The following is a 72,089-nucleotide window of genomic DNA, read 5'->3' as shown; positions in this document are numbered from 1 at the left end:
AGCAGCTGGTTGCAGGACCGCTTTGACAGGGAACAGGTTACTAACCAAACAGCTTTCTGACCCAGGAAGCACTGGCTTGTGCAGAGAGATCTATGAAGAGGGAAAACAAACCAAAATTAATGAAGTGTGAAACCAAGCCAAGCAGACCCGGAAGGCCCAGGCTTTGTTCCCCGGTTTAATCTCAGCTGGAGTGCATTAAGAGTGCTAAAACTGGCCTCAGCATCTCTAGGTTAGGAAAAATGTGTGTGTGTGTGTGTGGGGGGGGGGGGGGGGGGGGTAATCAGCCAAGATTCCCTGGTCAAGATTGCGCATGTGTGGACATCATTTGTCTAATATTCCACTTAATCATTGCCTGTAAAATATTTTTTGTCTTTAAATTGAGAGTTATATTCAGTCTCAATTAAAGCTACTTTTCAACAGGTCTGAAAATGACCTTTCCAAATTAAGACTGAATTGAAGAAATTTCCACAATTCTTACATTTTAAAACAAATGGCTTTGTTTTTACATTTTAAAAAAAACAGGCTGAGACTAGTGGACTTCTGAACCTCAGCTGAGAACAGAAAATGTTAGTGTTTGAAAGAGTTTTATCTGAAAGTTTAACTTTGTTTTTTCATTCAGATAATGGTGTTCCATTGTGGATTTCCAGCAGGTTCCAGTTTTATTAAAACAATTTGTATTCTTGGCATCCTGAGAGACGGTGAACAGGAAGTATGTATTCTAAAGGCTGGCAGCGTGCTTTTAGGCTGCAATTCATTATTAATAATAATAATAATCCTTGCATTTGATATCTTCTGGACGTCTCAAAGCACTTCATAGAATATACTGTAAAGTGAATTGACTGTATATTTGTGGGCGAAATGCAGCAGCCAATTGCACACAGCAGTGTCCCACAAACAATCATGGATTAAAGTGATCAATTTTATTATTGATTTTTCTTCTTGCGCAATTATTATCAGCCGTGTTATTGGCAATGGAGGTGGAATGGAGGTGATCTATTTATGTGCATGATCTACCACTGAGTGAGGTGAAGAGAGTGAGGTGTGGGCTGGTCCCTACAAACAGTCGTGGATTGAAGTGACCAATTTATTATTATTTTTTTTCTTGAGGGATTATTATCAGGCGTGTAGACTAAGGGAACTTGCCCAAGGTTTCGCCCTGCCAGGAATCGAACCCAGGATTCTTGCTTGCGAGGCGAGCGCTTAATCACTGAGCTACAGGACTCCACATAATAACTCTTGCATTTCACATAGCGCCTTAGCGTTGAGACGTCTTAAAGCACTTCACAGAAAAAAGTGGACTGACTGTATTTTGTGAGTGAACCGTGAAACAGACAAATTACGCACAGCACCACAAATAGTCGTGGATTAACTGACCAATTTTTTTTTCTCTGGAGGGGTTAATACCCCTGGAAAGCGATCCACCAATCGACTAACAACTGAGTTCCTACTTACTGCTAGATAAACAGAGGCGTGTGGACTAAGGAAACTTGCCTAAGGTTTCGCCCCATCCGTGAATTGAACCGAGCTCCTCTCGCTTGCGAGCCGAGTGTGCTAACTACTGCACAAGTCCAATGCCTTAAATGAGGTATTAAGTGGGCAGTAGTGACGAGAAGCTTTACATCAACATGAGCCAGTATTTTCAAAAGAGTAAGTGAGAAAATTGAAAGAAAATTTAAAATAAATAATACCTCACTCTAAAATTTCTGAAGGAGTAAAATGTTAAAATCTATCAACATTTATTAAGTTTGGCTTGAGAATTTACTGTATATTGACACACATGGAAAGCTACATGTGTGGACATATATAGGAAAAAATGGTATTTGTATATATCAAAATGCATCAGCACTGTGCAAATGGTTCACAGAAAACAGAATGTTGCCTTATCTACTGTGTATGTGGCAGAGGTTTTTGTCATAGAATTATGTTGCAGTGAGTAAGAGTTGTCACTTGATGGCACTGCAGGCAAGCTGTATCCAGGAAGCATATCATTAACTTCTGGATAGTAAAGTGGTCCAGAATCTCTGAAGAATCCTTCAACAACTTGTATTATATAGCCCTAAACAAGGGGTAGCGTCTTGGAGGACTTAAAAAATCTGAGTGATGCACTTATTTAGCAGCAACAATTTTGTGCGGTAATTGCCATACAAGAGTGGCTGCTACTTTTACATCTGATAAGCCACTTACAATACAAATTGTAATTTCAGATGAAATGCAGTTTGATTCATAAAAGTGTTTTTTGGAGAGTTTCCTATTCACGTTTATAAATACTATAGCTCCACTGTTCACTTTTCAAGGCATAAGGTCGCAGCCTGATCTCTGCAGAGTTGACTGAAGGATATCCAGTAACAGCTACTGGTCGTCACGGAGGCATGGATTAGGGTGTGATTTGCCCCTCCCCTTCCTTCTCTCTCCTCACTACAGGTCAAATAGATTGCCATTACTTTTATGTACCGATGCTTTCCAACATGGTTCTGAGGTAACCTGACTGATAGGCACTAGCCTAGAGATGCTGAGGCTAATTATGACACTATCCTGGGTGAGGTCAGCGAACTCAGCACCAACAAAGGATTTGACTCCAATACCCACAGTTTGTCTCAGTTTCAAACCTAAAGTGTTAGTTTAACTATAACTATTACATCAAGACCTTCAGAACTGATCTTTTCATGGTATAGACACAGTCCCGTAACCACCTTTTTAACTTCTGGATAGTTAATGGACCCAACTGTCCAGCGCCTTGGGACGTCCTCCCGACGTAAAAGGTGCTCTATAAATACAATCTTGTTGTTGTTGTTGTAAAGTGGCCCAGAATCTCTGAAGAAAATATGAGGAAATGTGAAATTTAGCATGAAAAGGCTTTTAGGGTAATTCTCCGTTAAGTGTATAATTCTGTGATGCCTCTCTCCCCATTGTTTCCATTAAAATGCTAATCTGTAAACCAACTGCAGGTCGGTTTACGGAAATCTCAACAGATCTGAACAAGCTCATTCTGAACAAACCGTCTGTCTGTTCAGGTGGACAGACTTTAAAGATCCTATGGCATGATTCAAAAAGAGAACGGAGTTTCTCCTAGTATTCTGGCCAACAATCCCCAAATAAAATTGGTAATTTGCTTCATAGTTGTTTATGTGCTGTGTATATATTTGCTGCTGCGTTTTTCCCTCAAAATAATCACTATACTTTACAGTATATCCCTGTGAAGCTTTTTGAGATGTCCTCCTGTCATGCAAGTTCAGCCTTCAGCCTCTCAGCCCCTAGGCTCTGGAACTCTATCCCCCAGTGCCTTCGCCTTGCCTCCTCCCTTTCCTCCTTCAAGGCTGGTCTCAAGACCTTTCTCTTTGACCGTGCCTTCAGCTCCCCTCTCGACTCTCTACCCCCTCCTCGCTCCCTCCCTTCCCTCACCCTGACCATTTCCCCCTTGATTGGGTCCTGACCCAACTGTCCAGCGCCTTGGGACGTCCTCCCGACGTGAAAGGCGCTCTATAAATGGAATCTTGTTGTTGCTGTTGTGGAAGTTTAGATATCAAATGTAAGAATTATGAAGTATTTTTATTTCTCTAAATGTAGAACTGTGGGTTCAGCGATCTAATGAACCACCCAATGTAACACTAAACTGCACAGACCAAGATGTTCTTAGGTTTGATCTTTGCTGAGTCAATTGACCTCAACTTTTGCATTAGTAAAGATAAGAATAATTGAACTCAGTGCCCTCAGGCTAGAGAGAGGAAAAACAGCCAAGGTTTGCACTTCTAATCACTGTCACTGTTAATAACGCCATCTGAGGAAGTTGAATTTTTGCTCACTCAGTGTCTCAATTGGTGGAACAGTTTTAAATTGGCTGATACAGGCTAGGAAAGTTCCAGGTTTGATCCTTGCTTTATGCTGAGTTAATTCATCTTACTTGAGCAGCAGTAACATTGAGCTCAATGCCCCTCGCAAGGGAAGAGAAAAGGCCAGAGTTCCTGTGAGCCAATGATCTCATGCCATGCTGGAAATAATAATATATTGCAGGACTAAGTTGCTCAGGATGTGGTTTGTAAGAGACTCAGTTGCATTCCTGACAGACTGCAGCAACGACTGGTATTATTCACTCTGTGAGCTGCATCCCAACCCCCGGCTCCTGCCGCTGCCCTGGGAGTACGTTCACTCGAGAGGGAGCGGAAGTTGGAATGTTGGAAATGGTCTTGGGCCAAATAAAATCACCAATGGGTCAGATGTAACCTCCAGACCTTTTTCAAATAGGGAATCTGGCAAGCGGCAGTCAAAAGATTGGACCACCCTGGGCTAGGCTAACATTCCAGTATAGTGCTGGGGAAAGCTCTGCATTGTGTAAGCACTCCAAAACATTATCCCCTGTGAAGTGTACTATATAATTACAAGTGGTTGTTCTCAAAAGTACCGTTATTCGGATGAGACGTTAAATCAAGATCCCATCTGCCTGTTTGGATGTACATTAAAGATCCCGTATGCTATTCGAAGAAGAAAAGGGAGTTTCTCCCAGTGTCCTGACAACAACAACAACAACAACAAGATTCCATTTATAAAGCGCCTTTCACGTCAGGAGGACGTCCCAAGGCGCTGCACAATTGGGTCATGACCCGAGCAGGGGGGAAATGGTCAGGGTGAGGGGAGGGAAGGGAGGGAGCGAGGAGGGGGGAAATGGTCAGGGTGAGGGGAGGGAAGGGAGGGAGCAAGGAGGGGGGAAATGGTCAGGGTGAGGGGAGGGAAGGGAGGGAGCGAGGAGGGGGAAGAGAGTCGAGAGGGGAGCTGAAGGCACGGTCAAAGAGAAAGGTTTTGAGACCGGCCTTGAAGGAGGAAAGGGAGGAAGCAAGGCGAAGGCACTGGGGGATGGAGTTCCAGAGCCTGGGGGCTGAGAGGCTGAAGGCCCGACCACCGATGGTAGGGCGGTTGGGGCGGGGGACGTGGAGCAGACCAGAGCCAGAGGAACGGAGGGTACGGGCAGGTAGGTAGGGAGATAGTAGGTTGGAGAGGTAGGAGGGTGCAAGGCCGTGAATGGCCTTGTAGGTGAGGATGAGGATCTTGAAGTCAATCCTCTGGGGGATGGGGAGCCAGTGGAGGCGAGCGAGGGTGGGAGTGATGTGGTCCCGAAGCCTGGTGCGGGACAGTACACGAGCTGCAGGGTTCTGAATGACCTGCAGCTTGTGGAGGGAGGTGGCGGGAAGGCCGGCGAGGAGAGAGTTCCCATAGTCCAGCCTTGAGGTGATAAAGGCGTGGACCAGGGTTTCAGCAGCGTGAGGGGTGAGGTAATGGCGTAGTCTGGCGATGTTCCGGAGGTGATGGTAGGCGGTGCCAGTTGTGGTGCGGATGTGAGGGAGAAAGGACAGCTCAGGGTCGAACAAAACGCCGAGGTTCCTGACTGGCTTTGAGAGGTGGAGAGTGCAGCCTTGGATGCTGATGGTGTCAGCGCCTGAGGTGCGGAGGCGCTGACGTGAGCCAATCAGGAGGGCCTCGGTTTTTCGCACGTTGAGCTGAAGAAAGTTATCTCTCGTCCAGGACTCGATGTCGGACAGGCAGGCTGTCAGGACATCGGTGGCCATGGAGTTGATAGTAGAGGAGGAAAGGTAGAGTTGGGTGTCATCCGCATACATGTGGAAGTTAACTCCATGTCTGCGGATGATGTCACCAAAGGGGAGCATATAGAGGGTGAAGAGGAGGGGACCAAGGACAGAGCCCTGAGGGACACCACATGAGACAGTACGGGGGGTGGAGGAGAAGCCATTCGTCGAGACAAAGTGAAGACGGTGAGAAAGGTACGACCTAAACCATTCAAGGACAGTGCCTTGAAGGTTGAGGTGGGAGGACAAGCGGTGGAGTAGGATAGCGTGGTCGACCGTATCGAATGCTGCCGATAGGTCGAGGAGAACGAGGAGACAGAGGGAGCCCTGGTCACAGATGGTCAGGATATCATTGGTGACCTTGATCAGGGCAGTTTCTGTGCTATGGGCAGCACGGAAACCTGACTGAAGGGGTTCGAAAAGTGAATGGGTGGAAAGGAAAGAGCGCAGTTGGGAGGCGACAACTCTTTCCAAGACCTTGGAGAGAAAGGGGAGGTTGGAGATGGGCCGGTAGCTTGACCAACAATTTCCCAAATGAAATTGGTCACTCACTTCATGGCTGTTTATGGGAGAACGCTGTGTGCAAATTGGCTGCTGCATTTGCCTACGAAATACAGTCACTCTACATCAAATCGTGTGAAAAGGCGCCTTATATTGTATTATTATATTGGCAGTGTACCCCACTGTATGTAGCACACCAGAATTTTAAAAAGGCCTCCAGAGGATGGGTGACATGTGAAATTCCCTGCTGCAAAAGGCTGTGAAAGCAGAAACCATAAATGATTTTAAAAGGGAATGAGATAGATGGTTGTAAAAGAGTGGGCAGTGAGGAAGCCCCTTTGTGTGGATCAGTTTCAATCTAGTTAAACTGCTTGCGGGGGTCCAGAAATTGCATTTGTATTCTGCCTTTCACATCAGGAGGACGTGCAATAAGCAGGATATGCGACATGAACACATGCCAGGAACCACATGTCCCTCAGCAAAGGCACGGTAACAAGTTATCAAATTAATCCCATCTAATGCAATGGTTCTTGCCATTGTTGCTCAGAATAAAAACCATTTGGGGCACTTTACGTTTCACAGGCGGGCTGGGGTGACCATTAGTCTATAAGTGCCCTGTAGAAACAACACCAAAACCACGGCTCATTTTGTCATTTAACTCTAAAGCCCAAATGTTTGTAATTAATAATAAAGATTTAGTTTTGATAAACTTGTAGAAAGGGCAGTATGAGAAGGCTCATTGACTTGTATTTCTTGAAAGACTGCAAACGCCCTGAATCCTCTTGTTATTCTGGATTGAGACAAATGCTGAGTGGAAACCCAGACAGTGAATACACAAAATAATAGGACCGGGTTCTGTTACCAGACAACAGTTTAGTCTCAACGTGTTGTGTTTTTGTCTTCATTGAACTCCTTAATGAACAATTTATAGTTAATGGTCCCTGGACTGGATGATTTACACATGGTAATACTGGACGGGGTCACCTGTGGCGAGCTCTCTCCATTTAATGTCTCATTCAACGCCCCAAGAGAGAGTTCCGCGATGCAAATATTAATCGCTGACATTGACAATCTGAGGCCAGAGAGCTGGTTGAACCAGCTGGACATGAAGCTTTAGAACTGTTTATCATGGTCAAAATATTTAAGAGCTTTATGTTTTATATATTGCAAGACTATCATTTTATATATTTTATATATTGCAAGAGTATTACAGTGTAAAAATAACTTTTTGTTAGGATGTTATGTGCCAATGTATTTAAAATATTGCAACAATACTGGTGTCAAAACCAGAATCCAATGCAGAAAGTGTATAAAGAAATCTCTCTTTCTCACATATTATTTCATTAGTTGCTACTCAGTACATTTAAATGACCCAAATCATTCCATATGGTCAAAGTGTTTACTGGAGGGTGAATGACAGTAACCCCAATTTTCATATTGTGTAATAATGTGCAGAAGTGAGTTGCAATAAGCATGACCCCACAAATGAATGCAATACCTGTGCGTATAACAAACTGGTCAATGAAGAGATTAAATGCATGTGCATTCATTTAAAGTGATTACTGTTTGTTTGCAAGTCATCAGACATTTGTAACAGGTTGCACAAAAGTGTTAGACGTTAGATAAGATATAACTAGTTCAGACATACAAATTAAACGAAACAGAGAAAATGAAGGTGAAATGTGTGTCTGGGATTCCCTGTTTGTTTTCATAACAATAATAATCCTTGCATTTGATACAGCACCTCGAGATGTCTCAAAGTGTTTCACAGAATATATTGTGAAGTAAATTGACTGTATATTTTGTGGTCGAAACATGGCAGTCAATTGGGCACAGCAGTGTCCCACAAACAGTTGTGGATTGAGTTATTTGAATTATTTTTCAGGGATTATTACCCCGGAAAGAGATCCGCCAATCCACTGATATCCGGCTTCCTACTTACTGCTAGATAAACAGAGGTGTGTGGAGTAAGGAAACTTGCCTAAAGTTTCGCCATGTGTAGTAATCTTTATTAATTTGTGTATTGCGAAGTCCTATAGCTCAGTGGTTAGAGTACCTGCTTTGCAAGAGAAAGATCTGGGTTTGATTCCCAGCAGGGTGAAATCTTGGGCAAGTCTTCTTACTGATAATAATCCCTCAAGAAAATAAAACAATAATAAATTGGTCAATTCAAACCACGACTGTTTGTGGGACACTGCTGTGCGAAATTGGCTCCCGCATTTCACCCTCAAATATGCAGTCAATTCACTTTACAGTATATTCTGTGAAGCGCTTTGAGACGTCGAAAAGACATAAAAAGCGTTATTTCAAATGCAAAGATGATTATTATTATTATAATGTTTCATCATTGTGTAGAATAAGTGACTTTCTGTGGCGAGAGAGATGATTCTTCTCTTTCTCGCTCTTCCCTTTTTCTCTCGGATGCTACCCCATGTGAAGGGCGCTATATAAATGCAAGTTGTTGTTACTGTAACTCAAGGTCCTGTCTGCCTATTCAGATGAATCTTAAAGATCCCATGCCATTATTTGAAAAGAGAAGGGAGTTTCTCTCTTCTAGTGTCCTGGCCAACAATCCTTCAAATAAAATTGGTCACTCACTCTGGCTGTTTATGGGACATTGCTGCATGCAACTGGCTGCTGCGTTTTGCCCACAAATTACAGTCACTCCACTTTACAGTATATCCTATGAAGCGCTCTGAGACATCTCAATGATGTCATAAGATGCAAGGATATCAAATGCAAGGATTATTGTTATTATTTAAATCTGATCCAGAGGACAGTACCTCCAACAATGTAGCTCTACCCCAGTACTGCACTTTAATGGCAGGCATGGGGCTTTAAGCCTGCCTAGCTTTACTGAGCAATCATTTTCCTCAAGAATTGGAAAATACATTTTGGACTCAATACATGTGACAATGCCTCATTATTAATCCCATTGCACAGTGCAATGACATCTATGAATAACCATTTTGAACTCCTTCAGACCCCCTTCTCCACCCCCACTTCTGCTTCATCTTGTAATGCCAGTTAATGTTATTTACATGACTTTGCATTTAGCCACATGAAATGTCATTAGCCTAACAGTTGATTCTCCCACATCTCTTTGAATTGTAATCAGCCTTCACTCATCAGATACTTTGCATCTGAAAGATTCTTCATGTTGTCAAGCAAATTAGAGAAATCCTAACTTCTAATCTTGTCCAAGCTGTTGATTGTGAAAATCCATCTGGGTGGACGACTCTCAACAGTTGAAATAATGGGCTCTTCTGCTAGGTTACCAATATTTTTCAATGTTTCATTTTTTTTATTGCTGAACGGGATTAGGCTCCACTCACTCCGTTTAACCAAATTGGATTGAATCGTGTTTTACTAGGGAACAAGGGTAAGTCCCAGCAGACAACCGCTTATCTCCCCTCCCCCCTCCCCCGGACTCTCTTGGCCCCAAATTGTCAAAGAACAATGCAGACTTGAAACCTGTGTTAACAACCACCCAAGCAAGTCAGGTGACTGGACGACCTCTCCGGCTGGCCAAGCCTGGCCTGAGCCTAGTGACCAAGTGCTCAAGCGAGCTCTACATTCCAGTATCTCCACTTCCTCTTTGTGAGGGTAGATCAAACTACTCAGATCAGAAGTACTGCAGAACCGATCCCAACCAACATATTTCCCTACCAGTTAACTCCTTGCTGGGATACACTTCCCCAGATCCAGTCACACTGCAGGACTCCTTCTTATGCTACCTTTTACTAACATGTGAGTAAGATACCACACTGTATTTAGCCACAAAGTGAGGCCTGATCCTATCCTCAGCTAATGTTTACATAAGTGCATTTCAGTCAGAGGTCAATGGGTATCAGGCAGAGGAATTCTAGATGATTTTCCACTTCCTAATGCAGAGGACAATTATAACTCAACAACAACTCAGCCATATCAAGCATTGTATCTGGGACTTTCCTGGTCTCTGACAGGGTTGTTACCTACTAGGCTATTGGGAAACACCAACTCACTTAAGGTAAGTTTGTCTTTGAATACTTTCCACTCCCTCCCTTCCACTGGGAACAGTTTGGTCTCCACTCAGAATCTCTCCCTGGAGTTCAACTAACTTGAAATTAGAGAAACCTTCTTTGAACCATACAATGTCACAGAGCAGTGGATCACTGGTGATCATAGAATCATTCAGCACAAAAAGAGGCCATTCTTCCCATCGGGTTTGTGCCGGCTCTTTGAATAGAGCAATTAACGTCAGTCCCACTCCCCAGCCCTTTCCCCATAACCCTGCAAGCCCGTCCTCCTCAAATACCCGTCCACCGCGTTTTTAAATGTTGTTATTGAATCGGCCTCAACCACCCTTTCAGGCAATGCGTTCCAGATTCGAACAACTCGCTGCGTGAAAAAAATGTCTTCTCACCTCTGCTTTTTTTAGATACTATTTTGAATCTGTGACCTCGAGTCACCGACACACCCACCAGTGGAAACAGTTTTTCGCTTTCTAACCTATCAAATCCCCTCATGATTTTGAAAACCTCTATTAGGTCTCCTCGTAACCTTCTCTGCTCCAATGAGAATAATCCTCGCCTCTCCAGCCTTTCCTCATAACCAAGGTCCCTCATTTCTGGTACCATCCTCGTAAATCTCCTCTGCACCCTTTCCAATGCCTTAACATCCTTCCTATAGTGTGGTGCTCAGAAATGGGCGCAGTATTCTAACTGAGGCCTAAACAGTTAATCATAACCTCCTGACTCTTGTACTCTATGCCCCTATTTATAAAGCCTAGTATCCCATATGCCCTTTTTAAAGCTTTATCTACCTGTCCTGCCAAGGATCCATTTACCTGAACCCCCAGGTGTCTCTGTTCTTTTACCCCTCTTAAGATTGTATTACCGGTCTATATTGCCTCCCCTCATTCTTTCTACCAAAGTGCATTACCTCGCATTTCTCCACATTGAAATTCAGCTGCCATGTGTCTGCCCATTTTACCATTCTGTCTATGGCTTCCTGCAGTTGGCTACTTCCTTCTCACTGTTTACCACCCTTCCTAACTTTGTGTCGTCTGCAAACTTGGAAATGGTACTTGCTATACCCCAGGTCCAGATCATTTATGTATATTAAGAAGAGCAGTGGTCCTAATACCGATCCCTGGGGGACGCCACTGTACACTTCCCTCCAGTCAGAAAAGCAGCCGTTCACCACAACTCTCTGCTTTCTTTCTCCCAGCCAGTTCTGGATCCGTGCTGCCACTGGGCTTCTATCTTTCTTACAAGCCTTTCATGTGGCACTTTGTCAAATGCTTTTTGAAAGTCCATATAAACTACATCAACTGCACTACCTTTATCCACCCTCTCCGTTACCTCATCGAAAAATTCTATTAGATTTGTTAGACAAGATTTGCCTTTAACAAATCCATGTTGGCTGTCCCTAATTAACCCATATTCTTCTAAGTGAAGATTTATTCTGTCCCGGATTATAGTCTCCAGGAGTTTCCCCACTACTGATGTTAGGCTGACTGGCCTGTAGTTCCCAGGTTTGTCCTTCTGTCCCTTTTTGTAGAGGGAGTCACATTGGCCACTCTCCAGTCCTCTGGCACCACTCCTGTGTCCAACGAAGATTGAAAAATTGTAGCCAAAGCCTCCGCTATTTGTACCCGTGCCTCCCATAGTAACTTTGGTTGCATCCCATCCGGACCGGGCGACTTATCTACCTTCAGCGCCGTCAACCTTTTCAGTACTTCCTCTCTGTTTATGCTTATCCTATCCATTTCCTCTACTCTTTCCTCCGATACTGCGGCATTTGGTACATCCACTTCTTTTGTGAAGACAAATGCAAAGTACTCATTCAGCACATCAGCCATGCCCTCTGCCTCCACAATAAGATTTCCCCCTTGGTCCTTAATTGGCCCCACCCTACCTTTGACTAGCTTTTTTTTTCTTGATTAGTTTGTAAAATATTTTAGAATTCCCTTTAGTGTTACCCGCTAACCTTTTTTCGTGTAATCTTTTTGCCCCTCTTATATTCTTTTTCAAACCTTTTCTGCACTTCCTATATTCTATTTGGTTGTCTTCTGTTTCTTGGGTTTGACATTTGTCATACGCCTCCTTTTTCTGCTTCATTCTAGATACAATTACCTTTGTCATCCAGGGAGTTTTGGAAGCCCTATTTTTCTCTTTTGTAGGAATGTATTTGTTCTGTCCCCAAACTATCTCATCCTTGAAGACTTCCCACTGCTCGTTAGTTGTTTTACCTGCCATTCTTTCTTTCCAGTCCACCTTGGCTAGGTCCCTTTTTAATTCACTGAAATTTGCCCTCTTCTAGTTGAACATCTTCACTTTAGATGGTTCCTTGTCTCTTTCCATATGCACTCTGAATCTAATGATGTTATGATCACTATTGCCCAGATGCTCTCCCACTGAAACTTGCTCCACTTGCCCTACTTCATTCCCTAAAACTAGATCTAGCACTGCTTCCTTCCTTGTTGGGCTGTAAACGTACTGATCAAGAAAGTTGTCCTGTATGCATTTCAGGAATCTTTCCCCCTCCTTGCTCTTTGAGCTGTTGTTTTGCCAGTCTATGTTGGGATAATTAAAGTCCCCCATTATCACGACTCTATTGGCCTTGTATCTGTCTGAGATCTGCGTGCAGATCTGCTCATTTATTTCCTTCCCACTCTTTGGTGGCCGATAGTATACCCCTAACAGCTCCTTTTTTGTTCCTTAACTCTAACCAGATAGATTCCGTTTTGGGGCCCTTCAGTACCACGACCCTTTCCACGGCTATAACCGTATCTTTGACTAACATTGCCACACCCACTCCTTTTTTCCCTTCCCTATCTCTCTTGAATACATTGTGGCCAGGAATATTCAGCTCCCATTCCTGTCCTTGCTTGAGCCAAATCTCTGTTACTGCTACTACATCGTATCCCCCTATGACCACTTGAGCCTACAGCTCACCAATCTTGTTTGCTAAACTCTATGCATTTAGGCACATGTACTCCAAGACCAACCAAGTTCTGCACTTCCCCCCTGTTTTATTTCTCCATTTTCTAGCTTTTCGTTTTTTGCATTCCCTTCCCCCCCTCAAAACTAGTTTAAACCCTCCCCAACAGCATTAGTTAGCCTGTCTGCAAGCACATTCGCCCCAGCCTTGTTTACGTGCAACCCATCCATATGATACAAGTCCCACCTGCCCCAGAACTGGTCCCAATGATCCAGAAACTTGAAGCCCTCTTTTCTGGACCATTTCTCCAGCCAAGCATTCATATGCTTGATCCTGCCATTATGGTACTTATTTGCCTGAGGCACAGGGAGTAATCCAGAGATCACCACCTTGAATGTTCGACTTTTTAGTATCTTCCCCAGCTTTTGATATTGACCCTGTAGCATCTCAGCCCTTTTTTTTTACCAATATCATGGATCCCCACCTGTTTCACCACTTTTGGATGTTCTCCTTCCCCCTGAAGAATTTTATCCACCCTTTCTGCAATGTCTAAGACTGTTGCACCAGGGAGGCAACACACCATCCTTGACTCCCGTCTTCTGTTACAGAAACGTCGGTCTATACCTCTCACTGTTGTATCCCCTATGACAACAGCGATACTCCTGTTACCTATGTCCCCCTGTTCAACCAATCGGTTTATATTGTCTTCCTGGGAGATATCAACGTTCTCAATGTTCAGTACAGAATTCCGGTTTGAGAGAACTACACTATTGGGGGCATTCTGCCCTGCCCGTCCCCTCTTCCTACCATGCTGGACAGTCACCCTGTCATTTTCCGTCTGAAGCCTCGGTGGCTGTGGGGTGACCACCTCCTGACGTTTCTGGTCCATCAAATACTCACATCCGTTGAACAAGTTTGAAGCCCAAGGCTCCATCACCACTCTCTCAGGGGTCCCATTATCTGCAGGACTGATAAAACTATCCTGTCCCTGACCATTAACCAGATGCAAGCATCTCCCGAGCCTCAGTGGAGTGATGGTTTCCTCTTTCATACTGTCCAGGAACCTCTCACTGTCCCTGATGGAGCGCAGTGTCTGCACCTTGTCTTCCAGCTCAGCTACTCTCAGCTGGAACTTCCTGAGTTGCAGACACTTGCTGCAGATGAAGTTGCCCGGGCTCAGGGTGCCCTCCATTATCTCCCACATGTCACAGTCCTCGCATTTCACTTGCCACATCATCCTCTCACAGAGTGTGTTCTATATTTTTTGATATTTTGTTTTTTTGTTTTAATTTGCTGTCAGTGTTGTAGTTTCAGACAGTTTGTCGATGTTTATCCCTGGTTTTGCTGTTGAAAATGCCGTCACACCAACGTCACTTTTTCTTTTATCGTCGCTCCGACAGTTCCAACAGTTTACCTCAGCCGCTCTGTCCTGACTCCTTTCATTGCAGTGAACATTGCAGAAGTGAATTACTATAACTGAGTACTTTAGTTTGTTTTACAAAATAAATAAAATAATTATTTGGTCACTCACTCCATGACTATTTGTGGACACAGCTGTGCACAACTGAAGCACTTTGAGACATCTTGAAGATGTGATAAGGCGCTATATCAAATGCAAGTATTATTACAACAAGATTATATTTGTACAGTGCCTTTCACGTCGGGAGGACGTCCCAAGGCGCTGGACAGTGTACAGCATTTCAGACCCGAGCTGGGACCGGGGGAGAAGGGAGGGGAGGAGAGGGGAAGGGGGGTGGCCGATGGCATGGTCGAAGAGGAGGGTCTTGAGGCGGGACTTGAAGGAGGCTAAGGAGGGGTGGAGTGATTGGGGGATGGAGTTCCAGAGGTTGGGGGCAGAGTGGCTGAAGGCTCTCCCGCCAATGGTGAGGCGGTTGGGTCGGGGTACGTGGAGCAGGGTGGAGCCGGCTGAGCGGAGGGAGTAGGCAGGTTGATAGGGGGTTTAGGAGGTCACAGAGATAGGGTGGGGTGAGGCCGTGGATGGCTTTGTAGGTGAGCACCAGGATCTTGAACTAGATCCTCTGAAGGATAGGGAGCCAATGGAGTCAGACGAGAGTGGGGGAGATGGGGTCACGGAGTTTGGTGCGGGAGAGGACCCGGGCTGCAGAGTTCTGAAATATCTGCAGCCTGTGGAGGGAGGAGTTGGGAAGGCCGACAAGCAGGGCATTTGCATAGTCAAGCCCGGAGGTGATGAAGGCATGAAGAAGATGTCTCAATTCTCTTTATTACTTATAGTAAGTATAAATGTCACAGGACTAAGAGCGATCCTGGAAAAACAGTGAACACCTCCACTCTTCCCAATAAAAACATTTCCACTATTTTATTCTCAATTATTTGATTTATTGATATTAAATTAATATTTAATAATTTAATTAATTCCCAGGCAAGGCAAAACCTTAGGCAAGTTTCCTTAATGCACACACCTCTGTTTACCTTGCAGTAAGTAAGAGTTTGGTTATTAGTCAATTGGTTTTCAGGGGGTAATAATCCCACCCAAAAAAAATCAATCACTCCATGACTGATTGTGCGACACTGCTGTGTGCAATTGGCTGCCATGTTTTGCCCACAAAATACAGTCGATTTACTTTACATTATATATTCTGTGAAGCACTTTGAGATGACTCAATGACATGATAAAGCACAATATTATAATATGGATTAGCATTATTATCAGTCTGGATGATGAATTTCCTTGTCATGTTATTGAAAGAATGCATGCTTGAATGAGTTTTCATCGTCTCTACCCTCGATCAGTCACTTATTCACATTAAATGAACATTGTTCAGCTCCTTTGAAGATTTATTTCTATGGTGTTTAAAATTGACCTAATAAACTGCAATATCTCTCGAATACCGCTGGTAGCACTGTCGAGCTATTAAACTCGGTCTTCTCAATAGCACCGCCGGCAGGAATCTGATGCAAGTCCAGCCTCCATTCAAATACCACAGATTCTTAAGGTTCTCCCAAAGGCTTAGTAGGGTAAGGATAGCACTTATGGCATATTAACTAAAAATATGTTTGTTCAGTTCCTGTTCTGTGCTAATTTAAGGTGGAATAACTGCTAGAATGTTGCAATTGGCCTTAACTTGGCTGAGTCAGGCATGGAAAAATAATCCATCCTGATCAATCTGCTGAGGACTTGTCGGAAAGTGCAAGCATATGAACACTAATATAATGCCTTATCACATCTTCAAGACGTCTTAAGCACTCAACAGAATATTCTGTGAAATGATTAGACTAAATTCGTTGTGGGCGAAACACGGCAGCCAATTGCGCACAGCAGTGTCCCACAGTCATGGGTTGAATCACAGATTTATACAGCACAGAAGGAGGCCATTTGGCCCATTGTGTCTGTACCGGCTCTTTGAAAAGAGCTATTCAATTCAATCCCACTCCCCCACGCTCTCCCCACAGCCCTGCAAATTTGCCTCCCCAAATAATGATCTACTCCTCTCTTAAAAGTTGTTATAGAATTGGCTTCAACCACCCTTTCAGGCAATGCATTCCAGATCCAAATAACTCACTGTGTGAAAAAATATCTCCTCACTTCGCCTCTGTTTCTTTTAACAGCTATTTTATATCAGTGTCCTTGGGTTACTGACCCACCTGCCAATGAAAATAATTTCTTTTTGTTCACCCTATCGAATCCCCTCATCATTTTTAAAACTTCTATTAAGTCTCCTCTTAACCTTCTCTGGTCCAAGGAGAACAATCCTAGCTAACGTCTCGTTATAATTGAAGTCCCTCATTCCCAGTAAACCTCCTTTGCACCCTCTCCAATGCCTTGACATCCTTCCTAAAGTGTGGTGCCCAGAACTGAACACAGTCCTCTAGCTAAGGCTTAACCAGTGTTTTATAAAGGTTTATCATAACTTCCTGACTTTTGTATTCTATGCCCCTATTTATAAAGCCTAGTATCCAGTATACTTTTTTAACAGCTTTATCTGCCTGTCCTGCCAGCTTCAACGATTTACTTATGTGAACCATCAGGTCTCTGTTCCTTCACCCCCTTTAAGATTGTACCATCATCTTATATTTCCTCTGCTCATTCTTCCTCTCAAAATGCATCACTTCGCATGTCTCCACATTAAACTTCACCTGCCACGTGTCTGCCCATTTTACCAGACTGTCTATGACCTCTTGCAGTCTACTACTATCCTCCTCACTGTTTACTTATTTTCCTGGCTTAGCATCATCTGCAAACTTGGAAATTGTTCTCTCAATACCCAAGTCCAGGTCATTTATATAGATCAAAAACAGCAGTGGTCCCAAAACCAACCCCTGGGGGACACCACTGCACACTTCCCTCCAGTTATGAAAACAACCGTTCACCACCACACTCTGCTTTCTGTCTCCCAGCCAGTTCTGTATCCATGCTGCCCCTGTTCTTTTAATACAGGGCTTCTATTTTGCTTACAAGTCTCTTATGTAGCACTTTATCAAAAGCCTTTTGAAAATCCATATAAACTACATCAATTGCACTACCTTCATCCACCCTCTCCGTTACTTCATTAAAAAAAGCTATCAGGTTTGTTAGACATGATTTGCTTTTAACAAATGTATGTTGGCTGTCCTTTATTAACCCATATTTTGCTAAGTGAAAATTTATTTTGTCCCGGATTATAGTCTCTAGAAGTTTCCTAACTACTGACGTTAGGCTGACTGGCCTGTAGTTCCCGGGTTTATCCTTCTGCCCCTTTTTGTACAGGGGAGTAACATTTGCAACCGTCCAGTCCTCTGGCACCACCCCGGTGTCCAAGGAGGATTGATAGATTGTGGCCAGAGCCTCCGTTATTTCTACCCTTCTCTCCATAACCTAGGATGCATCCAGTCCAGGTGACTTTCCAGTCCACCTTGGCTAGGTCCCTTTTTAACTCAGTGAAATTAGCCCTCTTCCAGTTGAGTATCTTCACCTTTGATTGCTGCTTGTCCCTTTCCATAAGCACTCTAAACTTAATGATGTTGTGATCACTGTTGTCCAGATACTCTCCTACCGAAACCTGCTCCACTTGCCTCACTTTACTACCCAGAACTAGATCCAGCACTGCTTTCTTCCTCGTTGGACTGGAAGCATACTGATCCAGAAAGTTATCCTGCACACATTTTAGGAATCCTTCCCCTCCTTGCCCTTTACAGTGTTATTTTGCCAGTCTATGTTAGAATGATTGCAGTCCCCCCATTATCACTAATGGACGGTTCATTATCAGGAATATTCAGCTCCCATTCGTGCACTTGTTTGAGCCAGGTCTCCGTTATTACCACTACATCATAACCACATGTGGCAACTTGAGCCTGCAGCTCACAATCTTATTTGTCACACTCCATGCATTCATGCACATGCCCTCTGAGACCAACTTAATCTGTTCTGCATTACTCCCCCATCTAATCCCTCCTTTTTCTGGATTACTCCTGATTATTGCTGTTCATCTTTCCCAGCCCTCTATGTAACTTGTTTGTCCTCTCTAATGCTGCATCCTGATTCCCTTCCCCCCTCAAAATTAGTTTAAACCCTTTCCCACAGCACTAGTTAACCTCCCTGTGAGGATATTGGTCCCAGCCCTGTTCAGGTGTAACCCATCCACCTTGTACTGGTCCCACCTGTGCCAGAACTGGTCCCAATGATCCAAGAACCTGAAGCCCTCCTTTCTGCATCACTTCTCAAGCCATGCATTCATGTGTTTGATCATACTGTTTTGATACTCACTTGCACAGGTACTTGGAGCAATCCAGAGATCACCACCATTGATGTCCTACTCTTTAGCTTTTTCCCTATCTTCTGACACTCTCCCTAAAAGAGCTCAGCCCTTTTTTTTCCTATGTCATGGATCCCAACATGGTCCACATTCTGGATGTTCCCCTTCCCCTTGTAAAAGGTTTTGCACCTGTTCCGTGATGTCTTCAACCCTGGCACCTGGGAGGCAACATACCATGCGAGAGTTACATCTTTGATTGCAGAAATGCCTGTCTACTACTTTCACCATTTTGCCCCCAATGACGATTTGCATTGATACTCTTCCCTGTTCATCCATTTGCTTTTGACTCCCCTCCCCAGAGGTGTCATCACCCTGATCGGTATTCAGTACAGAGAACTGGTTTGTGAGTGCCACACTCTCAGGGGATTTCTGCCCTGCCTGTCTCCTCTTCCTACCATACCAAGTGGTCACCCACTCACTTGCCTTCTGAACCCTCTGTGGCTGACCACCTTCTGAAACGTTTGATCCATGAACTCTTCAGCTTCCCGTATGATATGTAATGAGACCAGCCTCTCCTCGAGCTCAGAATCTCTGAGCTCAAGTTCGATCAGCCAGAGGCACTTCCTACACACAAGTCTGTCCAGGGCACACAAAGAATCCTGGAGTTCCCACATGGCACACCTTATGCATGCAACCAGTCTCAGCTGTCCTGCCATATTCCCAGGCATGTTTTATATATTTTATAATTATGCACCTCTTCCCCCTTTGTACCGAATTCCCACTCTCACCAAATTCCTTAACAGAATTCTCACTCTGTTATAGAATCATAGAATTGTACAGCACAAAAAGAGGCCATTCGGCCCATCGAGTTTGTGCCAGCTCTTTAAATAGAGCAATTAATGTCAATCCCACTCCAGCCCTTTCCCCATAACCCTGCAAACCTGTCCTCCTCAAATACCCGACCACCGATTTTTTAAAAGTTGTTATCGAATCGGCCTCGACCACCCTTTCAGGCAATGCATTCCAGATTCGAACAACTCACTGCGTGAAAAAATTTCTTCTCACCTCCCCTCTGCTTCTTTTAGAAACTATTTTGAAACCGTGACCTCGAGTCACCGACACACCCACCAGTGGAAACAGTTTTTCCCTTTCTAACCTATCAAATCCCCTCATGATTTTGAAGACCTCTATTAGGTCTCCTCATAATCTTCTCTGTTCCAATGAGAATAATCCTCGCCTCTCTCGCCTTTCCTCATAATCAAGGTCCCTCATTCCTGGTACCATCCTCATAAATCTCCTCTGCACCCTTTCCAATGCCTTAACATCCTTATAGTGTGGTGCCCAGAACTGGGCGCAGTATTCTAATGGAGGGCTAACCAGTGTTTTATATAGGTTAATCATAACCTCGCATTTCTCTACATTGAAATTCAGCTGCCATGTGTCTGCCCATTTTACCATTCTGTCTATGTCTTCCTGCAGTTGGCTACTATCCTTCTCACTGTTTACCACCCTACCTAACTTTGTGTCGTCCGCAAACTTGGAACTGGTACTTGCTATACCCAAGTCCAGATCACTTATGTATATTAAGAAGAGCAGTGGTCCTAATACCAATCCCTGGGGGACACCACTGTACATTTCTCTCCAGTCAGAAAAGCAGCCGTTCACCACAACTCTCTGCTTTCTGTCTCCCGGCCCATTCTGGATCTATGCTGCCACTCTCCCTTTCATACCATGGGCTTCTATCTTTCTTACAAGTCTTTCATGTGGCACTTTGTTAAATGCCTTTTGAAAGTCCATATAAACTACATCAACTGCACTACCTTTATCCACCCTCTCCGTTACCTCATCGAAAAATTCTATTAGATTTGTTAGACAAGATTTCCCTTTAACAAATCCATGTTGGCTGTCCCTAATTAACCCATATTCTTCTAAGTGAAGAGTTATTCTATCCCGGATTATAGTCTCCAGGAGTTTCCCCACTAGTGATGTTAGGCTGACTGGCCTGTAGTTCCCAGGTTTGTCCTTCTGTCCCTTTTTGTAGAGAGGAGTCACATTGGCCACTCTCCAGTCCTCAGGCACCAATCCTGTGTCCAACGAAGATTGAAAAATTGTAGCCAAAGCCTCCGCTATTTGTACCCGTGCCTCCCATAGTAACCTTGGTTGCATTCCATCCGGACCGGGCGACTTATCTACCTTCAGCGCCGTCAACCTTTTCAGTACTTCCTCTCTGTTTATGCTTATCCTATCCATTTCCTCTACCCTTTCCTCCGATACTGCGGCATTTGGTACATCCACTTTTGTGAAGACAAATGCAAAGTACTCATTCAGCACATCAGCCATGCCCTCTGCCTCCACAATAAGATTTCCCCCTTGGTCCTTAATTGGCCCCACCCTACCTTTGACTGGCTTTTTTTTTCTTGATATGTTTGTAAAATATTTTAGAATTCCCTTTAGTGTTACCCGCTAACCTTTTTTCGTATAATCTTTTTGCCCCTCTTATTTCCTTTTTCAAACCTCTTCTGCACTTCCTATATTCTATTTGGTTGTCTTCTGTATCTTGGGTTTGACATTTGTCATACGCCTCCTTTTTCTGCTTCATTTTAGATACAATTACCTTTGTCATCCAGGGAGGTTTTGGAAGCCGTATATTTCTCTTTTGTGGGAATGTATTTGTTCTGTCCCCGAACTATCTCATCCTTGAAGACTTCCCACTGCTCGTTAGTTGTTTTACCTGCCATTCTTTCTTTCCAGTCCACCTTGGCTCGGTCCCTTTTTATTTCACTGAAATTTGCCCTCTTCTAGTTGAACATCTTCACTTTAGATGGTTCCTTGTCTCTTTCCATATGCACTCTGAATCTAATGATGTTATGATCACTATTGACCAGATGCTCTTGCACTGAAACCTGCTCCACTTGCCCTACTTCATGCCCCAGAACTAGATCTAGCACTGCTTGCTTCCTTGTTGGACTGGAAATGTACTGATCAAGAAAGTTGTCCTGTATGCATTATAGGAATATTTCCCCCTCCTTGCCCTTTGCGCTGTTGTTTTGGCAGTCTATGTTGGGATAATTAAAGTCTCCCATTATCACAACTCTATTGGCCTTGCATCTGTCTGAGATCTGCTTGCTCCTTTTTTATTCCTTAACTCTAACCAGATAGATTCCGTTTTGGGGCCCTCCAGCACCTCAACCCTTTCCACGGCTATAACCGTATCTTTGATTAACATTGCCTCACCCCCTCCTTTTTTTCCTTCCCTATCTCTCCTGAATACATTGTAGCCAGGAATATTCAGCTCCCATTCCTGTCCTTGCTTGAGCCAAATCTCTGTTACTGCTATTGCATCATATTCCCCTTTGACCACTTGAGCCTGCAGCTCACCAAACTTGTTTGCTAAACTCCGTGCATTTAGGCACATGCACTCCAAGACCGACTTGACTTGTTCTGCGCTTCCCCCCTGTTTTATTTCTCCATTTTCTAGCTCTTCGTTTTTTGCATTCCCTTCCCCGCTCAAAACTAGTTTAAACCCTCCCCAACAGCATTAGTTAGCCTGTCTGCAAGCACATTCACCCCAGCCCTGTTTAGGTGCAACCCATCCATATGATTCAGGTCCCACCTGTCCCAGAAATAGTCCCTATGATCCAGAAACTTGAAGCCCTCTTTTCTGGACCATTTCTCCAGCCAAGCATTTATATGCTTGATCCTGCCATTATGGTACTTATTTGCCTGAGGCACAGGGAGCAATCCAGAGATCACCACCTTGGATGTTCGATTCTTTAGTATCTTCCCCAGCTTTTGATATTGACCCTGTAGAGTCTCAGCCCTTTTTTTTTATCAATAATAATAATAATAATAATCCTTGCATTTGATATAGCGCTTTTCACATCGGGAGGACGTCCCAAAGCGCTTCACAGAACACACTGTAAAGTGAATTGACTGCATATTTGTGGGCGAACGCGGCAGCCAATTGCACACAGCAATGTCCCACAAACAGTCGTAGATTGAAAATGACCAATTTATTATTGCTTTTGGTTTTGGAGGGATTATTATTAGGCGTGTGGAGTAAGGAAACTTGCCCAAGGTTTCGCCCTGACCTGCCTGGAATTGAACTCAGGTCTCTCACTTGCAAAGCGAGTGCTCTAACCACTGAGCTACAGGACTCCACTGCAATATCATGGATCCCCACCTGTTTCACCACTTCTGAATGTTCTCCTTCCCCCTGAAGAATTTTATCCACCCTTTCTGCGACTGTTGCACCAGGGAGGCAACACACCATCCTTGACTCCCGTCTTCTGTTACAGAAACGTCGGTCTATACCTCTCACTGTTGTATCCCCTATGACAACAGCATTACTCCTGTTACCTATGTCCCCTGGTTCCACCAATTGGTTTATACTGTCGTCCCTGGAGATATCCACACTCTCAATGTTCAGTACAGAGTACTGGTTTGAGAGTGCTACACTATTGGGGGCATTCTGCCCTGCCGTCCCCTCCTCCTACCATGCCGGACAGTCACCCAGTGGGGTGACCACCCCTGAAGTGTCTGGTCCATCGCCCTGTACCTGTTCCAATAACCAGAGGCGTTTGAACACAGAACTTGCCAGCAGATGGCCCTCTTGGACTATATGTTGGACTTTAAAGAACTGATATTGTCCTAATTTTGTAAAAATTCCTAAATTCAATCTTGATTTAGAACTAGGTCCTGTATAAGAACTGCTGAAAACTGGCTTGCAAATTAGGACAGAGTTTAACAACATTCTGCAAGTCTGAAGAAGAATGGTCTTGCAGGCGAAGATGAAATGGAATTTGTTTTCTTATCTCAGATTTGCTTATTTCTACATATTCAACAGTTCCAGGATGTGGCAATTTTTCAGTTCGGGTATTCTACAAATTCAATCCTCAGCAAATGTCGGTAGCTATTTCATCTGTACCATCCCTGACTCTGTGTTTCATTTTTGGTGTGAAGTAGGCAATGTTCATCCTATCACCATCACTTTGATCAGATTGTTGTGACTTGGGACAAACTTACTGGTGTCCATTGGGGTACTCTCCTGCCTCACCTTTTCCCACACTCTCTAAACTTTCAAGGTTGAACAACTTATTTGTGAGGGTGTAAGTTCCTTCAACTATCTTGTCCTTTAGGATGTCCTCCCAACGTGAAAGGTGCTATATCAAATGAAAGGATTATTATTATCATACTTCTGTGCTTCTGGATTGAATTAAGACTAATCTTCCCCATACTCAATTGTTCTGGAGATCAGATAGTTTACCAAATAGCCCAGCACACAATCCGAAATTTGTAGCTTCTTTCCTGTGCTGTTCCCTTATGATACTATTTTCCAATCAGCTCTATCATCAATATTACTTTTGGTGTAACCCATGATTTTTGTTTCCTCACTCATCTCTACCCGAGCACTCTGACTTTTGTCTGTGTATAAGCACTTTTGTATAGTGACTGCCTTGCAAAAGTATGTATGTGGAGTCCTGTAGCTTAGTGGTTAGAGGACTCGCCTCGCAAGTGAGAGTAACTGAGTTCAATTCCCGGGCAGGGAGAGACGTTGGACACAACTTACTCCACACGCCTCTGTTCACCTAGTAGTAAGTAGGAACCTGGCTGTTAGTCAATTGGTGAATCGCTTTTAATAACTTCAACATTAAAAATTAATAATAATAATTTGGTCAATCAAGTTTGTTGGACATTGCTGTGAGTAATTGTCCACCTTGTTTTACCCACTAAATATACAGTCAATTCGTTTTGCAGTATATTCTGTGAAGTGCTTTGAAACTTCTTGAAGAGGCGCAATATCAAATGCAAGAATTTTTTTTATTATTGGGGTTTACCATGTTAAAATGTAATTACTATCAAGTGTAGTAACTGATTCTGTTGGCAAATGTAGCAATGATAATAATAATAATCCTTGCATTTGGTATAGTGCCTTTCATGTTGGGAGGACATTCCAAAGCGCTTCACAGGATTTACTGTGAAATGGAGTGACGATGTGTTTGCAGACTAACGCGACAGCCTAATTGTGCACAGCAATGTCCCACGAATAGCTGTAAAGTGAATGACCATTTTTATTTTGGGGATTGGTGGCTAGGACACTGGGAGAAACTCCCTTCTCTTTTTGAATAGTCCCAGAAATGTAGCAGAATTGAGTGCAGAAACCAAAGTGCCATATACAGCTATGTGGTATTTACGGATTTGATAGATTTAATCTGAATTATTGTTTGGTAGAGAAAACCAGGAGAAAATCCCTTCTCTTTTTGAATAGTTTAATGTGATCTTTAAAGTCCACCTATGGACAGGCATGTGGGACCTCAGTTCTGTAAACACCTCCAACATTGCAGTGCTCCCCAGTAGGGCAACGGAGTGTCAACCTAGTCTATGAGCCTGTATTCTGTATTATCGAAAAGACAACCATCCTGCACTGCAGTCAGCACGATCCAGTGAGACACTATACAGTAAAACTCGCATAAGTCTGATCAATATAAATTGTATAATTACCTAAGTTATACATCTGCCCATGTCCCGTTGAATTTCCTATTGTTTATATGTTTGACATAACTCATTCACATAAGGCATATTCAATGTACGGTCCCAACTGACACAACTTACGTGTGGTTTACTGTATTAATAGTGCAAGCTCCTGAATTAAAAAGGCAAATCAATCACTGGAAGCACCAGTTACTGCAGGCATATCAGGGCTGTAACTTGATGACTCCTACAACATTCCAGAGTGATGTGTACTTCTTAGTGATGCAGGCACGTTTCCTATTCTCACAATAAATGTTGATTCTCAAAAAAAAAGAGCACTGCTGACGATTAGCAGTCAGTGGAACCTGTGTATCACTGGATGCACTTTTCCAATACCCTGGATTGGTTGCACTGTCTAATCAACAGATGCACTCTCCTGGAAAGGGTTAATGACGCAATGCCTGGCTGTTGCTCTCATTTGTTTGCCAGTTTCAGCATAATCCCTTTCTCCATGGCTTCTGAGGGGCTCGGTAATAGCTGCCTAAGGTGTCCTCTTTGTACAGAGACTAAAAGACAGTTCGTTCTCTATGAAGCTTTGCTCAGACAAGGGGAAATAATTACTTTTAACTGAGCTGGGGTCTCTATTCGCCTCCACTTCCCTGTAAAACTCAACCACTAAATCCTACATAATGCTTCCTTTCAGTGCACTCGCAGCTCCTCGCTTATAATTAATTGCTGGAGGCAAAAGTAATGAATGTTAATTGGTGATTGGGACAATGGCAGATATAAAGCCAGCATGTTAGGTATTAATTAAATACCTGGGAATTAAGGGGATGTGGACTGAGGGAGCCTTCCAGATTGTAATTCTACTCGCTCCTTCGGACAATTCCTCTCCTGCTAGGTTCACATGGGATTCCCGAGTCCAAACAGAGATTAACAGCAGGGAGGCGCTTTGAGAGGGAATTGCAGGATGTCTTTGTTAAAGGGGGGGAAAAGAAATCCTGAAAGATTTCAGAGTGAACCAGACTCAGACCAAAAGATAATATCCTTGTATCTGATATTGTGCCTTATCACGTCATTGAGCCATCTCAAAGTGGATTTACTGTATTTACTGGACACAGGATTTACTGTAAAGTGTATTTTGTAGTGAAATACAGCAGCCAATTTGCACGACAGTGTCCCACAAATAGCCATGAAATATGAGACCAATCTTATCTACTGGCCAGGACACCGGGTACAACTCTGTTCTCTTTCTGAAGAGTGCCATGAGATCTTTAATGTCCAGGCAGATGGGCCCTTATATATATATTCCAGTATATGATTAACCTATATAAAACACTGGTTAGGCCTCAGTTGGAATACTGCGCCCAGTTCTGGGCACCACACTATAGAAAGGATGTTAAGGCATTAGAAAGTGTGCAGAGGAGATTTATGAGGATGGTACCAGGAATGAGGGACCTTGATTATGAGGAAAGACTAGAGAAGCGAGGATTATTCTCATTGGAACAGAGAAGGTTACGAGGAGACCTAATAGAGGTCTTCAAAATCATGAGGGAATTTGATAGGTTAGAAAGGGAAAAACTGTTTCCACTGGTGGGTGTGTCGTTGACTTGAGGTCACAAATTCAAAATAGTTTCTAAAAGAAGCAGAGGGGAGGTGAGAAGACATTTTTTCACGCAGCGAGTTGTTTGAATCTGGAACTCATTGCCTGAAAGGGTGGTCGAGGCCGATTCAATAACAACTTTTAAAAATGCGGTGGATGGGTATTTGAGGAGCATGGGTTTGCAGGGTTATGGGGAAAGGGCTGGGGAGTGGGATTGACATTAATTGCTCTATTTAAAGAGCTGGCACAAACTCGATGGGCCGAATGGCCTCTTTTTGTGCTGTACGATTCTATGATTGTCAGTAACTGAGGACAGTAGATTCCAAGAATCCAGGAAGTCCAGGAAACCCTGTTATAACCCACTTCACTCAAATGCAGGTTTCTTATAACATAATTGGGTTATGGACCCTGACATTTCCTTATCTCAAAATCAAATTTGTTCCTTCCAAATTTCATTATTTTGACTACATGGCCCACTTCCTGCTGCTAACCCTACTTCCTGTGCTCTGTGCATGTGCATTGTGCGCAGGAAGTGCTGCTGATGTCTCTTCATCTGCAGATTATCTGCAGATTATCTCAATGAGCTCTCAGACATTGATTGAATACCTGGATTAAACTATGAAAATATCATTAAAACAGCTCCCATGTCAAATATGTGATCTGAGGTTTATTAAAGTGTTTCTAGTGGAATATGCAGATGTGTGCATAGTAACTCAGTGTCTAGAATATCGAGGATTAATCTGGTCCACATGGGAGATACAGGCCTATCCCCCTGGTTGTCTAACGTTCTCCCGATATGCAAAGCGCTATACAAATGTAATTTGTTGTTTTTGTTTTATAAATTACAGAGCAAACTGAGGCCTGAAATGCCACTATAAAACCATTTTGTTTTAAAATTTAAGATGGCCCAGAATTTTCGAAAATACTTAAATTAAATCCTAATTTGGAAACGGGTTATTTTATAAACTTTTCTACAACTCGGCACAATCTTAAATTTTAAGGCAAAGTGCCATTACAGTCTAAGATTATTCTCATCTATTATTATTATTATTATAATTAAAACTAGTTGAAATTTGGGGCCTCAGATATCATATTTGACATGGGAGCTGTTTTGACGTTTGTTTTGTCGTTTAATCCAGGTATTCACCAAAGCTAAAAGGAATATTAACATAGTGAAGCAACAGATGTAATTGGTCTGTTAAAAAAAGGAACAGAAAACCTGTGAGGTTTAGATGATTCCACTGTCAGTGTTCCATTGACTGTTACGCAGATAGCTCCCATCTGCTCTTTCCTGCTGCCGTTTTCTCCCTTCCTTACTGGAAAGAACCAACTCTAGGCTGGGTGCATTTCAATGGGTCTTTCACACCCTCTTGTACCTTGTCCATAGTGGCCTTGCTACATGGTTTGACCACAGACCAAGAATGTCATCAGGAAAGTCAACTCTGATGGCATCACAGCAGATCCTGATCCTCACACTGAATAACTTTTCAGACTGGGAACTCTAGCTGATCTGATTACAGCCTGAATTGAATGAATTTTGGAGGAACTTCATCATGCAGAGGGTGATGAGAATGTGGAACTTGGAATATATTTAATAGAAAACGTGATGCATATCCGAGAGAGAAGGGAATCGAGGGATGAGAGCAATAGAAGGGGTGAAGGGCTCTTGTTTCGTATAAACAGCACCAGGACTGTCTTGTTCCTGTGGTATCACTCGAAATGACTCTATAAGAGAAGTTGGTTTGCAGGTTGATACAGATAAATTACAATGAAAGAGCATAAAGTAATGGCAGAAATCAACTGTGACAGTGATAAACAAAATGAGAAGCATGAAAGTGTAAGGGGAGAAGACAAGTAAAGAAAGAGGGAACAAAACACAATTAAAAGACAGTGAGAAAAGGTTAATAGTAATAATCCTTGCATTTGATACAGCGCCTTATCACTTTGTTGAGATGTCTCAAAGCCCTTGGCAGAATATTCTGCAAAGTGGAGTAACTGTGGGTGAAGCGCGGTAGAAAGTTTGCACACGGCATTGTCCCACAAAAAGCCATGGAGTGAATGACCAATTTTATTTGTTAAAATGAAGAAAGTAACGGGGACTAAAAGTGACAGAATATTTTGCTCAAATATTTTCCAATACAGGTGCAAGTAGTTGTGTCCAAAGTTGTGTACTTTCATTAGTCAATGTTAGCAGTGCAGTATCTTCCCAAATCTCATATTAATCGACCTCATTAGTTAAAAGCTGAATTTGAGTACAGCTTGTCCTCCTACCCACAGAGTGATTAAAGGCAATTTCATGCCACAGCAGCCAGCTATCACACTTTTAATATGTGGCTTGAGAAACGTGATAATTTAGCTGTAATGAGAAGAGACGGTATGTGAACGTGTGGTTGAATCACACAGAGACACCATTGCAATGTTCCCAGTCTGCACACCAACATGATTCATCCTCTCCATTCCCATTTAAAGATAATCTACCAAAATGTTCCCTAATGTACAAATTAAACTCATATAATTTGTTGCAGTAAGCTAATTTGTTCCTCCCTCCCCCCAATACTTGGTTGACATTCTCTTGAAGTGCTGAGCAAGTGTTGCATTGATGGAGGTGTGATCCTTTGGATCAGGCATTAAACCTGTGGCCCGATTGTCTATTCTCAGATGATTTTAAAGAAGAGCAGGGAGATTTCTCCCTCATCAAATTCACCAAAAGATTAATTGGTTAAGCATCTTATCTCATCACTACTTGCAGGATGTTGCCTATGCAGCACAACTACATGTTTGTCTGCATCAGGATTGCACTTCATTGCAATCCTTATGTGGAGTCCTGAGGCTTAGCGGTTAGAGCACTCGGCTCACAAACGGAGACCTGGGTTTGATTCTCGGGGAGGGCGAAACGTTGGGCAAGTTTCCTTACTCCACACCCATTTGTTTACCTGCAGTATGTAGGAACCTGGTTGTTAGTCGATTGGCAGATCACTTTTCCGGGGGTAATAATCCTTTCAAAATTATAATAATAATTTGGTCACTCAATCCATGACTGTTTGTGGGACGCTGCTGTGTGCAATCGGCTGTCACGTTTCTTCCACAAAATATGCAGTCAATTCACTTTACAGTATATTCTGTGAAGCGCTTTGAGACATCTCGAAGATGTGTTAAGGCGCTATATCAAACACAAGAATTATTATTATTGCGCACAAAGTAACTCATTATGTGAAGCATTCATTATGTGAACGATATTGGGCCTATACCTATAATCAATCTATATCTGTAATGTTTTACCAATATCTATATATATTCCATTCCAACAATCTATCTCTGGAATCTCCATGTGTAGGTGGGATGCATGGAATTCTCAGTTTGGTTTGGATACTTTTAAGGATGGTGATGGTTTTCCATATGTGTCAGACACCGGCTGACCAAAAACATATGTATGCTGTTTATAACATATTCCTGAAACTAAACTATGGATCCAAAAGTTGGGTACAATTTCCGTGGAAGCCTAATTTGAAGAATCTAATTAACCCATAGACCATTTCCTGATGCTCTATCATATTTCCAGCCAACTTCTCCCTACTTATTTGGGTTTATCTGCCTACTATTTACTAATCTAAGTCTTTGGATCCTGCATGACATTCATGCAAAAACCTACTCCTTTTAGTTAACCAACCTTGGCATGACCTTCAATACTTACTATTAGTTTCCTTGGACCTTGTTAAATATTTCTGCTTAGTAGTTTTGACTCATCCAGAAAGAATATTGCTGTGTTTCTCTTCTTCTGGATGAGGATATACTTTCCAAATCCCTTAAAAACCTTTTTTTATTGTATCATATGTTAGTTCCTCTTGCCTTGTAATTCTCCCAGAGATCCCAAGTTTGCTCTCCTCAAGACTTACCCATCTGTTTTGGTTATTTTTGGTCTTTGCCTTTATTAAGGTATCAAATCTAACTGTGCAAATGATCATTAGAACCCAAGTGTTTTCCCACTTCCTTCTTACTAATTATTTGACAGAATGCTAAATACCAGATCTAAAATAGCATTTGTCCTAGTTTTCTGTTAACACTCTGTGTTAAGAAGTACTCATTGATTGCTCCTATGAAATTGGTACTTCCACTCCGCGTGGTTAACCCTTATCTGTCTATTTCACTTCAAGATTGTGGAAATCCTTGTGATTTTCTAACCTGTAGTACTTCTGTTGTTCTTCTTCTGCTCCTCTATCCACTCTGGTGGTGGCTGTTTCAGCTCCCACCTCTCAGCTCAGTTTAGTAGTCATGGTACCAGGTTTGTATGAACCTCTGCAGCTGGCTACTTGCTGACACCCGAAGAAAATTTGGTCACTTAATGTTTGTGGGGTATTTGTGGGCATTGCTGTGTGCAATTGGCTGCTGCGTTTTGCCTACAAAATATACAATAACAACAAATCACATTTATATAGCTTTACAGTATGTTCTGTGAAGAGCTTGGAGACACCTCGAAGAAGTGATAAGGCGCCATATCAAATGCAAGAATTATTATTATCATCCTACCTGTACAAATTGTTTCTCTAGATGTTCTGCAGTTAATACGTTTATCACAAATACAAACTATGTCAATAAAGTGACCATTCACATGAGCATTGCTGATATGGCAGAGCAATTACTGATAGCAGCAACACTGTGCAGATCTTACTGATACCAAATGAAATGAAGTCACTTATTTCTAACGTCAGTGATTGTAAAATGCTTTTATGGGTTCAATCCTATCGAGCAATGCTCTCTGTTGATACACAATTTCTCTTGATTGCAAAACGAATTGCTGATTGCTCAAATGTTGCAGCTGATACGTTTATTGTTGATAGTTTTTCATGACGATAATAACTCTTAACAAACTGACTGTAACACTTGTGTCGTAACTGATGCTGCACTTAATAAAGTGATAGGCGCTGAGTTTATTTAAAACTCTCCGTCAAAGCAAGTTGCCGATCAGGAAACGACCAGTGACAAAATATGATGAGTGACATTTATAATAATAATCCTTGCATTTGATGTAGCGCTTTTCACATCTCCTAGATGTCTCAAAGCACTTACAGAATTCACTGTAAAATGAATTGTCTTTATTTTTGTGGACGAAACGCGGCAGCCAATTGGGCACAGCAGCGTCCCACAAACAGTTGTGGATTGAGTAACCAAATTATTATTTTTTTCTTGCAGGATTATTATCCCCGGAAAAGCAATCTGCCAATTGACTAACAACCGGGTTCCTACTTACTGCTAGGTAAACAGAGGTGTGTGGAGTAAGGAAACTTGCCCAACATTTCACCTTGCCAGGAATAGAAACCAGGTCTCTTGCTTGCAATGTGAGTGCTCTAACAATGGAGCTACAGGTCTCCACATAATAAAATAGATAATAAACTAATTTGCATGTGTCCTGCTGTGGATTATTTAAATGTTGAGATGCCTTTCAAATAGGTCACCCAAAAATCAACTGTTTCACTACAAGTGGACCAGATTTTGAGGCGCGATTCTCCCACCTTACAGCAGTGTGATGCAAAGGGAATTTGACATGAACTGTCCCTTAGCAATTTGGCTGTGTCGCTCTAGTGTTATTACAGTATAACATGTAGTTAGTGTCAATGTATCTGGTGCTGGTTAGTACAAAAATCACTATAAGTCAATTTCAGGTGTTTATTAATGATACCACAGATGGTAACATGCGTAGTACTGCACTGAGACAGCACAGTGACTGACGTTACTGCTTTGTGTTTAGCTCTGGTATTGGCGGATCTGAAAATTGGTGTGATTTGTGTAATTGGTGTAATGGGGCCTGAAAAAAAGTCCCCAGATGGAAATAACAACAACAATTTGCATTATATAGCGCCCTTCTCGCAGGGTAGCGTCCCGGAGCTGAACGCCAAGAGCCTCATAGTTTAACATTGATACAATACTTGTCGCTTCCTCCTATTTCAGTTTCTGGTACAATTTAAAATTGACTTGAATTCCAATTGTCTTTCGTTCCGTTCACCTGAGTTGCTGCTCAGTTAAAATCAGTTAAACTCGTTAGATTTTTGTTTCATTTTGGTTTCCTTCACTTCTTTGCTTTACTTTATATATGTATCTTTTTCTGTTTTCTTTCCATTGTCGTTCATTATTTCTCACTTTCTTTCTTGGTTAAATCTCTTCCTCTCTTTGTTAATTTTTTCCGCTCTTGCAACGCATATATATATTTTAAAAAGAAAACTGCCTTTTTTTCCCAATCGGTTGCTCTGTTTTCTATTCTACTTTTCCTTTCCATGGAAGATTAGTGTCTTCTTTAATTTGCTAGATTCTTCTTTCCATTTCTTTCATTATATGGTTGGTTTATCTGTAGTTTGGGGCTCGTTGACTTGTTTACTACAGTTTGGAGTGAGTGTCTAATTGATGTTTTAATGGTCCTGAACAAATACATTGGAAGAAGTTGATCTCATCGTGATAATGCCACATTTGGATTTGAAAAAATTGCATTGCACTTCAACCATGATTCCCATTTCAGAACATCAGAGTCGATTTGAGAAACCATTCTAAAGAGTTGAAAGCAGAATATTTTAAGTATTTGATTTAAATGTATGATTTTAAATTGAATGGTCACATTAACGTGAAGGATGAGTTTAGAGGAGTTGTTGAGTTGGACAGTGCCAGGGAGCTAAATTAGCAGCAGAAGCGACCTAGCCAATTGCCTCATAACCATTTTCAGTCTGCTTGTTAACTTAGCTCCTAACAGTAGGGTTCAGTCACTGCTCATTTACATCAACGGGACTTGTTGCAATGAACAAAAACAGGGACGAACAAAAGGAAACTGAAGGAAATGTTATGTGTTAATAGAAGCCCCTGTGGCAAGACTGTCAGTGTTATGCGTTTAATTGACTGTTACTGTAATGTGTATTACTGTATTCACCACATTATTAAATACAAAAAAATTGTCCCAGAAGGTCATGTGTATGCTCCCAGGTTGGTAATGTGCATCACTGGGTACCATTGCCTGCGATTTACCTGTGTAAAGTCTGGGAGATGGTGCTAGAGAAATAACTTTTACCTACTGTTTGAATCAGCTAATAGAACCATAGAAATTTACTATTTTTGTGAATTTTAATTTTAAACTTAATGTGTATAAAGGAGTTTTTATACACGCACCAATACCAAAACAAACGGCAGTAGAGTAATTTGAAATCTGAATATATCCATGTTTTTAATAAAGAATTCAAAGGTGATCTTTCAAATAAACAGCAGCTGTTTTTATCTGTCTCTCCTCACCCCCTCACAAAACCACCCAGCATTCCTTGCCTTTACCTATTGAAAGTACTGTACCGCCCAGAAACAATATTTCACAAAACACTTGTTGAACAGCAAATGAACAACTAAACAAGAAAGTACTTTTTGTTTAGTGGCCATTGCCCGCTGTATGTACCTGGGAAATAGTATGGGTGACAACATGTAAGTGCATTTAATAAAACTAATAATAATAATCCTTGCATTTGATATAATGCCTTATCACGTCATTCAGACTTCTCAAAGCGTTTCAAGGAATATACTTTTAGTCATCTGATTTCAACATTGGAACTTTTATCCTTTTATTTGATAATAATATAATATTTACGGCGCATATAATTTCAAAACATGCTTAAAGTGCTTCAGGTGTGATCACTATCAACTGTAGTGACTGTGATATACAGTTGAGGCCTCCTGTATAGTCCTTATAAAGAGCTCAATGTGGTGCCCTCAGTGAGGTTGGATCTCAAGTCATCTCTCTCCAAACATAGTCTAATATAAAAATAAAATGTTACTCAGCATATCTGGATTATACACTACTGGTACACACGGGGTTTCCCCCTCGGTCCCTGTCAACCTTCAAAAGCTAATAAATGAATGAATTACAAGACAGTTTTCAGTCCAAAATGTGAGCATTTGGGACATTTATATTAGGATTTGCGAGAGTCTAGAGGTTTCCATCACACAAGAAGCACATAGTGAAGTCACACAGCATCTAAATGAATAGCAGTATATACTGTCAGGGCTTGATCTATATATACTAGCAAAGGGTGGGGTGGGGGGAAATTATTTATAAAGTGTATTCTATTTATACGCCTTTGCTGATACATCTGTGATCATATATATCACAGTCACTACACTTGACAGCAATCACACGTGGAGTTCTTTGAGCACATTTCTAGGGTATAGGATGGTCATAGGTCATGCATGACAATAATTCACATTAATAGCAACAGACCTTGATCAAGAAAGTATGCGGAACCAACTCCATGAACTCCTGCATTTTGTACTGTAGGCTGATCTATTATAGACAGGGATTATTTTCTATACTGTATATATTGTCAGGGCATGATCTATATATTCCCTGCAAAGGAGACTATTTATAAAGTGTGTTCTATTTATATGGCTTTGATGATACATTTTTTTCAACTTGCCAAAAAGGTTCTTGGCCGCTGATAGCAACACCCTCCATGGATGTACTTACATCTCGCGGAGCCAAAATGGAACCTCGGGGTCCTGTTTGACCCTCAACTGTCCTTCATAGGCCACATCCATGCCATGACCAGCTTCACCTTTCCCCATCTCTGCCACATTGCCCTCGTCCGCCCGTCTCACACCGCAGGCTGCCGAGACCCTCATATATGCACTCATAACATTCAGGCTTGACCATGCAAGCTCTCTGCTTATCAGCCTCCCCAACTATTCCCTCCATAGGCTGCAGATTATCCAGTATTCTGCAGTCCGTGTCCTCTCCTGCACCAGGCTCCACGACCATATCAGCCAATCCTCGCCCGACTCCACTGGCTTCTCATCACACAGAGGATACAGTTCAAGATCCTGGTCCTCACTTTCAATGCCCTCCATGGCTTTGCTCTCCCCTATCTCTGGACCTCCTAACCTCCTACCGACCTGCCTGCTTCCTCTGCACAGCGGGCTCCAGCCTGCTTCATGTTCCCCGCCTTGCCCACCCCACCATTGACGGGCAGGCCTTCAGCCACTCTGTCCCCACTCTCTTGAACTTCATCCTGCAGTCCCTCCACTTCACCCCCTCCTTTGCCTCCTTCAAGACCTGGCTTAAGATCCCCCCCACCTCTTTGATTGCGCCTTCAGTCACCTTCCTTCCCCCCCCTGCCCTCCACCCTCTCCAATCCCGAATCAATCCTCTGTAAGTAATCTGGTTCCTGAGACAAGTGGACCCCCAATACTCCAATGACAGACCAGCTTGTCTGGCTTCTTGGCAGAACTTTGAGCGGTCCTAGCTGGATGCACATTAGAAAGCTGGCCAAGCTTTGCTAACACTAACAAGTTATCTGATTTTAGCTCGTTAGACCTCTATGGTACAGTCTGCAGTGCCCATGGCCAACCTGCATCTAATACTCTGGAATTAGGTAAGAAGGGTCAATGTGGCATTCCGTTCCAGACACAGACATTTCCACACTTAGAATTCAGTCTGGTTGAGATAGTCTTAAGCACGGTGATGGGCATAGGAACCTATCAGATAGTCAACTGACCAAAAAATACTCACTTAAGTGCTATCTCCCTTTGAAGTCATATTGGAGGAAGAGAGGTTGCAGAGAGTAAGTGAGTTCTCATAACCAAATTGTCATCTATGCAAGTATTATTAGCATCGTATTTACAAAAATTGATGGTAAACTATTGTATTCATTGATATTTTGTGAAAATAGTAAGATAACAAATAAAGCTTTTATTTGAAAGAGAAACCCTTTAAGGTAAGCATACCCAGGAGGTGAGACCAGCGCAACAAGGTGAGCACCCAGACATTATTGACCCAACGTGAGGATCCCTGTATATCAAAATGCAGAATATACATTTGCAGATGAGGCGATAATGAATGAGCTCCTTGTGAGACTGTTATATCAGAAATAAAGAGCAGCTCCAGAGATTAACTATTATGCAAATATTGAAATGGTACCTTAAATATCAAATGCAAGGATTATTACAAAATTATTCTAGATTCTTCGATCCATAGTCACTCATCTGGAATATGTGGGAATAAATAAAGTGGGATTTGTTTCAAACCTGGTTACAAAAGTCTGTTGAGGGACATATTTGGACTTTTTCTGCTGTAAACTCCAATTTAGAGTCAATTAACACAAGAATGTGTGTGTTTTTTGGTCTGACACATGCAAAAAACCCATCACCATGCTTAAAAGAGTATCCAAACCAAACTGAGTATTCCATGCATCCCACCTATACATGGAAATTCTTATGTTGACACACAAGAAGGGACACGTGCTCCTGAGGTAGATTGTTTGGGAATTTGGGGGGAATTCAATTCTGGTTGCCTGGTTCAATAGGCTAAATCAAATTAAAATGTTTCAGTCATCTCAGTATGCTGAAGTGCAAGGTACAACACCTTCTAATCTTCATGCCTTAACCCATTCTGACAGTCAAGCACAGGGCAAAATCAAGATGCCCTGTTGAGGATTTGGGACTGATTTCATTCCCGTGGCATCATTTGTCTTTCATACTCTTAAGCAGGTGGGCAGTGCTTTGGGACCTCCTCCTGATGTGAAAGGTGTAATTTTGTTGTTGTTGGGTTTCTGAATGTGTCAGACACCCAGTTGACCAAAAAAATGATGCTATAATGTAGATAAATGATAACCACTTATTGTAACTCTTCATTATAAACAATTCTATGTCAGACAAACTCTTAACCCCATTTACACACTAATCTCCCCATCCTCACCCCGATGAGACGGAGGGCGGTCACAAGCGGAAGCGAAACGTTTTCAAACGGGAGACTTTATTCAACAAACATCAGGATAATGTATTCTGTTATGAGTCGATGGGGAGGAGACTTTGTCACCTATTCATTTTGGGGGGTATTAAGAAACATGTAGGAAGCACATCTTTATAAAAAAAATCAATTGATATATCATCCCATAATATCACTCCTCGAAGATAAAAAAAACGTCAACGACGCTTGAAAAACACATCGGGTTACTTACTTACCGTGAGGTTACCCCACAACAACAGTGTTTTTAATGGAAGTTGTGTTATGTTTAATTGTGAACAGCCAAATGAATGGTGAATCCTGCTATAGAAATAGAAAGACTCGACCCATCTACAGGTGCATTTTTACCTCGGATGGTTATATTTTATTTACTGTACAAACGTCAGGAATGAATGTATTTGTTTGTTTGTTTGTGGGCGCCTCTCAGTCACTGTGTCACTGACCGGTGGGCGGTGGCTCTTCCGTGTGCAGTTTGCGCATGTGAGGCGCGTCTGTAATTGACACGAACAGGAGGGCGGGTAATGGAGCCAATGGCGAGAAGCGCTGCCAATAACTGGTCTGTTTGGTCTCAGCCCCTTTTTAAATTCGGATCGTGCGGGTGAAAATCTTTAGCATTATCGTGAGTTTTCTTCAGTGTATCCACAGTTTGGCAAATAGATCGCGTATGGATTGTGTCACGGATTGGAGTCCACTTCGGATCTAAGGGATTGTACCTGTGCTGGTCCTGTTTTAGACTTTGCTGTAGACCATTTCTCTTTTCGTCTTTGCACCCTCGAAGTCAACGTCATTTGGCGAAAGCCATGTTCCAGTCTACAGCCAAGAGATGCTTCACTATCGAGGCTCTGGTGGGCAAAGACAACTGCACAGCCAGCGAGGAACCCGTCAGACCCACGGCTCTGAGATACGCGGACTCAGTGCATCCTTCTCCGTTTGGCAACGGCTTCCAAGGCGCGGGCAGGACTCTGTACAGCAGTCCCGAGCTCCTGTTCCCGGAGCCGGTGACCCACGCAGGCAGCCCCGCTGTGCCCGTGCTCCCCGGGAATCCACACCACTTCCCCGCACAGTCATTCTTTGCGCCACAACAGAGAGAAGCCTTGAGTTTTTACCCGTGGGTGTTGAGGAACAGATATTTGGGTCACAGATTTCAAGGTAAACGGATTTAATTTTAAGTAAGTGTATAAATAATACTCGCACCGTGCTACAGTTAGGGTATTATATCATTCTGGTCGATATAAATGAACCATGAGAAATATCCCTTGAGAAATATTTCGGGGCTAAACGGACAATTATTTTTTCGCGATTTCCGATTGTAGTTTCTATAGAGAAACTCTTTCGATCAGTGTATATTCTTTCTGTTAATAAAACAAATCACCAACATTCAACAATCAACAGGTCTCAGTTTATTTGTTTCCAAGGAATACTTAGACCACCTGATAATATTTGATACCTTTACTTTCTCTCATTTAGTTTGATTTTTTTTCTGTTTTACATAAATCTGTCAATTAGGTAGATAGTTTGGAAGCGACAGTCAATGCAAGGGAAATGTGTTATGCAAATACAAATTGCTGTCAGGATGCATCACGTATTTTACTTTTTTAAATTCTAAGATTAACTGGGACAGAAATTCCGTTCAGGTGGAATTGTATTATTTTGGAGGCTGGGAGAACTGTTATGAACACGCCATAAAATTGCAGCTTTATTTTCAATGTGGGAACCAAACGAGGCATTTTTTCGGGATGTCGGGCAGCAGATTAAAGCTATGGCAACGTATCTACTGAATAGTTGAAGCTCTCTAAACTAACCTCTGAAAATGGTTATCTGAAAGAATGGGTATCTATCGATAAGGTGCAACATAACAGGTCGGTGGATTTTATATTTTAAAGTATCGATTCTTTCAATAACAAATTAGATAGATTTCTATTAGGAAATAATATATTGGGATACAGTGTATAGTTTGGGACATGACATGTGCATGTGACTGCCAGGATGGTGGAAGGCGAACTGAATGGACTTTGGTCTTCTTTCGTCTGGCAATTCTCATGTCCTTATATACAATAACTTTACAAAATTGGAATAAATGGAACGATACGTTTTTTTTATAAACACACTCATTGTCTATAAAGCCTTGGTCGCTATTTGACAAAAAATACTTTGATATAAAATCAGGAATACGAGAAAATGGAAGCAACCTTATGAATTTGATACGAGAATCTAAGTGTACCTGAGAGAACGAAACGTCATCGTTTTTGCATGTGGTGGAACGCGCTTTCAAAACTAAATATCACCAAGATTAATTGAAATTAACCAGGTAAAGAAAATTAAATCTGTTAAGTCACCATTTTTACATTGACAAAAATCTCTGATGTTTATAAATTGTAATATTAAGAATCTCCATTGAATGACTGGGAATAGTATAATGTATATATAATTATATATATATAATTATATATATATAATTATATATATATAATTATATATATAATATATATAATAGTATACTGGGAATGGCAGTGTATTATCTGCAGTGTGGAATTCTACATCTTTACTGACTAAAAACGTTTCTAAGATGCACAACCACATTAAACAGTGATCGTAATATAATTATACATGAGACTGATAATCTATGTGTGTCACACTTATCACACTTGGACGCGAGAGTATAATAAATTATAATATTTCTACAACTGAAACCTTTTTTTATTGCTCAATGCATATTACGGGTTACTTTATAACCAAATACTTACTGGTTAAAATACTCTTAAACACTTGCTGTAAATTGTTAATATAATTGTGTGATTTTTTTTGCTCCTTTCGCCAGTTTGTCAACAACCCAAGGTGGTTTTAAGGTAATCACCCGATTAGTTGCCTACCCGATTAGGCAGTGATCGAATACCGTAAACTGGTGGTCTATCTTTCTCCTCAAACGGCGATTTAACGAATTGTTCCGTTAAAACAACTGTAGGAACCAAACTAACATTAAAAACAGCATTTAGAGAGCAAATTTAACCTGTGTCGTTTGTCACCGGTGACCAGTGAACATAATTTTTGAAATTTACAATAATTACATCTAAACTGTGCATAATTGTCTAATCAACACATGAAAGTGCTATCGTTTGATATGACAGCGCTGGAAATCGGGGAAAGGTTATTAACAAGATGATATATAAGCATCGATGATTTCAAAATAAAAATGGCATTTACATCGAAACTGCCCTAATGGTTTTGAATGTTTGCTTTATAATGTTACTGTTGTAAGATTTGAATCAAGTGCTGTTTTACACGCTCCATTTCAGAGAGCTTGGGAAGAATTGATCATAAAAACCACTTGTTTGGGGGTGTGGTGGGGGGCGAAGGGGGTAAAACGTGGAGAGAGGACCCTGACTAAGTGGAGTACAACAAATAGACTTTGTCACTCAAATAGAGACTTTGAGAGAGAGGGAGAACGCAGCCTGTTTACAGAAAACAAACCTCCACTAACGAATCGGTTTCAATAACCGTGAAATAATTCTCGTAACAAGCTGGCTCATGGCGGAATGTGACTGAAGTTTCCCCCATAGGTCTCCCTTTCTCCCGCTTAAACTCGATAATGTACAGTCAAGACGGTTGTCACGATAGCCAGTTACAACCCGAGCAGAAATTGCAGCTCAAATCTCACTGTCAGTGTTATTTCGAGACGAGTCTCCAATTGTAATGAAAGCTGTATCAGATGGAAACCTTTCAAGGAGCCAGCCCATCGCATTTGTTGGGGTCAGCCAGTGTCTGACACATGTGGAAACCCATCACCATGCTTAAGAATATCCAAACCAAACTGAGAATTCCATGCATCCCACCTGCACATGGGAATTGCAGAGATCATGGTATCGATCACATAGCTCAAAACGACTATACAGGCTACTTGGGTGCCCGTGTGTTGCAATGCAGAGAATGCCACAAAGGCCACGCATTGTTCGGCAGGCAAACCAAGGCTATACAGAGCGCTACTCATCCTGTGTTGCATGTTACACCACAGGGACAGATCTATCCCATACCATGCATGCATAACATATTTACAGGCAACGTATATGCAGCTTGCTCTACTGGGCAATTGGCGCGTTGTGCCTTGCCTGCTAAGTGCTGAGTCTGTGAGCTGTGCTTGGCGTGCTGTTCCGTGGAAGCTACGTACTGTGCCGACCCTATATACCTTGCTGTACTCTGCAGTCTGTGCTGAGCCCTGCAATGCACCATGCAACGCAGAAATCATCCTTCAGCCACACGTTAGAAACATATGCACATTTGGTTATATACATAATACAATTACTTGTGCAGCAAATCACGTGAGAAAGTCTTCAAAACATGTTTACGCAATGGACCCGTGAATTGGTCTGTAAACACAAAATGTGGACCCATGTTTTGTCGTGTAGACAAATTACTAGATAGCGGAGCAGAGGAATATTTCAGGAAAAAATAATACTTGACCTTCTATCTTTTAAGAGGATAGGTATTTCCTCTAGAGATCTTGTGTCATTCTAATACAAGTTGCGTGCCATTGTATAACTTAGCCAAATACATGAAATACGCTTCAAACTATAGCATTATCTCTTACATCCTCCAAATTAATTAGGTTTTCAGTGAGATCCAAGGAAAATATTGCCCATAGCAGCTCTAATACTGAAAGAATAAATGAATTAGAACTGCAGTTTTTTTCTCACACATACATGGCCAGAAAGGATGAATGTAGCTGTATATATACTGATACTGTTGGGAATACACCTCTGCTCCCTCCTCATCCCACATAAAACATGCAACCTGGATCTTCTGAATATCATATCATTGGCACTAAGGTTCATGAAAATTGACAGCTTAACTCTGCATTTGTAGGGAGAAACATTCGATTCCACAGGTCAGGACGAATCCCGGATTAAATTATTGATTAATTACTACCTAATCTCAGCCCTATGTTTAGAATAATGTATGTAATATTTAGATACAGAGATGTTCCTAGTATCAAATGCCACATCGCCTGATTTTACAGAAGGCCATTTCTAAATGCAGTGTTTTTAAAAAAAAATGTAATTATTGGTTTTAAAAAGTTGTTAGAAGCTCCACATTTATGAATCCAACTCTTCAACCATTAAACTTCAAACTATACGACAGTCACCATTCAAGGTAAATATTTAAGATCAACAATTCAGTCTAACTTTAAAATAATATAATCTCTCTTAACTTCTAAATGTTCGATGCAGAAACCTTTTTAAAAATAATGTGAATGTTTAAAAATCTGAAATAAAACCAGTTCGAGTTAAAATGATTAATTTGAGCAGACCAGAGGCGACGCCTGAAACGTTAACCTTGCTTGCTTTCACATGCTGATTGATCCACCTTTTTGTGTGTTTAAATGGTTACAGCCTGTCTCTCTCTTTACACAATATCTGGTTAAACCAGAATCATTAAGAGGTTCTCTGGCACACCAATGCTAATGCCAGAAGCGTTCCTCTCAAAGTGTCACTGAGCATAGTACATACAGGTTTCATAATAAAAAGTGACGGTGCTTGCTAACTTTTTTTTCCCACGAGCTTTCTCTCATTTCATGTTAACCCACACGTGCCACAGTGCCGATGATCATACGATATTTCGGATGAATTCTTTTACAACTGTAAACTGTAAACTCCACGGGGCGATTTGAGATTTTTTCCAGAGCAGTGCGGGTGGGCATTATATTGAAGAGATGCTCACTCTCCATATTGCAAAGGGAAGAAAAAAAGTAACATTTCTTGCATTTGATACTGTGCCCATCATATTCAAATCTCAAAGCAATTCACAGGTAACTACTATCAAATGTAGTGTCTTTGTAATGAACCACCCCTACCCCAACCTGGCTCCCAACTACTATGGAACTTTTAATATTACAAAATAGCCGGTTATCCCATCAATCGCATTTTACAAATTATTATATAATTATACGGTATTGAAGTAAATGCAGGAAACCCTGTTGGCTCAGTTGGTAAAGGCAGGGTTCATTGTGGAAGTGAGTTATGCAAACCCAAACAGTTACAAATGGCCTCCGTGCTCTGTTTCAGTGAGTGGAAAGCACAGCTTGGGACCTGCTCCTAATTATTATATACAGTATGACGCCTCTGGAAAGTGCATGCGTGTAAGGCAGGGATAGAATTGGGTGCGATACTACCCATGTTGGACAGTCTGCCAGTAATACTCAGTCTAAACTCACATGTGAGCAGTGCCCACGTGTGGAAGGAAGGAAAAACAATCTCTCACCTGTGGAGCCTCATTCCTCAGTGACTCGGGGCCTTCAGGAGAGAAGCAAATGAGCTTCACTTGACACATAAAATATTTTTTCACTCTGAAAATGATTGATGTCAATCAACAATCCTCAGCATTGATTAATATCTTTGCTCCAAACATTAGCTATTATTCCTGCATACTCGTGTTAAAGGGAGTTCTCAGTACCTAAGTTTTTTATTCTAATGATCATATGTATAATCTCAAGAAATTCCCCGTCTGAGAAAGGTTCGCGGGCCGCATAAGCAATATTTTGTGTTCCCCTTCCAGAAACATAAGAACATTTACACAGCAACGTTTTCATGTTGAAAGGACATTTCAAAGAGCTTGACACAACACTTGACTTGACTGGGTGCCTGAGCTGGGGGTGGGAGCACCATAATCACGTGCTCTCAATCATTCTCTCTCTGCTCTCTCCCCCTCTCATCCCCACTCTCTCAATCCCTCTCTCTCTCCCCCTCTCTGTCAATCAATCACTCTCTCTCTCTCACACACACATACTATCGCCCACACACACATTCTCTCTCACACACACATACTCTCTCTTCCTCTCTCCCCCTCTCCCCTAAAGATTTGTGAGAATGTCAAATGTATTGCCCCAGAAGGCTGTAAAATGCAGACTCAATTACTGGAAACTGGGATTCTTCCAACTTGGCTCCTGTTAACACTGCAAGCTCAAGTCCTGACTGGTGGCCTGTTGCTAACTGGACCACCAATTGGAAACTTGCCAGTGTTCACAATGGAAATGAATTTAAACCCTAGCTGTAAGCCAATGCACTCTCTGGGAGTACTAAACCTTGGTTCTCCACAACCTCTATCTAAACACTCCAAGCAGTGTGAGTCAATCCGGGGACAGAGTGCATACCCCATATCAGGGAAATGGAAATTTTCATACATTTGTGAAACTCTCGGTAGTTGGGTTTGGATACTCTTAAATATGATGATGGGTTTCCAGGTGTGCCAGACATCTGGCTGACCAAATATACAATATAGAGTCAATTGTTTTGTTTAAAAAAGTCACATGGATACTAAGAAGCGGGGGTGTTAAAGAAAGTGGAAAAAGATGTGAAATGGAATTAAATTCTTTGTGATGATCCAACAAATGGTGGGAATGTTCAATGGCCTATCCTCTATGTATGCTTAAACATCAGTCAGGTGCCCCAATAATAAATACATTGGATTTAATCACAGGTTGCATCATAAAGAATCCGCTTGATTGCCCTGAAACCATTCATTGTCTCTCCCCAGACTCCCCTTAACCAAATAAAAATAACATTTTCAATCACAAAACATCAATTTCTAATTTGATGCACTGTGCTGCATCTGAAATGAAAGAATTACTATAAATGTAGGTGAACAATAAGATCTGAAGACATTGTTGCTATTGCTTATTGGGCTTAATTGGGAATAGGACCATTTAAATGATTGTGAATACAGCATAACTAAAACAGGTAAAACTTCTTGCAAACCTATGGCTTGAAATTCTGTTGATCTTTAACACATTTTGTCTAGCAACGGAAGATGGAATTGTAGAAAATTCTTAAATTCAATCTATATTTATAAGCCTTTTTTTTAGTGTATATTGAATTCAAGACATTTCCATTATTCTGAGCAATCTGAATTTGTTTGATTCTCAGGCCTCAGAATCAGTTTAATATAGCAGAAAGTGCAGAAAAAGAATGCAACATATCTATAATAATCCTTGATATAGCACCTCATTACATCATCCAAACTTCTATAAAGACCACACAAGATTTTACTGTCAAGTGTTTTGACTGTATTTGTAGATGAACATACAACCAAATTCAGCACAAACAGCCGTGAAGTGATTTGGAGAGATTGTTGACCAGGGCAAGTGAGAAAACTCCCTTGAATAGTGCCATAGGATCTTTAATGTCTACCTGAACAGGTAAACTTGAGGACCTTGGTTCAACATCACATCCGAAGGACTTGAACATCCAACAGTGCAGGGTTTCCCTAGCACTGCATTGGAGTGAGGGTCAACCTGGGTAATGAGTCTAGATGGAGCTATATCATTCAGAGAAGATGGAAGCTTCCTGAGAATCCTGGATCTGTCCTAATAGAACATGAAAGTCAACATCTTTGGAAGTTACTTAATTTATATGGGGGGCAAGGGTCGCTCTTGGTTCCTGTCTCTTATGGCCACTTGCAATTTATCTAAGAAATATGGCAGCACAAGCTGAATTGTACTTGAATCGATTGGTTTTAACGTATAGAAAAAGTATATTATTATTATCCATATTCTTGTCCACATGTGCTGAGTAATAATAATAATAATAATCCTTGATATAGCACCTTATCGCGTCGTTGAGATGTCTCAAAGCACTTCACAGAATATATTGCAAAGTGAATTGACTGTATATTTTGAGTAGAACATAATTGCAATGCGAATTGGTGTCGCTATTCTCCCGCTGTTGGGCGGGGAGGGGACATTGAGACATATGAATTTCTGTTCGATTAAACATGCTAAATGTGATTTATGTTTTGTTGTAAATTGTGTGTTGGAGTTACCTGGTAGGTGACTGGGTTTGTTGTGTACAGGTGCTCACTTTATTTCCTACCTAAATGGAGCAGATGAACTGCAGAGGCACATTCCGTGAAAAATAAATAATTGAATAGGACTTTTGCACTGTACCAGATGGAGAAATGTCACAGAACCAACTGAGAGGAAACGAAAATACGAGAGAGACATTGGTGTGATCTGAAAAGTTTCTTCAAATCGCTGTTATTAATGAATGTTCGCCCTCTTCAGTATTTTTACACCTAGAAAATAGTGAAATCTGGGAATGAGCAAAGGCAAAATTACCCAGAGGGGATATCCACAATGGAATCACAGTCTTCTTGTTTTACTCAACAGAACCCTAGAGATAGCTTTGTTATTTTTGTATTAGTCGCTTTCCTTACAATCCTAGAAAAAGCCTGGTAATGTTATTTAGGAAATCCCAAATTTCAACTTCAATCATAGTTTTAGCCGATGGTTCAAAAAAGGATTCATTAAATGATCCCAGATTAACAGTGTTTGATTGGCTTGGGTGAAAATGAATAGGCCGCTTTAATTGGCGTATATAATTTCAACTTTGGGATCAACCTGATTTATCAGAAAACAAACCATTTATTTTTGTCATTTTTAGAGCATAGAAAATCTGCATTTTTTTTAACCCTGTGTCAACATAGCCGATAACACGGCTAATATGGAATGTATACTTTTATCTTAAAGTTTCAACTTTTAGTTCATTGCTGAGAGACTGTTGAGGGGTAATTCCACCTGAGTCTAGATGTATTTTGGCAGTTTTGTGTGCAGTATTTGGCGTATTATTGAATTTAGTCTTCATTTTGAAGTTGGCGTTCTGTAGCCTTAAAAGCTTTAGAACTAACAGCTTTGTTTAGGAATTTCTCAAATTCGGGATGCTCAGGATTAAAATAAATGTATAATTTCTCCCCATGTGTGTTTAATTGCACTGCATATATTTAGAATGCTAACATTTTTTATATCCCGATAGCAATGACACAAACTTTAATGATGTCATGAATATAATAATAATAATTCTTGCATTTGATATAGCGCTTTTCACGTCGGGAAGACGTCCCAAAGCGCTTCACAGAACATACTGTAAAGTGAATTGACTGTATTTTTTGTGGGCGAACGCGGCAGCCAATTGCGCACAGCAATGTCCCACAAACAGTCGTAGATTGAAAATGGCCAATTTATTATTGTTTTGTTTTTTGGAGGGATTATTATTAGGCGTGTGGAGTAAGGAAACTTGCCCAAGGTTTCGCCCTGCCTGGAATTGAACTCATGAACTAATAGAATTCATTTAAAAAATATACTTCGGGCCATTATTATGGTTGAATAGATATTAGTTCAACAACACATTAAACATGATAATATCCTTGCATTTGATATAGCGACTTTTCACGTCGTTGAGACGTTCCAAAGCGCTTCCAGAATATACTATAAATGCATTGACTGTATATATTTTGTGGGCGAAACGAGATATTAATGAAAAATATTGTTATTAATGAAAAAAACTAACCGTTTCCTTTAAGTTTGATATTAATTACACATTTAGCGCGTATCATTCTATTTAAATCAGTGTGAATGACAGAACTCTTATTATATGCAAATTATCATCACATATGGTCTAAACAACATGAAAATAAATATCATAGTGAATGCTGGGTGGTCAAAGACTGTCTGGAAATTGATTCACATCAATACATATCTGAACATTTGCTTTTTTTTAGGTAGTGAAGGGGGAGCCGAGAGTTTGCTACTTCACGGCCCCTTCACCAGGAAACCTAAGCGGATACGAACAGCTTTCTCGCCATCCCAGCTCCTGAGATTAGAGCGAGCCTTCGAGAAAAATCACTATGTGGTGGGAGCCGAGAGAAAACAATTAGCGAATAGCTTGTGTCTTACAGAAACCCAGGTAAGAATACGAGATATTCATAACAAACAGAATATCCCACAAATGCATGCATTAACAGGTGCATTGACATTTATCTGAAGTAGATAGATAGATAGATAGATAGATAGATAGATAGATAGATAGATAGATAGATAGATAGATAGATAGATAGATAGATAGATAGATAGATAGATAGATAGATAGATAGATAGATCCAATTAACTCCGGATGTATGTCTCTAACATGTTCAATTAATTTGGGGGATTGATTAGAGGAAGTAAGTGTCCTCATTTTGGACAGAACGCTGGGTTCTGTCCACCAATCATTGATCAAAAGTCTTGGAACCAGTTTCAACTATTCTATAGTCTGAAGAGGTCCTCTAATATTGTGTACCCATATGCAGTATATGTATTATTTTAGTAACGTTCTAATTGTTTGCTTTAATGAGATAGTTGATCTAGACAGGGTGGGAATTGGAATGCTCAAATTGGCCTCACCTCTCCTGGGTTAAGGTGTGTGTGTGTGTGTGTGTGTGAGAAAGAGAGAGTTCCTGCTGCTGAACCCTATCCACTCAACTTGTCTGGAAAGTAAGGAATGAAGACAGCACTCGGCTGGAATGTTGCTCCTCGGACTGAAATTGTCTGAAGTTATTCAATGTCCAAGTTAACACGTGAAGGACTTTTGCATTGCGAGAGATGGGGTGTTTGGTGCCATTTGGAAGTTTAGAATCGTGTCCAGCAAAAAGGCAGCACCTTCTGGAGACAAGAGGAGAAATTTAGGGGGGGTTATAGACACTGGTGAGGATTAAATTGGTGCAGTTGGAAATGTACTGCATGTCTATCAAAATCTGAAAGTGAAAGATAGGTTTATGTTTGAGGTCATCCCGACCTGGAAGGTTAACCTGCCTTTCTCTGTCAGATGCTGATGGAAACATTATCCCATTTCCAGCACCTTCTGTTTTAAATCGATTTACTTTTATCTCCTCCTCCTCCACGTGATTGCTGTAAAATGGTAACCACCACATTTTACTAATGTATCACAACATTGTATAAACAGATCACGTGCTCCAAATTCTAGTGCAATAAACACAAAACAGATTAGCAAATACAAACTTGACAGTTTTTGTTATGAAATGTTGGTGCATCCGGGAGAAATATCTTAACCAGATGCGACCGTGCTGGGGGGGTATTTTACATGGGCAAGATTTTGGTTTGGATTTTGATCTGGGCAGAGATGACTATATTGTAGTCCCCCCAATAAAAGCAATGTCAGTAATTTGTCAGCAAGCTTGGCTTTTGGACAGACTGCATATGAACAAGCGCATGTGTGAGGTTTATCCCCCAGTCTGTTTAAACGTTGATTCTGCAACAATCTTTAGAATGAAACCACGCAAAACAGGATCCAAAGGGAGAATAACGATAGCGTGGATTTGTAATTATCAGAGTAGATGTTAAAGCGTTTAAGTGATGTTAAGGACTGGTCGTTGAAGAGTCCTGAGTGTAGGTAACCACAATACGTTGGAGATGCTACTTTTGTATAGACTATGCGTTTGTTTGCCTGACTCGTGGTTTTTTTTCAGTGAGAGTGAATGAGAGAAGAGAATTGGTATATTGGAATTGTTGGCAACCGTTGCCAATTGGGAAATAGTCTCGTCCGCTTTGAAATTATCTTCTACATTGAGATCCTAGTTGTCTGGAATAAATGACTTTTTCTAATACAATCTGTCATTTTTAACTAGATAAAATATATGTTTCTGTATAAACCCGTAATCAATAGAATTTATTTGTAAATCGTCTCATTTCCCTACAACCCCTAACCCGATTTGTAAACTGTACATTGATAATAATCTTGTCTGTGCGTGTTTCTAACTAAATGAGTTACAGTTTACAATCGGTTAAGATGTTTAATATTGTCTGGTCTGTGAGTCGGTTCTGTAGTAGTTCTTCAGTTTGATTTCTATTGTGACACCAGTTTTTGTAGTTTCTCTGCGCTCACCACAAACAGGGGAGAAATTCCACCTCGTGGGATCTGTTTGCGTCGCGTTTTGCAGCGTTCAGAATTTGGCAAATTGTTTAACTCAGTCTGAACTGTGACATCGGGTTTTTGTAGTTCTTAAAAGAACTCACAGAAAACCAGTTTCTAAAATAAGACGTACAGCATTTTCAAAATTCTGGACGCTCTTAAAAGTCGATTAAGTAGAATAAATTTAGCCCCAAGTGGAATTTCTACCCTATTAAGTCACCATATGAACGTGGAACGTGTTCACGGTTCGTTATTCAAGAAGTAAAGTGAATCAAATTAAATACAATATTCATCATTCACTGTATTTAAATATTTAGCCAACATCTTGGGGGGGGGGGGGGGGGGGGGTGGGGGGTGGGGTGGTGTTTGCTTAAAAAAGGAAACGACATAATCTTTGTAAATCCAATGTGCATCGTAACAACCAAGTCCCATTCACAGTAACCAGGATAGGGGGAGTTTAAGTAAATGTAAGTGTGTTTTGAAATATTGTTTTTCCGTGCACTATTTTAGACAGTTCTGCGCTGGTGGCTGCAGAATGTAAGCGGTTGCGTGATTCTCTTTTTGACAGAGCATTTGAGACATAAATGATTTGACTGCGTCTGTGGCAATGGACAGATTAGAACGAGTTATATGACCAGACAGTGCAGAGGAGAGAGAGTGACCGTGGAGGGTGACAGCTCTCGCCGATATCTGTTGCGGATATACACTGTATTTTTGGGTGGTGGTTGTGGTGGGGAGAGGGTAGAGAATAAAAAGAAATCGTGTAGATTCAAAATTAGCTTGTTACAACATCTTTCGAAAACGGATCGATGTAGAATATCTACCAAGCTATAACTTTCATATACAGGTCATTATTTTTTTACTTTGGGCGCAGTTATTTCCTATTAAACGTGCAATCTAGAAATTAACAAAGTATAAACAAGACATTAACGAAACATTTCCGAGCCCATTAATCTAATAAATCTACTAATAGTCTAATAATCCCTCAACAAAAAAATAATATTTTGGTTAATTGAATCCATGGCTGTTTGTGGGACACTGTTCTGCGCAATTAGCTGCCGCGTTTCGCCCACAAATATACAGTCAATTCACTTTACAGTATATTCTGTGAAGCGCTTTGAGACGTCTCGAAGACATGAAAAGCGCTATATCAAATGCAAGGACTATTATTATTACGGTTTTAGTAGAAACTGCAAAGTGGCATACAAATCAGTGTTTTCGATGTGCAGAAAAGAGCACAACAAAATTGATCTGGTCAAAAAGGGTCCATAAATTGGGGGAATAAATCTAATATCATAATGTTTCAACGACGTGATAAGATGCTATATCAAATGCAAGGATTATTATTTGTAGTAGTTTTATTCCCCAAACTTATGCAATATCACATATTATATAAAAATATATATGATCTAAACTCAGAGTGCGATGATTAGATTTGGTTTGCTCTGTTATTTACGATGGGTTATAGAAATCGTTCAATTTTAAAATTTCTATATTAGATTTAAATTCGCCCCTTTTTGTTCCTGGCGGGTGCACGAGTTTAAGCAAGAAATTCGTTTTTAAGTCTCGTTTTTAACAATTTAATACAAATGTAATTTGTTGTTAATAACATTTATTCCGGATTTTATGGTTGTGGTGTAAATGATTTATGCAGCACAAAAATGCTACAATGACACGAATTTTAATCGCAGGGACACTAATTCGAATCATTGATGTTACAGGATTAGCCCGAAATCCAGATCAACGTTTTTCCTAACCATAGAAAGGCGCGTTCACCTGATTCAGAATGTATCAAATTCTCGTTAAATCTCGCTGCCTCAATCCATCGATCCCCACTCATTCTTAGTAAACTGCTTAAAGGTGTTCTCCCAGCGTGATTGCCGTTATGTAAGTGTAACTTGTTATTAATAACTTCCATCTTTGTGTACTTCGCCCGTATCGAAATATACAGTCAGTCCACTTTATAATATATTCTGTGAAGCGCTTTGAGACTTCTCAACGGCGTGATAAGGTGCTATATCAAATGCAAGATTTATTATTATTACGTGGCCTGTATCTTCAATCATTTCCATTTCAATCCCATAAGGTAGAGCTGACCTGGACCAATCTGATTCTGGTTTAGTCCTACTACAGCCAATTCTGCTGCTGAACTTTACCCTAAAACCCCCTTCCCTACTCTATCCATTCTCGCCACAAATGTTGGCCAGATGAGGTGTTCATTTCTCTTAGACAAACGGGACAAAACTACAAATTGGGCTTTTAGTTCATTACACCATCTGGTAATGTTAATATCTTCACAATATTTTACCTTGCTACTTGCAGAATGAAATTATATTTAATTCTAAATATTACAGACGGGTCACCTTAATACGAAGTTGTTGATGAGTTTCTTTCACGAGGACTTACATGTGTGTGCGTTTCTTAGAATCGATTCGCTTGCGTGTTAGTTTGACATTGTACCTTTGATAGAACTCAATTATTAAAATTCAAGTATAAGATGATGAGACACACTACTTGTGTTAGTGTGTTACCTAGTCATTGCGTGTAATAGGGACCAGTGTACTCAGAGCCCAGCTGGGGACAGGAGTCTAGCATAATGATTTCACAGAAATAATCGGTTGATATTATTGAATATTTGTTTGGCTTTGCTTATAGAGACATGTCCACGAGGCCCAAACTCGCTCGTTGCGGTTAAGTAGCGTTTTTATTCCAAAAGTAGATTCAATGGCTGGTGAATAAAAGAAGTTTGTAATAGTATTCCCCAGTCACGATGCGAATGGACAGTGTAAGACTACAGCTGCGGGAATACATCTAATTCTTAAAAACTTTGATTTATTGCTAGACATACCTTCATTTCTTTAAGAAAAAGAGACAACCTTCCAAATTTGAGCTACGGTTTATTAAACCGTTTGATTATGATTTTGTTGCTAAAATCTTCATAATATTTTATATAGTTAATTGTAGAAATGCTGCCAGTTGGATTATATCCTATGTGAGATATCTTGACTAGCAGAGACAGCGGTTGGGTTCTGTTTGAGGAGTGCCCTTAATGTAGGGCGATTAAAACGACGAATGGCACAGCTACATGTGTAATCTGCCCAAGTATTTATCTGTTGAACAGATCTGATAATCCCATTTAAATAGAGCCATCACTTTGTTTTCACCGGGCTCTCAAACCATCTGTTTCTGTAGTGTAAATGTGCAGAATGATTAGCCTCAGCTCTCTCTGATTTCTCTCTCTAACCTTCTAGTCTGAGAGATAGAGGAGCATTACTGTTCTTGGTTTACGATTCTGGAAAATTCGTAGCGATTTGAATTGCGTCTTTCGTTTCTACCCAGATGCAACTTCCATTTTATCAACTTTCCACAGATCCACTGAACTAATACTGCTGAATACTTTACCCGTGCAGTTATCTATAACAATAATAATCCTTGCATTTGATATAGGGCTTTATCACGACGTCGAAAGGTCTCAAGGCGCTTCGAGGATATAATGTAAAGTGCCTTTGCATTGACTGTATAATTTGTGGGCGAAACCCGGCAGCCAATTTTGGCACTGCAATGTACCACAAATGGATGGATTTAATAACCAACACTCATTCTTACATTTTATCTGTTCAGCCATATGCACACACACACACGTCGCTGAATAGATCAAATGTAAGAATGAATGTTTGTTATTAATCTACAAACACACTATATATAGCATATTATATACTGTATATACATATACTCTCGCTATATATAGATTGCATATTTTACTTTCGAAAATTAAGTTACAATACATTAGAAATATGGGATTAGATTTTATTATCTGGTCCAATGGTCCAGGGGTTGAGATTTGGAAAGGAAGGGGTTTCGGTTGTTCACTTTGATGTGGTCTGTGTAGTAGTTGTGTAGAGATATCCAGTTCCCCCAGTTCCTTGCCAACATCTGTATCCGCTGGAGACAGCTGTGCTGGTGTCTCACACATAACTTCTCCCTGCCCCTACCTCACATCAGGCTAGTCGTGGACTTCACCTATTCCCATTCCTACTTAATTCCGAGGCTGGGAAGCGGTTCCAGTCTTAACAACAACAACAAAAACTATCGAATAGTGCTGTAAAGTGCTGTAAATTCAAAGGGTTTGCCAGTATAGTGAGTGAAATAAAGATCCATTCTGTTATGAAAGTAAGACGGGGATGTGGCTAATCCCTTTCACTATTCATTTGGTATAATGGTAATGTGGCCTTCTTCAAACTAAAAACGCCGAATCCCCCTACAGTTCAAATCCTTTGAACCTGGGTTCGGAAGGAGGGAAGGGGGAGTGGAGAGAGAGAGACTTTGTGAATGAATAGGACAAGGCACAGAGATGAACAAATATATATAGATATATATATGTTCCCTAACTATCCATGTTGGTTTTATGTCAAAAAACCGTCAGAATATATATATATATAAACTGAAATGGAAAAAATTAGAAATATCAGATTTGGAGAGAGGCCCTGCTCAATGATAGAGTTTGCTTTATTTATTGTTAGATGTCAGGGATTGTTGTTAAAGCGCCCTCTCACTGAGCCCATCACTCGTTCTTCTTAACCTATCTTTGAAGGCAGAGATTTTTCCCTTGATGTTTGCCGGAGTTTCAAGTCCCAATGTTTTTTTTGTGTGAGTGCTGAAAGAAACTATATCAAAGCATCGATTGTCCTTGGGAAACCACATTGTCACAAAAATGCTAAATTAAAATATTTAAACCAATTCAAAACGATCAGCGTAACTCAGAATGAAAACTTGGTTCAGTGAATAGCCAAAGGTATATATATATATATTGGATCATCCAAATTTATCTCCCACATTGGTTTCTCTCACTGTCAAGGGGACAGGGGTACAGATTAGATTATTTGCCTGTATAACACTGTATAACACCTACTTTCACGTACAGGTATAACATCAATTGTATTTTTGTGGAGCGCTGCGAGACGTTTTTCTTTAGGCGAAAGGCGCTATACAACTAAATGTATTTTTTTATTATTTATATCAATCCAATCGGCGACGCAACTGATTTTAAACACAAACATTCCCTATAAAATTAGTCACTAAACTTTGTAGTGAATTCCGTTAAGCTCCTAGAGACATCCTCCCAAGGTGAAAACGATATATGAAGTACAAGGATTATTATTAGTATTCATAAGAGATAAGGAAAAAAACGACGATGCTGGAAATTTTAAATAAAAACATAAAAAAACACAATTGTTCAATTGTCCCAAGTAAAACTTTTCCATCTGAAACTGGGAGACATTAGTTTTAAAGTTTTGAATATATTTTGTATATATTATCTTATCCTTATCTAATATATTATATTAAATATACACATATATATAGCAATATTGGAGTATAAAACCAGATCAATATAGCCATTTTAAATTATTATTTTAATTATTGGTTTTAATGTTCTGTGGAAGGATGACAGGAACAATTTTCTTTGGGGTATTAATATTTAATAAACTGCTGATTTTCCTTAAAAGTTTTTTTGTATTTAAAAAAATAGAATGAAACACAATTGATCCAAGCAGATGTTTAAACATACAATACAAAATTATATTTGTAATGTGCCTTTCACGTCGGGAGGACGTCCCAAGGCGCAGGGCTGGAGTTCAGCAGAGTGGGAGTACATGTGCTATATAACTCACTCATTTTATGCTGATTAGGATTCAGCATTTTGTACTGATGCGTATTTGAAAAAATAAAGCATAGAATTAAAAATTTCCTCTAGCATAAAAAATGTAGTTGAGCAGCCAGGCATGAAACATGCAATATTGTTTCAGGGTGCAGTTCAATTTCAGTGCTCTTTATGTAAACATTACTCTGAAGGGAAATGTACAGTGTGTTCCTTAAGAACTTGCGCCGTATTACCATTGTTCAATTATACTTGTTGTTAACCTACACACAAAGACAATATCGCTAAGTGCAAATTAATACACACCCCTGCACTGGCAAATAATTGCCCAACAGCGAAATGTTTTCACATTCCTTCCTGTTACCAGAGGTCTTGATCCCAGTAAGAACACTTTAGTCCACTGTCCAAACATAAACATTTGCTCCAATTATTTCTACAGTAATTGTAACCTTCAGGCCAGTCATTCAAGTCGCTCCTTTAATAACTCCCTGAAGCGGATCATAGCTACATTAACAGGACCTCGTTAGAAAAGTAATTCGGTTGACCTTTTTATAACATGAAAAAGGGGCGTGGGGGTTGTTTTTATTTTTATTGCAGGTGATTTGGCTCCCTGCACCGATTTTCATGGCCATAACACAATACAATTGAAGCTGTAGATTTGTATCAAGCTTTGTCCCTTATTCCATCTATAACCCAGACCATTCTCTCTCTCTTCTCTGGGCTTTTTGCCACTGCTTAAACTAGGCAAGTGGTTATTACTGGTAAGGTGAGGCAGATACAGAAGCAAATAATAATAATCCTTGCATTTGATATATGGAGTCCTGTAGCTCAGTGGTTAGAGCACTCGCCTCTCAAGCGACAGACCTGGGTTCGATTCCCGGCAGGACCAAACCTTGGGCAAGTTTCCTTACTCCACACGCCTGATAATAATCCCACAAGAAAAAAACAATAATAAAATTGGTCACATCAATCCACAACTGTTTGTGGGACACTGCTGTGCGCAATTGGCTGCTGTGTTATGCCTACAAATATACAGTCAATTCACTTTACAGTATATTCTGTGAAGTGCTTTGAGACATCTAGAAGACATGAAAAGTCCTATATCAAATGCAAGGGTTATTATTATTATTATATAGAGCCTTATCATGCAGTTGAAACATCTCAAGGCCCTTCACAGAATATATTGTAAAGTGGATTGATTGTATATTTTGTGGCAAATTGCACACAGCAGTGTCACACAAACAGTCTTGGATTGAATGACCACATTTTTTTTGAGGGATTATTACCCCCGGAAAGCGATTGGCCAATCGATTAACAACCGGGTTCCTACTTACTGCTAGATAAACAGAGGTGTGTGGAGAAAGGAAACCTGCCTAAGGTTTCCTCCCACCCGGGAATCGAACCTGGGTCCTCTCGCTTGCAAAGCGAGTGCGCTCACCACAACGCTACGGGGCTCTTGTAACCCAGCTGTAAACATAGTTAATTTGTGCTATGCAGCAAAACTTGTGTGGATTTCCAGTGAAAAGAGGGAGCAATGGGCAAGCTGCCTTTTCTGGTCGATCAGTACATAAATACTGTACATGAAGCTGTTTGCCTTTGATTGTTTCCAGGAGCTTGCATTGGGAAAGTGTGAAGAATCCTGATGCTGTAACTATCTGTGACATGTAACCGAGTATTGATACTGCGCGCGAATGAAGTGCAAAACATGTCTGCTTGTTATTAATTAAGATGAACTTTTGGGATCTAAGAGGAGTGTTTGCACAGAAGATAAATAGTATTTTTGTTTCAAAAGACACAAGTTCCTTTAATAAGGTAATAAAATAATAATATTCCTTGCATTTGATATAGCACTTTTCACATCTTCTAGATGTCTCAAAGCGCTTCACGGAATACACTGTAAATGAATTGACTGTATATTTGTGGGCAAAACGCGGCAGCCAATTGTCCATAGCAGTTTCCCACAAACAGTCATGGATTGAAGTGACCAATTTATTATTGCTTATTTTCTTGAGTGATTATTATCAGGCGTGTGGAGTAAGGAAACTTGCCCAAGGTTTCGCCCTGCCGGGAATCGAACCCAGGTCTGTCGCTTGTGAGGCGAGGGCTCTAACCACTGAGCTACAGAGCTCCATAGTTGGGGATAACTGCATTTTAGATTGGCTGCTCTGAGGGTGTGAGAATTATTCCTGTCAATCTCGGAGCCCAAATAATAACAACAAAAAAATTACATTTGTATGTGGTCTTTCACATTGGGAGGACTTCCCAAGCACTGGACAATCAGTGTTTCCGCATTACGAAAACACCCATTTTCTTGGAATTTCTTCAGAGAGCTGAAGACTTTTCCAGGTGCAAATTTGGATGGAGTCATGGCGAAGGAGCTGCTGTTTGATTGTAGCGTAAATGTTGTGACCTATTAAAACTTCAACCCCTCCACTCTGCAGACACTGGTCTGCCCATGTTTCCCGCTCTGCTGGCTCCACTCGGTCCTTCAGCCTTCTTCCCTCACTCCATCTCGGAGCCCCTCCACCTTCTCCCCTCACTTGCTCCTTCAAGGCCCATCTCAAGACCTTCCTTTTTGACCATGACTTTGGACATCCTCCCTCCTCCACCCCTTTGCTTTCCACCCCTCTTTGATTCCAAACTACAACTCGGGTGCAAACCTCTCATTATCCAGCACTTTGGGACGACCTCTTAACGTGAAAGGTGCAATATAAATGCAATTTTTGTTGTTGTTGGTTGAGCAGAACCAAATTGAGGTCCTCAACAAGTTAATGTGGAATTCACAGCATTACTGTGAGCAGCAATGATTTGGACAGCTGGAGAGAGCTTACTGCTCTCATTATGTTTTCTTGGGGCTAATGTCTGGTACTCCCCAGATCACTCGTATCAGAACTCATTTAACATCTTAATGCTACTTTTGTAAGAAAAGTTATACTTGGGTCAGGACTTGTATTGTCATTTATAAAACTTATTAGCAAGCCACAATTAAACATTCTCACTTTAGTTCAATCTAAGAGGAGGTATTTCTATATTAAAAAAATTACTTACGGCAAGAAATCTCCAAATAGAGAGAATTGGGTGAAATGAATTGGTTATGATTAGGAATCTGGAAATTAAGAAGAGATTTGCATGAAATAAAATGCAGGGTAGGTTTATCTAGCATGTAAATAAATTAATCCAGATCGAAGGTTCTGCAAGTGGAGCTGAAATTGACATGCTAAATTGAATTATGATAATGAAAACTAATCTGCTACATTGCAAAGAGCATGTAATGTACTAAAGATATATTATTAGCCTGCATAGGGTGGGTTAATGTGAAGTAATCTTTTTGAACCCCTTCCAACCCAGATTGGTGATACGTATTTCCACACTATCCTTTTTAACATAGAATTATTAATTCAGAGACCAGCTAACTTGTGATTTAAAATGGATGGGAAGGGACCCTCCCCATCTCTATCTCAAAGCAAAATGGAGATTTCCTTTTTGGTTATGTTGGTTTATATCACCACTTGAAAAAGAAACACAGACATACACACTCATCAAAATTCACCCAGCATGTTCAGCTGGATTCTCATCTCATTGTTGAAGTTACAGATGAAATTATTAATGAACTTTGTGGCTGTTTCTGAGACTTTGTTGTGCACAAATTAGCTGCTGTGTTTGTCTACAGAATATGCAGTCACTCCACTCCACGGTGAGTCCTGTGAAACACTGTGAGAGGCTTGGACGAACTGATGTGGTGCTACACCAATTGCGAGGATTATTATTCACTGACCCAAATTAGTCACTGCATTCCCCTTCATAAGATTCACTTCATTTCTAATTAATCCCTTTCTTGAAAGTGCTTCCAGACATTTCTTTTATGGTGAAAATACTTTATAAATGTAAGTTGTTGATAGAAACATGCCAAAGGCACATACATTACAATGCAGTCATTCCACAGGTTCAATTGGACCCTGCAGACTGAAGTTGTATGGCTTTTGATCTTCACTTGTGGAACTGAAGCAAAGCTGAGTGCGAGTTAATTTTTAACGTTGCTTAAAGAATCAACTTAACTGCTGTTATTTTTAATTATTTAAAAACCTTGAGGGCAGTCTTTTGGAAAACACAGGAAATTCTGTGTATTTCTGAAAGAAAATGTATTTCTTTGTATTTCTTTCTTTTGATAAAGTTTAATTTGCAATTCTACCATAGCCCATACCATTTCTTCAAATAAGATTCTGTGATGGTTAGCAAAGCTATATACTGGACATATACTGGTCTTTCACTTGCTCTGAGCCCAGAGTGGGAAGGAAACACATTCAACTCTTCAATAGTATTTTGCTCCCATCTCATCATATGATCACCAGAGGTTTCGATGAAGAAAATTTAGCCCATTCAATTGCATCCTTCCAGAATGTCCACTCTACTCTCTTTCAGAAGATGGAAACCATCAAACTGCTTCTTAATAAGAATAATAATCCTTGCATTTGATATAGCACCTTATCACACAGTCGAGACGCCTCAAAGCGCTTTACAAGATATGCTGTAAAGTGGATTGACTGAATTTGAGGGCAAAATGAATCACCTGCAATGTAATGTTAGAGTTGAATTCTCAATGTATTTCCTTCTGTTGATAAAAAATAATTTGCAATGTGTTGTGGAAAAAATCACCATAAGTGTGATTTGCCAAATGTGGGTTTATGATGTGTAACAATTTGTTTGCTCGATAAATTTCTGTGTAAAGTCCAGCAATTTAACAGCCACTTTGTTTCGCCAGGTCAAAGTGTGGTTCCAGAACAGGAGGACTAAGTACAAGAGGCAGAAACTGGAGGAAGACAGCCCAGATCCGCAACAAAAGCGAAAAGGGGCCCAACATGTGAGCAGGTGGAGAATGGCCACTAGACAGACAAGCCCTGAGGACATTGATGTGATTTCAGAAGATTAGAGACCATTTAAAGTGGGGGAAAGTAATAAAATTGTCAGTATAACTTGTGCAATGATCATTTGGAGCAGCTGGATTGAACAACAGAAAACATCCTTTTTATTGGAAAAAAAAGTATTCAACACATTTTTCCTGCTGATCCACTCTGGACTTATCAAGTCTATATCTGATCTAGGTGCAGAACACAAGACTAGACCAACAAGCTCGGCAGTGTGACTGTACTTTTAATTAAAAAGAATGTTTCTTTAAATATGTTCCATCTGAACACAGGAATTGACCTTCCACTGAAACGGTCCTGGGATTAAGTACCAAATGGATGAAGATGGTTGCGACTGCATTTAATTTAATTATTTTAAGGCTGATTTGATTAAAGATTGACTGTGGTGTTCACCATCTCCACAGACAGAGCTGTGGAAGAGTGAAATCTCTTTTACTCATTTTATGTCTGAGGAATAAACATAAAGTGACCAGCAATTCAGGCGCAATCTCAACAGTTGTCTGAAGGCATTCCAGTGAGCAAGAGAGACAGAAAGAGACTTACTCTCACGTTTCTCTGAGTTTTTAGAGAGATGGCGATGATCTGTAGGACTTTAGCAGCGCGGTCCTTGTGTATGTGAATGCCATGATGTGATTTCTGTTTCAAAATGTACAATGTTCGTGTCTTATATTGTCCTTTACTATGGATCTGTGTTTTCAATTGTCTTGATTCTGGATTGTATATATCTATGTGTGTGTCACAATTGATGACTGGTGTGTGTGTACCGCAATATAATAAGGAAATATTTTTTTCCACAATAAAATATAAGAACTTGATTTCTAAAGATGAGGTGTTGCAAATTAGTCTTTGTGAAATGTGCACCGTGGGATTAACCTGAATCCCTATAAATAATTTATTTAGGTGATGAAGTATAATACTATATATTCAAACATATCTATGGTGAAATCAAATCAAATCACAGTTTCAGAAATGCCATGACTCTTCCCTATCATGTTTTTATAAACATAATGAGATGCATTTACGTATATAGGTAAATGTTAAAGAATCAGTCCTTCACCAAGTATGCATATGTATGAATGAATTATCAGGAACAAGTAAGTTTTAATAGTTTCTACAATGCAATACAAATTTATTTTTACACAGCACCTTTCACATCAGGAGGATGTTCCAAGACACATGACTGTCCTGGTTTGGCACCCAAGTTGGGGGGCGGTGGGAGCCAAGGGGTGGGGGGGAAAGGAAAGATGACCCGAACACCATAAAACAGGTGAGGGAGGGGAGAGTCGGAGGGACTGTGGGTTGGAATTCCAGAGAGTGGGAGCAAATAGATTGAAAGCCTGGGGCCTCTTTCAAATTTTATTGACTATTATTGTCCACCTTTTTATTTTTAAAATTTTAGTGTCTCCAATTATGTTTTGTTCCCATTGGGATATGCCTCTGGTCCCTAGCCTTCTCTTGCTGGGATTAGGTTCCATAGTCACCTGTTGCCCTCTGGTACCTTGCCCAAGTCGCAATGTACATGTTTAAGTCTTAGCAGTAAATGTTGGCAGGTAACTCAAATGGAGAGACCGTGGCTGTAGAGACAGAGCCCCAACCTCTGCGCACACACACACACTACCATTAAAGGGTGCTGTAGAGGGACAAGGAGCAGGAAATCTGGTTGAGTTTCCACTCCCTAATCCTGGGAAAGCCAGAACCAATTTATCCCCCCCACATAGCCTCAGCTGAGACCAACAAACCCAGTATGGACATGGTTTCAAACAAGCAAGCTCCCAGTTTGTAAGCTGTAGCTCTATTGATTCAACCTCCGGCCTACCCCATCCCCTCTTAATTTTCCCCTCCGCCCCTGAAGGTGTTGACTTACTCTAAGGCAATACTGTCAGGTTATTTATTCATGGGAGGCCAAGCCCAATGTTCTCACCTGCCACACATGCATGCACACTTGATAATGATCAGGAGCTGGAAAATCTAGCTGACATTTTCCTCTTCCTTAGCCCAGAGGTGCTGAGGGTAATTATACCACACCCAATGCTAAGACTAAGATCATATAAATCAGCAGAGACAGGGAATTGAATCTGGGAAATTCTTTTGATGAGGTTTGAATAAATCTCAATTTACTCTGTTTACCGGAACCCCGTTGGTAATCAATTGACAGATTGCTTTCCAGGGATAATAATCCCTCCCTCCCCACCACCACAAAAAAAGATTTGGTCACTCCATCCAAGACTGTTTGTGGGACATTGCTGTGCACAATTGGCTATCGTGTTTCACCCACAAAAAACACAGTGAACCACTTTGCACTATATTCTGTGAAGCACTTTAGATGTCTCAACAATGTGATAAGGCACGAAGCTAAATGAAAGATTATTATTATCTGAAGGACAATACCTGTGGTAATGCATCATTTGAACCCAAGTGATAGAATACAGCACATAGATGAGAGTATCAATCTGACAATAAAAATGAAACTGTTCACCTGGAAAACAGTTTTAAAAGTTGCAGCTACTTGATTTTATATTTGTATCAGCTTCTTTTCAATTGATTTAATTAGTTTTCTTTAATTAATATTTAGACTTTAATGAATAACTCTACCGTTTCCTGGGCAACATTAGCACTTGGATGCTGACTGTTCACATCATACTATATCTGCAAGTTCAGTGCGTATTTTACAAATAAGTGTTAATTACATGCACTATATTAATGTTTCTGTGCCTGTGCATTTATTGTGATATGTTTTTGTATTTTAGTCTATTTCCTCCAATATCTGTTGTGTATTTCTTTGGGGATTTAATTGCAGCAGTTTAAGGTCTCCAGTTTAAAATTCTGATATTTTCACAAGTAACAGTAATATTTGTAAATTGTGTAAACTCAGAGAATCAATGAAACCCAAAAGGAAAAATATGCTTTGCAACATGTTCTGATAGTGCTCAGCAAATTTCCAGCAAGATTCCATCACTTGGATAAGGTGCATTCATCTCTTAGCATTCGATCAAAGCAATGGCATGTTTCATCAGTTAACCAGGATTATAGTAACCCTTCAAATTTCAATGTGTAATTGAAACTGAATCCTGCCTTTGTCTAATGAACGTTAAAAGAGTGCTTAATTCTAATTTAACTCCTTTAATTCTAGTTTATTATCTGCATTTGAATTTATAATGTGTACACAGGGGCAGAAGCAGAATTTTCCTGCTTTGATTTGAGAACTTCTTTAGATACGAAGTTAACATAAACCTAGTCACAAAGAGTATACTGTACTTTGAGTTTGTGGGTCATATTATTTAATCTCAGTGTCCTATACAGATCTTTTACTGTTATTGACACTATATCACATGCAATGATTATTATTCTTACATATTCCAGTCAATATTCCACCAGTATTGCTGCATATAATCCTAAATCCAATGAAACACAATTAAATTGTATGTATTTTAAACCTAATTCTAACTGTGATGAGTGACTAATATATATCCACTGCACAAATAAGTCAAAGTGCAATCACTGCAACACATACTTTGCTTGGGTTTTCCACAGTACTTTATAAAGTGCTGCAGAAAATCGAGATTAAATTGAAGAATTTTCCAAATTCCTTGATCTTCTGCAGCGCGTGTACTGTCCCGCACCAGGCTTCGCGACCACATCACTCCCACCCTCGCTCGCCTCCACTGGCTTCCCATCCCCCAGAGGATCGAATTCAAGATCCTCATCCTCACCTACAAGGCCATTCACGGCATTGCTCCTTCCTACCTCTCCAACCTACTATCCCCCTACCTACCTGCCCGTACCCTCCGTTCCTCTGGCTCCGGTCTGCTCCACATCCTCCACCCCAATCGCCCTACCATCGGTGGCCGGGCCTTCAGCCTCTCAGCCCCTGGGCTCTGGAGCTCCATCCCCCAGTGCTTTCGCCGCCTCCTCCCTTTCCTCCTTCAAGGCCGGTCTCAAGACTTCTCTCTTTGACCGAGCCTTCAGCTCCCCTCTCGACTCTCTAACCCCTCCTCACTCCCTCCCTTCCCTCCCCTCACCCTGACCATTTCCCCCATGCTCGGGTCCTGACCCAACTGTCCAGCGCCTTGGGATTTCCTCCTGACGTGAAAGGCGCTCTATAAATGAAATCTTGTTGTTGTTGTTTAAGTTAATAGTATTCAGGCTAAAACCATGAGAAACATTGAATCTCTGAATTAAGAACTCAGAAAATGCTGTGCAACATAACAATAAATGAATAATAATCCTTGCTTTTGATATTGGGTCTTGAGACATTTCAAAGTGCTTTGCAGGATATACTGTGAAGTGGATTGTCTGTGTATTTTGTGCGCAAAATGTGGCAGCCAGTTTGCGCACAGCAAACAGGCATGAAGTGAGTGAATTTTTATTTGGGTATTGTTGGCCAGGACACCTGAGAAACTCCCTTCTCTTTTCGAATAGTGCCATGAGATCTTTATCATCCACCTAAATTGGCAGATCTCAGTTTAACACCTCATTTGAAGAACGGTGCCTGCGACAATGCAACACCCCCCTAGCATTGCATTAGAGTGTCAGTTTAGACTATGTGATTCCAAATCCAAGTCATTGTCTGAGCTGGCAAAGTAATCCTACCATAGGTGGCCTGAGCTCTTGGAGTATACTCTTCTGGAGCCTGAAGTTTTCCACGTTCTGATGTTGTGGTTAATGAAGCATTGGCCTAGTCACCTACTGATCTAACTCAAATTTTGAGCCCTCCTTGCTCAGTCTGGGAACTCGGGATAGTTAAACCATATTAAGGAGCCACACTTCAGGGCAATGAGAGCAGGTGTGTAGGTGTGTGTTTGGAAATGACTCGAGTGAAGCTGCTGACCCATGGAGAGTTTCCTGTGCTTTGTGGATGGCAAAATGAGTATTTTGTTTCCTTGGATGGAATGTCACATGCTGTGGATAGTGGAAAAGTGAACCAGAAAATGGAAGTGTGGTTTCCAGAGTGTAAGTTTGGGTGATACACAGGACATAGGAAATATTTCTTCACAAACAAATGTAAAAATTCTGAGAATGTCCAAAAGGATTACTTTTATTTCTGATGCAGATGTGCCTGAACCACTGGAATTAAATAATGCAACACGCTGCATCATAGAGCACAAGGAGTACCTGCTGTAAGTACCGTCAGCAAGACTGTGGCACCTGCACTGAGACAAACATGCGGGTACTCACCCGGCCTAGCATAGGGAATATGACACTTCAGTGTAGGGGTGTGATTTAAAGGAACCTGACAAAGGATGGTGGGAGCAGGGAAGCAGCAGGTGGGTTCAGAGATCAATTGACTTGTTTCAAGGCAGAGAGTTGGATCAACAACTGCATATGGTTCAAGTTGACAGCCAGTTACACAACACCAACAAGATTACATTTATATAGCACCTTTCACGTTGGGACGACGTTCCAAGGTGCTGGTCAGTGTACAGCACTTCAGACCCGAGCTGAGGTCAGGGAGAGAGAAGGGAGGGGAGGGGAAGGGGGGTGGCCGATGGCATGGCCGAAGAGGAGGGTCTTGAGGCGGGACTTGAAGGAGGCTAAGGAGGAGGGTGAGGCGGAGTGACTGGGGGATGGAATTCCAGAGGTTGGGGGCAGAGTGGCTGAAGGCTCTCCCGCCACTGGTGGGGCGGGTGGGTCGGGGGACGTGGAGCAGGCCAGAGCCATCTGAGCGGAGGGAGTGGGTGGGTTGGTAGGTGGTTGGGAGGTCGCAGAGGTAGGGTGGGGCAAGGCCGTGGATGGCTTTGTAGGTGAGGACCAGGATCTTGAACTGGATCATCTGAAGGATAGGGAGTCAATGGAGTTGGACGAGAATTGGGGAGATGGGTTTACGGACTTTGGTCCACGAGAGGACACGGGCTGCAGAGTTCTGGATTATCTGCAGCCTGTGGAGGGAGAAGTTGGGAAGGCCGACAATACAGTGACTTTGCAGAACACTGCTGTTCAATAAAATGAACCAAATTAATACTATTTACGTTAAGAAGTGCTGTACGTGACTGGTTCCCTTGACTGTGTGAAGGAACTGGATACGATGTGGTAGGAATTAATTAATATTAAGTCTGAGTTTGATATTAGTTGTGTGCCGATTGGTGTCAATTCATTTGAATTGACAATAATTCATTATTATGACTTCAGTGTCACATACAATGAAGTGTTGTATTATTATCCTCATCAGGAATTAAGAGTGAAACATGTGTTAAGAAGGAAGGTATATATGCAGTAATTAATACTGACCCATGGAGCTTCTCTGTTAGAATCACTAACAGATATTTACCAAGAGTTTTGATCACAAAATGTATAGTCAATTCACTTTACAGTATATTCTGTAAAGCGCTTTGAGATGTCTCAACGATGTGATAAGGCGCTATATCAAATTATTGTTAAGAGTGTTCTTCCCTGGGTTTGGTGTGGGGTAACTTTCCTTTATGTACAATGGTAGTTTGCCTTCATTTACATTCATTGCTGCATAAATTCATCTCAAACAGATGGCGCAGAACATTTCTTTTCCGCCGCTACTGAATAATAGTGATTATTTGTTCAAGACTAGCGGGGGTGGATAGAGCAGCAGCAGAGCTTTGTAACACAAAGTGGTCTCCATGCTGTTGTAGGACATGTTGAGGGAGACTCCCTCCTTGCCATCAGTTTATGGAATTGAATTCAACCTCCTAGTACTTATGATTACAAAGATCCACAGAAGAATTGAAGAGGATTCTCTGGGATAAGTTGCATCCTTACCTGCGCTAAGCTTTGCTTGCTTATCCCCTCACAAGGCTCCGCTGTATCCATCTCCCAGTGGCTCAACTTCAAGATCCTCACTCTCACTTACAAATGTTTACTCGATCTTGCCCCTTCTCCATCCTGATTCTCCTGCCTGCCTGTGCTCAATTAATTCAGGCCTGATGCCTGTTCCTCCTCCACAACCATCGGCAGCTGAATCTTTAGCTACAATGTCCCTACCTTCTGGATCTCCTTCCTTAAATCTCTCCACCTCTCTCCCTGCTCTGTGTCTGGCATGGTCCTGTTAAGTGCTTCGAGATATTACCCTACATAAAAGAAGCAATACAGTGTAAGTATAAATTGCTGTTATCTTCCTATTTTAAAATAGACTTCAGAACATTGTTGGATCTGTTGCCACAATGCACAATAATTTACAGCAAAACAAAATTACATTTGTAAAGCGCCTTTCACATCTTGAGAATCTCGCAAGGCGCTGAACAGTCAGGGATCAGGACTCAAGCATGGGGGGGCAAGGTTGGGATGAGGGAGGGCAGAGAGGTAGGAGGACAGCTGAAGGCACAGTCGAAAAGGAGGGTCTTGAGTCATGCGTGGGATGGAGGAGGCATGGAGTTGGCTGGAGCCTGTTGAACAGAGGGAGCGGACAGGTTGATAAGGGGTTAGCAGGTCAGAGAGTTAGGAAGGGGCAAGGCCGTGGAGGGCCTGGAAAGTGAGGAAGAGGATCTTGAATTCTATCCTTTGAGGGATGGGGAGCCAGTGGAGCCATTGAGCAGGTGTATTTGATTTTGATTCTCTCACCATGTGTTTTTAATGAAACAACAATGTTGAACAGTCTTATGCTATTGATTCTTGCCCACCAGAAAATTGGATTGTCATAGGATATTCACATAGGGAATGTGATGCAGCCTTCAGAAAAAGCAGCTTGCAATCCAGTAATCTGGACTGCATTCACCTATGACTATGAGGTGAATAATAATAATAATCCTTGCATTTGATATAGGCCCTTATCATGTCTTCGAGACGTCTCAAAGCCCTTCACAGAATACACTGTAAATTGAATTGACTGTATATTTTGTGCTCAAAACGCAGCAGCCAATTGCGCACAGCAGTGCCCCACAGTCATGGATTTGTTATCAATTTATTATTATTATTTTTTGAAGAACTTATTACCCTCGGAAAAGCAATCTGCTCATCTACTAACAAACGGATTCCTACTTACAGTAAACAGAGGTGTGTGGAGTAAGGAAACTTTCCCAACGTTTCGCCTTGCTGGGAATCGAAACCAGGTGTGTCGCTTGCGAGGCGAGTGCTCTAACCACTGAGCTACAGGGTAACAATTTCCAGCTGTAAGATTTTCAGGAGGCAGTATTGTTTGGTAACGAGAATCCTCATTTCCTAGATCTTCCACAATTTCAACCTTGATGTGTCACTGCTCACTGGAAGATGAGAGATATTGACTGAGTTTTGAATCATTTAATTGTTTCTTTCCCTAAAACAACTTAATTATTGATCTCCTCTAAACCGGTCTCACCTCTCTTCAAGACCCATGGCCTCAGGCTGCTATCAATGCCAGAAAAGGAACAATGCAGCAAGGATACAAAATTGTCTGTGAGACAGAAAGCAGAGAACGGTTGTTTTTCAAACTGGAGGGAGGTATACAGTGGTATCCCACAAGGGTCTGTATTAGGATCACTGCTCTTTTAAATATATATTAATGACTTTGACTTGGTATAGAAAGCAGAATTTTAAAGTTCGCAGATGACACAAAACTTGGAAACATAGTAAACAGTGAGGAGGATAGTAAGAGAACGCGGGAGGACATAGGCAGGACGGTGAAGTGGGCAGACAACATGGAAGATGGGATTTAATGCAGAGTAGTGTGAAGTGATGCATTTTGGGAGGAGGAATAAGGAGAGGCAATATAAAATAAATGGTACCATTTTAAAGGGGATGCAGGAACAGAGAGACCTGGGGGTTCACATACACAAATCTTTGAAGCTGGCAGGACAAATTGACAGAGCTGTTTTTTTTTTAAAAAAGTATATGAGATCCTTGGCTTTATAAATAGAGGGTATCACACTTTTAGGAAGGATGTCAGGGCCTTGGAGAGGTGCAAAGAAGATTTACAAGAATGATACTAGAGAGGAGGGACTACGGTTATTTAGAGAGACTAGAGAGGCTGGGAGTATTCTCCTTAGAGCTGAGAAGATTGAGGGGAGATTTAATAGAGATGATCAAAATTTTGAGGGGTTTTGATAGAGTAAATATGGAGAAACTGTTTCCTCTGGTGGGTGAGTCAGTAACCAGTGGACACAGATTTAAGATAATTAGCAAAAGAACCAGAGATGAGGAAAAATTATTTTACCCACAGAGTTGTTACGGTCTGGAATGCACTGCCTGAAAGGGTGGTAAAGCAGGTTTAATAATAGCTTTCCAAATGAAATCAGATAGGAAGAAAGGAAAAATTGCAGGGCTTTGGGGTAAGAGCGGGGGAGTGGGACTAGTTGGTAGGCTTTCGCGATTCTGCACCCACCTTCTGGAACTGCATCCCACAATCCCTCCGTCTCGCCCCCTCCCTCACCACCTTCAAGACCCACCTCAAGATCCTCCTCTTCGTCTGCGCTTTCAATCTCCCTGCTTCCCCCTTACCCTCCACCCTCCCCCACCCTGACCATCAACTCAGGTCCGTAACTCTGTCTGTTCAGCGCCTTGGGACGTCCTCCCAACGTGAAAGGTGCTATACAACATCCACTTGAACCGGCAGACAACTCAATCATCTTTGTTTAATATCTAATTTGAAGGTAGTTGTTGATGCCAGCAATTCAGAGGAAACGCTGCTTTGTATCTAACCCATTCTGTTTATGAGCAAAGAATGCTTGTTGGGCAATGCAGAAGGAGTTTTACCCTTTATCTAATCTAACTGATAGCTCACTTGTGAGTGCAGGATGGAAGAGTGTAACATTAGCTAAAGTTTTGCATTTAGGTCTGTGCTATATCTAACCTTAAGATTGTTCAGTCAGTTATATATGGAAATATTCACATTGAGCTCATTCATTGTTGACATTTAGAAACCTTTTTGGTCAAAAGATGCCATTCCTTTAAGACACATCTGGAAGAAAATCTGTTCCAGCAACCAGAGAGCTGACAGGTACTCACAGTGAGTACATACCTATTCTTCTCAGTCAAAACGCAGTGCTCGTCCAATTAGTTTTTATTAATAATAATCCTTGCATTTGATATAGCACTTTTCACATCTTCTGGACGTCCCAAAGCGCTTTACAGTAAAATGAATTGACTGTATATTTGTGGGTGAATTCAGGAGAAAGTGTGAAAGATGAAGATATTTGAAACTGCTGCTAATATTACAGTTCACACATCACCTATTCTGTTCTAATTTACCCGGTTTATATCACTTACCTGGAGTCAGACTGGTTTAACAACTCTGAGACTCTAACCTCAAAATTTCCAACAATCATCTTAAAATTCAAATTTTTAAAATTTAAAATTGTGAAGAATCTTGTTGAACTTTTAAATTCACTCTTAATTCAGAAGTCTTTTTCCCTTTCACAACAAAATTCTTTTTAAGAAACGGATTCTAAATTAAGACTGAAATTAACTTTTTTCTAAAATTCTGCACAATCTTAAGTTGTAAAACAATGAATTTAAGGCTAAATGTATGAGAGATTTGGGCCTCAGAAGTATTAGCATTGACAACCCACACTTACTCTGCACTCCCACAAATCAACAGCTCCCTCTTAACGTGTACTCTAACCACTAGACAGTTCGTTCCCTCTTACCCTGTAGATTTCTGATGACCTTGGGTTAACCTATGCTATGGCAGGTGTCTTAGATGGAGAATCCTGCGACGGTTGTCACCCCTAAATGTATACCCATGTTATATAAAGCGCAGTGTGCTAGGTGGCCTCTGTGTAGATTCTTCTCTGTGACATGCAAGTTCCCTCTCTATGTGAAACTTCACTATGTGAGAATTAACATGACATCAGGTAATCCCAACGCCTTATAGCACAACAATGGGATGCTTCAGTCAGTGCCCTTCGCACTACCAGACAGCTGAGGTCAGCAATAATCTGCTTGTGTATCTCCCGCCCTCCAGAATTTTAAAGAGACTCGAGAAGCACTTTTTAGAAAACACAACAGTACTATATTGGCCCTAACAACCCTATGCCTCACATATACTGTACAATAATTCAATAAACAGTCGCAATGTTAAGAAATAGAAAAACCCTGACACCATAACTGTGACCTCGCAGCTTTATCTAAAATTAGTAAACAAAGAAAAAACAATCTTGACCTGGACACAAGGCTCTCAGGTCAGGCACCTGACACTAAAAGCGAAGCGCGACCCCGAGTCCAATGAGCCCTCTCCTTTTATGCATTTTTAACTCCTCCCCTTCCAATGTATTACTGGGTTCTCACTCTAGGCCCCATGTGACCTTTTCATTCTATCTCAGCTACAGGTGGAATCCTGTAGCACTCGCCTCGCAAGTGAAAGAC

General features: G+C 41.1%; 1 protein-coding gene and 1 non-coding gene across 2 annotated transcripts; both read left to right on the top strand.

The window, feature by feature from the left end:
• The first annotated feature begins 38,156 nt into the window (after positions 1–38,156).
• Positions 38,157–61,662, top strand: emx3 (empty spiracles homeobox 3). The gene is made up of 3 exons (XM_007891339.1): positions 38,157–38,691; positions 48,085–48,269; positions 60,686–61,662. Exons 1-3 carry the CDS (start codon positions 38,343–38,345, stop codon positions 60,851–60,853), a joined length of 702 nt encoding a protein of 233 aa, XP_007889530.1. The 5' UTR covers positions 38,157–38,342; the 3' UTR covers positions 60,854–61,662.
• trnae-cuc lies at positions 56,744–56,815 on the top strand. Its single transcript has one exon. It is a non-coding gene; the product is annotated as a tRNA-Glu (tRNA).
• Positions 61,663–72,089: the final 10,427 nt, after the last annotated feature.

Source organism: Callorhinchus milii, unplaced genomic scaffold (genome assembly GCF_018977255.1).
Source record: "Callorhinchus milii isolate IMCB2004 unplaced genomic scaffold, IMCB_Cmil_1.0 Scaffold13, whole genome shotgun sequence".
Classification (NCBI taxonomy): Eukaryota; Metazoa; Chordata; class Chondrichthyes; order Chimaeriformes; family Callorhinchidae; genus Callorhinchus; species Callorhinchus milii.
The sequence above is the reverse complement of the archived record's forward strand: the minus strand, read 5'-3'. Positions and strand labels throughout refer to the sequence as shown.

Coding starts and splice junctions, on each gene's coding strand:
- emx3 (XM_007891339.1), top strand. CDS start 38,343: ATGTTCCAGTCTACAGCCAAGAGATGCTTCACTATCGAGGCTCTGGTG. Junction 38,692..48,084: donor TTTGGGTCACAGATTTCAAG/GTAAACGGATTT, acceptor GCTTTTTTTTAG/GTAGTGAAGGGGGAGCCGAG. Junction 48,270..60,685: donor TGTGTCTTACAGAAACCCAG/GTAAGAATACGA, acceptor TTGTTTCGCCAG/GTCAAAGTGTGGTTCCAGAA.